Here is a 65049-nt window from a genome sequence, read left to right on the forward strand (position 1 = left end):
AAGATTCCACAGAGGTTGTGACTTCCCTCCAGGGGGTTGTACTTAGGTCTGTACTCACAGTGAGAAGGAAACAGAATAATCTGCATTGGTTACTATGTTGCTGGGACAAATACCTGCTGAAAACAGCTTTGGGAAGAAGGTTTGGTTCCCGGTCCCTGGGTACAGTACAGCCCATTATGTTGAGGAGTCACAAGAGCAGGGGCTTGAGGCAGCCAGTCACCTTGTGTCCACAGTCAGGAAGCCAAAAGTGATCACTGTAGGTATTTCCATTACTTTCTCTTTTTTTCAGTCTGGGACTTCAGCCCATGGGATGGTGTGGCCCACAGCCAGGGTGGTCTTTCCACTGCCATTAACTAGATCTACAAAGTCCTTCACAGACACCTCCAGAGTCTCCATGGTGAGTCAGAACTCATTACGTTGACCACCAAGACTAACTACCATCCAAGCCAAGTATCAGTGGTGGCTATGGACATTGATTTAGATGTCTGACAGGCAGGGGCTGGAAGAGGCCGGAGAGATGGCTCACTAGATAAGAATGATGGCTGTTCTTACAAAGGGACTGGGTTCAGTTGATATGGTGCTGTGGATTGAACTCAGAACTTCTTCTTCTTCTTTTCTTTTTTCTTTTTTTCGAGACAGAGTTTCTCTGTGTAGCCCTGGCTGTCCTGGAACTCACTCTGTAGACCAGGCTGGCCTCGAACTCAGAAATCCGCCTGCCTCTGCCTCCCAAGTGCTGGGATCAAAGGCGTGCGCCACCACCGCTGGGCCGACAATATACTTAAAAAAAAAAAAAATGCCAGGGACTAGAGATGGCTCACTGGTTAGGAGGATTGACTCCTCTTCCAGAGGACCAGGATTCAATTTCCAGAACTCATAGGGCAGCTCACAACCATATGATGCTCTCCTCTGGCCTCTCCACCATCCCTCTGCCCCCAGCACCAAGCATGTGATGCACAGACATTCCTGCAAACAAAACATTCATATGCATGAAATAAAATTTAAAAATAAAAAATTGCACTTGATGGCTGAAGAGATGTCTCAATGGTTAAGAGTATTTGCTGTTCTCCAGAGATCACATACAGAATACATTCACACACACATACACAAAGTAAATCTATAAAACAACAAACAATTGTTGTTTCTGGCAGTGAGGCAGAAGCAGGTGGATCTTTGTGAATTTGAAGCCAACCTGATCTACATAGTGAGTTCAGGTACAGCCAGGGCTATGTAGATGGACTCTGTCTCAAAAACAAAAACTAAAAAAAAAAAAAAAAAAACAAAAACAAACAAATACAAATTTTAAAAGCCAGTGTACCGTAGGAACACTTGACATTGTTAGCTGTCCAATAAACACTTGTGTGCACTTTGGGACTTCCTTTTGATTATGGCATTTGAAGTTCCGGTGTCTAGACAAGCTGAAGAGGGAAGGTCCTTATTTCTATCTCTAGTTACCTCAGTGTAAGGAGGTAACCTGAGGTCAATGAGTTCATAGCCTCAGGTTACCACTCTGACACAGGTTGTCAGCTTGGTGCCCAGAGCCCTTAGCTGCTTGGCCATCCCACCAGCCCTTGGATTACTTTACCCAAGCCATTCTCCTCACTGAAATTTTCCACTGGTGTGACTATCCCTCTTAGTTCTATACCATTTATTTCTCCTTCAGTATCGAGTTATGCAAATCCATGAAGTGGGCAATATGGATTCCAGACTTTTGGAAAAGTATACTAACATCAGCTCCTGTATCCACCAAATCTTCTATTTCAACATCATTAATTTGTACCATTAAGCCGGGCGGTGGTGGTGCACGCCTTTGATCCCAGCACTTGGGAGGCAGAGACAGGTGGATTTCTGAGTTCGAGGCCAGCCTGGTCTACAGAGTGAGTTCCAGGACAGCCAGGACTACACAGAGAAACCCTGTCTCAAAAACAAAACAAAACAAAACAAAAAACAAAAAAATTGTACCATTAATTTGGGTCTCTGATCATTGACTATTGTTTGGAGAACACATGTCTTCCAGTACTCCCAAAAGCCCCTTTTCTTTCTATTGAAGCAGCTTTACCCTTGAAGTAAGGAAACAGGTACAGCTGAGTAATTCTGTCTCCTGCATCAATTTGCATTTTCTTTTTCACATATGACATTTTATTTTTTCCTTGCTATCCCCTATACTTGAATGCACAATAAACCCTTGAGAAGTTAATCTACTCCTTTCCAAAATTATTCCTATTGTTCCTGAAGGCTAAGGACCATAAACACCAGTAGTTAAATTGTAACAGTCAACTTTTGGGGTTAGTATATGAAGGGTATCTATGGACAGATCCAAAGTTGCGCTTCCTTCTATAGCATGTATAAGATCAGAAATACTTAGTTTTGATTTTCTTGGCTACTTGGTACCTCCTGGCTGACCAAAGGAACACGGCTTGTATTGTTTGTTGTGAGGCAGGTCCCTTGGTTCATTTCCCAATTGCAAGAGATTATTACCACGCCAGACCTCCTTTCTGAGGCTCCACTCAATGGGAAGACGGATCTCTAGAACGAGCTGCAGAAGGCGCATAGTTTTCAAATCGCGCCTGCGCACTGCGATCCCCTAGGCTCCAGGACCGGTCGTTCTCCAGCGCTCGCTCTCGTGGGCCTGTGCGTGCGCGCACCCTCGGGCTGCGCCTGCGCAGAGAATCGAGAACCGAGTGTCCGGAGAAGCTTAGCGCCTGCGCGTTGCGGGCTTCGGGGGCCTCCCGGCCTGAGGGAGAGGAACTGGGAAGATGGCGGCTGTGGTGGAGAATGTAGTGAAGCTGTGAGTGATCTTTTTTTTTTCTTTTTCTTTTTTCTTTTTCTTTTTTAATCTCTCCTGTACCAGAAATCTTGTAAAGTGCCTGGGAGTAGAGAGGAAGGTGCGGGAAGAGAAAAGACAGAGAGAAGGACGTGCCCGGGAAGTCCTTGCTATGCAACTGCTGGTAGGGAGGGCAACAGGAGACTCCGGAGAAGGCGCTGGGCTGCTTTTGGAAACTTGTGGAGGCCGGGAGGGGAACACACCGGAGCCCCCTACGGGCGTCCTCCTCGCGGGCCGAGCCCTGAGCCGAGCTGCGGGCTGCGAACGAGAGGCTCACGGTCCTTGGCTCCTCTCTGGAGACGCGTCAGTCCCGCCGAGCTGAGGCCAGCGGCCCCAGGAGATCGGGATCCCCTCCCCGCCCACCGCCGTCCCTGAGGCTACAGGGTCCGCCGTACCTGCTAGGATCTTAAGATTTATGCAGCCCGGTGACAATAACCGGGAAATCCGGGGTACACGAAACTAAAATTGTTCTTGGGAAGAATTGGTCCAAGAGCAGATACAGAAGGGAAAGAACTTCGGGGAGTGGGAACTAGACCGGAACCAGACGGCCTTCTAGTCCGCAGGAGCCCCGAGGTGGGCGTTCTCTGTACCCTAGATGCCATTGTGCGGGTCAGATTTCGAGCAGAGCTGAAGTTAACGGTTGTTGGGGAACACAGGGGACGGGGAGTGGCCTGTTAGCCACTTCCCCTGAGTTAGAGATGTTTGGGGTTTTGATGAGTCTCCTCCTTCCTTCTTGAAGAAGAATTCGAGAGTTTTGGAACAGGGTGCCCGTTGGATTTAAGAATGATCTTCTCTTCCTTTAATGGCCATGTTTGGCATGATGTAAGGGTAGAAAAATTGAAGTGTTCAGCTGTCCAGTCAAAGCTTTTGGATTCTGGATGACAAAGTAAAGGTTTAGGAACTGTTCTGGAGGCCTTTTCGCAGCTGCATCTGTCTTTGTCGTGGACTCAGCTCCAATCTTCCCAAGAGGCTTTTTTTTTTTTTTTTTTTTTTGGTTAAGTTGCTTCTCCCCCGCAGCTTGGAGCCCTTTACTTGGAGAATGCTTTCCCACTTCCATTAAGCTAAGTGCCTTCTCTTGTGGCTTCTTTTTCTTTTTTTTAAACTCGCTTTTGGCTTCATCCTGCTGCCTCTTTCAAGCACCCCTCCTCCCAACACTATTAGCTTTGTGATCTGCCCACTCCAGTTTTCCAGCTCTCTTTAGGCTGACATTTCCCTCAATTTAGAAATGAGCTGTTAATTTAATGTTTTTATAGTTCTCCTTCTGGACTCAGATGTTAGGTCTTTGTTACCCTGCCTTTCTCTTTGTTGATCTCCTCTATTCCTGTGGAAGGGGAGTTGTCCTGTATCCCCCACCCCCACTCCCTAGGTTTCCTGTGAAAAGGAGTCACAGCTTTTACCCTGGAAATCTTACTTTCTAGAAGAATGTGTTTGCCAAGGTTTTCAGAATTAGCTGTTAATGGAGCTTTTCATATTGAAAGACGGTCTTGCAGAAAATGGAGTTGCCAACCCACTGGTGTAGTGTTTTATGTGTTGGTTGCCCATTTAAATAGAGCATTGCTGTTCATGCCTCTTTAACCAGTCACTGGTTCCTGAGTATCAGTGAGGTACTAACTTTCTTCTCCCCAGTTGTAGGTGCAGAAGACTGAACACCACTAACGTGTTCCTCACTGAAGTTTCTTTTTACAGAGAAGGCTTTGATTCTCACACCATTTTCACTCTGGAAAAATGCCTTTCTGATAATTTTTTTTAATTATTATATTATGCCTAAGTCTTCTGTCAGCTGACATTGAGGGAAAGACCACTAGCTCATCTTTTTCTTTCATTTTTGCCCTCTGAGAAGACTTTCTGTCTTAATATTTATTCATTTATTTATTTATTTTGTTTTTTTTTTTTCGAGACAGGGTTTCTCTGTATAGCCCGGGCTGTCCTGGAACTCACTCTGTAGACCAGGCTGGCCTCGAACTCAGAAATCCGCCTGCCTCTGCCTCCCAAGTGCTGGGATTAAAGGCATGCGCCACCACCGCCTGGCAAGACTTTCTGTCTTAATTTTCTGTTTTCCTCAAATACAATGGCATGGTTGAAATTGTATTATTAGAGTAAATACTAGTCTAAAAATAACCATGGCTGCCAACTAGCTTTTTAAACTTTATATGAGTTATATAAAGCTATCCATAGAATAACAGAAGCTTGAAATTCTTTGCTACAGAGTCTTGAATTTATGTGTACTCTCCTTTTACTCTCTTTAAAACGCATGCGCGCACACACACACACACATGCACGCATGCACGCATGCACACACATGTACATAGTTTCATGTGGCCATCTTTCCTACTAGAACACTTGCTTCACCTTCTAGAATCTCCCTTGACCTGCAGGAGCCCTGACTGGACATTTCAGTCATTCTTCCAGGCCTTCTTCAGCTGCCGTGCTCTGACTTCACAGTCTTAGCTCCGCTGGGCTGCTCCTTCCTTCCTTCCTTCCTTTCTTCCTTCCTTCCTTCCTTCCACTTGACTTCCAGTGTCAGTATCAGTCCCCATCAGCGGAAACAAAGGGGCTGCTGCTGCACTCAGCCTTGTTTATCCAACTTTCCTGTGTGGTGAGGACGTGGCTGCCTCCTAAAGGCGAGCGCGAGCAAATGTGAGCCTGCTCTCTGCTGTGCTGTGCTCGCCAACACATGCATACCTTAATTACAGTTATTCCTGCTTACTGAATCAATTCAAGCTGTACTTGTAGTGTTGCTGTGTGGTGTGTGTCTTTTTCATTTGCTGGGAACAAACTAAGCTATGTAGTGGTCTCTTGTGACTGCTCAGTGAAAGTCCCCATCAGATTCTGCATTAGGGCTTGTGGATGCAGCTTTAGTTGTAGGTTTTAGACACTGAGACCTTACTCCCTCTTGCTTTTCACGTCTCCTTCTCCCTACTATCTTTATCAGAATCCTGGTAGGTCAGAGCTTATCTAGTGGTAATGGGAATGCTATGGGAAAGAAGTCTCCTCTGCCCTCAGAGTTTGTTTTTTTAGGCTAGGAATGTGGCTCAGTTGATAGAGTACTTGCTTAGCATACAAGAGATCTTGGTTTGGTTAGCCAGAACCACATAGAACTGGATGTGGAAGTGCAGGCCTCTTGGGGAGATAGAGGCAAGAAGATCAGAAATTCAAGGTCATTGTTGACTACATATGGGGTTTGAGTCCACTATGAGCTACACGAGCCTCTATTTAAGAAAAAAGATTGAATATTTGGCTAGGATATAGCTCAGTGGTAGAATACATGTAGCATTTGGGAGGCTCTGCGTATGAGTCCCAGAACAACAAAAAGATTGATTGATTAAAGATATGAGTCCTTACAGACTTACAGCTTACTCTTCTGTACCAAAAAAGGTGGGGTCGTTGAACATGCTTAGAACCACAAAACCCCTAGCTCTCCAGTTTCTTGTCTTTGCTTAAAGTACTTAGAGAATCCCCCTCAGATTTCAGATTGCTTTCTCCAGGACCAGAAAATTCTGGGTGTCAGTTGTGTGACAGGAAGAGCCTGAGGTGGGCTTTAGTGTAACATTTTCCGTTAGTAGTAGTGTGCAGTGAGAGCGTTGAGGAACTTCTCTCCCAGAACACTGCAAGTTCTCAGTCACCTGTGGATCCATGTGGTCATATCCCATGACCCCTCTCAGTACCGCGCCTGCCGTTTTCCCTAATTACCTTTGGATTGTTTGTACATGAAGGGCTTTTAAGTTTTATCTTATGTGTATGAGTGTTCTGCCTGTATGTATGTGTGCCACATGTGTGCCTGGTGTCCACAGATGTCAGAAGAGGAAATCAGATCCCTGTAACTGCAGTAAATGGATAGTTGTGAACCACTCTATGGATTCTGGGAACCAAACCCTGAGAGGTCCTTCTCAAGAACAAGTAGTTTTTTTGTTATGTTTTTGGTTTGTTTGTTTGTTTGGTTTGGTTTTTTGAGACAGGGTCTCTCAAGTGTTGGCTGTCCTGGAACTCGATCTGTAGATGAGATTGGCCCCAAACCCAGAGATCCACCTGCCTCTGTTGGCATTAAAGGCATGTGCCACCAAGCCCAGCTCAATGATAGTTTGTTGTTATTTTTGTTTGTTTGGTTTTTGTTGTTATTTTGATTGTTTTTTTTGTTTGTTTGTTTGTTTTGTTTTTTTTTTTTTTTTTTTTTTTTTTTTTTTGCTCTCATGTAGTTCAGGCTGTCCTTACTTAACACCTATACCTCCCATGTGATAGGATCAACAGGTGTGTGCCACCATACCCGCCTAGTTTGGGTTTTGAGGCAGAGTTTTGCTATGTGGCTCAACTGGCCTTGAAGTCAGGGTAATATACCTTCCTTAGTCTTTCTGTTAGAGTTATGTACCACTATGCTTAGTAAGAGCTTTATTTTTTAGAACTGAATAGCATTTTGAGGGGTAGATCTACTAATAGTGTGCTAAAAATCTTGCAACAGTCCTCTAGATCTTGTTTGTTTTCCCCATTTGTCAGAGGAAGTTAATATCTACAGTAATGTCTGCAGCTCATATGCTTAGGTTAAGACAAGTAACATATTAACTAGCAAGAGTTGAACACATGAGAATCACAGAATGAGCAATTCATATCTTCCTTGCCCCTCCCTCCCCCGGTAGTGGCAAATTGAATCCAGAGCCCTGTGTAGACTGAGCAAGCTCTCTGCCACAGCTGTTCCCTTCTCCATGCTTCACTCTGTGTGAATTAAGATTTAAGTTTGACTTGGCAGGCTGAGACAGGAGGATTTTCATGAGTTCAGTACCTAGGCTGCAGAACGAAGGAGACCTTGTTGCAGGACAAACAAATATTTAAAAAGCTTCTGTCTGATTACACACATGATAAGATGGTGTGTCACACTGATTATTTATTATTAAAGGGCTCTGTCCAGCCCGTAGCAACTTGTCTTTCCTCGTGTGACAGCAGCTTAGTGAAGGTTCTTCATGTCCCTTGAGGTAGAATAGGAGGTAAATAACAAAAAAGAGAGTCTCTTAGACTCCTGAGCCTTTGAAAGAAGCAGTTGACAGGGAAGAAGGATGATGTGACCCCACACCTCTATGTTTTACCCTCCTGCAGCCTTGGGGAGCAGTACTACAAAGATGCCATGGAACAGTGCCACAATTATAACGCCCGCCTCTGTGCTGAGCGCAGCGTGCGCCTGCCTTTCCTGGACTCACAGACTGGAGTAGCCCAGAGCAATTGTTATATCTGGATGGAAAAGCGACACCGGGGACCAGGTAAGGTTGCAGGCTTCATGGTGACACAGGAGATGAGGAAGTATCTGCTCTCCCTTAGGAGATGGGGTAGTATGAAGCCCCCACTATGCTCACACCGGTAGGTGAGAATCGGGGAGGATGAAGCAGCCAGTCTTTGTTTTTGGCCTCTGAAGCAGCTATGATCTTGCAATGACTAAGAACAGTTGCATACTTCAGCTGACATTGTTTTCCTTTTCCATGAATTATCCCCACCTGGCCCAGGCTCATGTGTTCTGTATCACCTCCTTGCTCTAGAACTCAATAGAGTTCTCATCTACAAAATGTTTGCCATCATTTTTTTTAGGGCCGGATTAGGGCTTAATTGTTCTTCCTTTCTTTCGCAGGATTGGCCTCTGGACAGTTGTACTCCTACCCTGCCCGACGCTGGCGGAAAAAGCGTCGAGCCCACCCACCCGAAGATCCTAGGCTTTCTTTCCCATCTATTAAACCAGGTAGTGGCTGGGGGTGTGGCTCAGTTGCTAGAGTACTCACCCAGCATGCACAGGGCTCTCGGTTTAATATCCCATGATATTAGCCCCATAAACTGAACAGGTTGTATATTCCCATCTAATAATAGCATTGAGGAGGCTGGGGCAGGAGGATCAGAAATTTAAGGTCATTCTCTACTAATAGGGAATTTGAGACCAGCCTGGGCTACATGAGAGCCTCAAAAAACCATGAAATTATCTCAAAATAACACGGGCTGGAGAAATGTCTTAGTGCTTGTTGTGTGAACAACAAGGACCTAAATTCTAATCTAGCATTCGTACAAAAAGCTCAGTGTCCTGTAATCCCAAAACTATGTGTACAGAGCTGCTGCTTCTAGCCGCCAGTCTAATTCAGGGTTCAGTGAGAGACTCTAAGGCCCTGCAGGCAGAGTGTGTACCCTCTGCTCATCCAATGTCCTTCTCCAACGTGCGTACCCACATGTGTTCATACACCATACAGACATACACTACTTACATGTGCACCAAACTAAATAAAATAATTAAGAGTAAATAAGCCAAGTAAGGGACTCGCTTTCTAAGCAGGGCCATAGTCTGTATGACAAGAGACTTGCTGATCACCTGCTCTTCCCAGGCTCTGTGTTAGAACTTGCATATACTATACTTTCATCCTTCAAGGAGCTCGCTGTCTTAGTGAAAACAGGTAAATATAGCTGTATTCCAGTGCTGGCTGAACAAATCCATCTTGGTTCCTGGAGAACAGAAGTGGCTGGGTTTGACTTGACCCCACATGGTGTAGACTCAGCTTCAGCCTTTCTGAGTTAGCTTCATCTTGACTTGTTGCAGACACTGACCAGACTCTGAAGAAAGAGGGGCTTATCTCTCAGGATGGCAGCAGTTTAGAGGCTCTGTTGCGTACTGATCCCCTGGAGAAACGGGGTGCCCCAGATCCCCGAGTTGATGATGACAGCCTGGGCGAGTTTCCTGTTACCAACAGTCGAGCACGGAAGGTATGTTATTCTTATGGCTAAAGGACTTGAATAAGAATCAGCTCCTCTTTCTTCATGGGTCGGAGGGTTCACCCAGTTAGAACTAAAGCAGATCCATGGTAGAACACAAGCTTGTTGATGTGTAAGCCCTAGCACAAAAGACAAAATTAGCAGAAATGGGAGCTGAGGCTGCCCCTGCGGTCGTGTGCTCGGCTGGCCACCAGCTCTGCTCTGGCTAGCCTCCACACTCTTCCCAGCACAGGCTCACTCATTCACTCTTCCTCACACAAGGTTTGTTAGAGACTTTAGATGCCTGCTGTTACACAGGTGAAGAACACTTGGGTCACACCTGTCACCTGGGGATTACTGCTAAGTTTAAAGATGAGAAGAGCTAAGGCAGGTCCTGTGCTAAGTGTTTTTCCGTATGCTTCCTCTTGTACAGCCCTGTGAGGTAGGTCCTGTGGTTCCCATCTCATGGACAGGGAGGCAGAAGCAAAGCAGCTAAGACTTCCCTCAAGGTCAAGTAAGCAGCAAAACTCATTTAAAGTAGGACATGAAAGTTGGAAGCAGAGTAGGCAGGACAGGGTGTGGCTGCCTGGGGTACCAGGAGAGCTTTCTGGAAACCATGTTTGGCCTCTGAGAGATGGAGACACTCATTGTAGACTAAGGGAGCAACTTGAAGCGCCACAGAGGAAAGAAAGCACTCAAGGAAGCAGGAATGGGATTGCAGGGTGAAGAACGATTACGGGTGGGGTTAAGCTCCAGAGAAGCTTCTGGGTCGTTCTAAGTGGCTTATTCTAGATCACGAGGGCACTTGGGGATGTGTTTGACTTCTGCTCATTCAAATCTTGTGCTCCACGAAGCGAATCCTTGAGCCTGATGACTTCCTCGATGACCTTGATGACGAGGACTATGAAGAAGACACTCCAAAGCGTCGGGGGAAGGGGAAGTCCAAGGTGAGGAGCGAAGCACTATGGAGGCCCGTCCTTCCTTCTTGCTTTCTGCCTTGCTCTTCTGGCCAAGATACCTTAGTGAGGGCATCATCTTTTTGGTTTTCTTCGTAGAGTAAGGGTGTGAGCAGTGCCCGGAAGAAACTGGATGCTTCCATCCTGGAGGACCGGGATAAGCCCTATGCCTGTGACAGTGAGTGCCACCTGAGGGGTGGGTAGTTCTCGACTTGGACCTAGCTCCTGCTCTGGATGTGAGAGGAGGGGGGTCATGTTCTTGCACCAAATGGTAAAACAAGTCTGTGTTCTTGTCCTGCCTGCCGACCTGGCCTTTGCTTCATGGTGGGTGGGACCTGCATGCTCTGGGGAGAGATTTCTGTGGGTCCTGGGGTGGGAGGATGAGGGAACTAAAAGCAGGCAGGGTTGGCCTCATAGTGGGCAGCATCCAGATCTGCTGACCCATTGAGGCAGGGTACAGGGGCCAGCCCTGAGGGTTAGTGTCTGTCCTCTTTCCCTTTGCTTTGGCTTACCCTACTTCCGTGCCTCTAGCCTGAAGTGCCACTGCTGGGGTTCTCTCTCACTCGCTCTGTTTTCCTGCTGCTGCCGCCCTGTCTCAAATGGATCAAGGCCTTCTTCTCATGACTTTTCTTTCTGTCTTTCAGATAGTTTCAAACAAAAGCATACCTCGAAAGCGCCCCAGAGAGGTAGCTCTCTCAACTTTTCAGACTTGTGTTTTCCTGTCCCTTTTCCCTCTCCCCTTGTTCCTCCTGCCTTTCTCATTTCCTATGATACTAGCTTTGGAATCTCTGCAATGCTGTGAGGGTAGTACTGTGGTACCCCGGGTGTGCTCCATTCTCAGTCCTAGCAGCTGTCTTTACCATTGCTTGTCTCCCACAAACTTACTTCTATGGCCACTTGGCCTAGTAGTAACAGAACCCATTATGGATAGATGCATTTGATGTTCCTCAATCCAGACAGCAGATGGTCAGCTCATATCTCCCATCATACCACCACCTCCTCCCGTCCTCCCTTCCTTCCTGCTGGCCCCCTTGCTCCTCTTGGTGTCGTTGCTCAAGATAAAATGCCATGGAATCTTTCCTTGCTGGTTGGCGGGCTGGGCAGGGCACCAGTGTGGGAATGTATTTCAGTTTCTTTGGGGAGGTTATCCTGGCTGACAGTTAATAGGTGTTCACCAAGAGACCCAACCTCACCCCTTTGTCTGTTCAGTTGGGATTGGCGTACACAGGGTGGTATGAGCCTGCCACATTTACATAGCAGAAAAAGAGTCTGACATCTCCTTGTTACATCTTCCCTTTTTGCTGTAAGGCCAGACTGTAGAACTTTACCGACCTGGAGCTCCCAGACTTATTTCTGGGGCAAGTTGATGCAGCATGGGCTAAGTCCTTCTAAAAGCCAACATAGAAAAGTGTTGGTAGCTATTGTGTTTTAGAGAGGGAAGAGAATCCCAGAAACTAAAGAGGTCCAGGCCCTGATGCTCTCGGCTAAGGAGAAAGGACATCAGAGTAGGGATGCTGGGGGCAGAGGTGTTCCATGGGCCTCATGTGGAGCTTCATTGCTTGTCAGAGTGGGGAAGGCGCACTCTTGTGTCCTGATATTTCTCTGCAATCTTTTCCCAGTTTGTGGAAAACGTTACAAGAACCGACCTGGCCTCAGTTACCACTATGCCCATTCCCACCTGGCTGAAGAGGAAGGAGAGGACAAAGAAGACTCCCAACCACCCACTCCTGTGTCCCAGAGGTCTGAGGAGCAGAAATGTAAGCTGAGCTGTCAGGGCCATCAAGCGGGAGAGGAACCAGCCTGTTTATAAAAACCCCATCATATAGAGAATGTAGGGTAGCCCAGAGTTCCCTTGAACATCATCGAATTTTTTTTTCTCTTTCCCTATAGCCAAGAAAGGACCTGATGGATTGGCTCTGCCTAACAACTACTGTGACTTCTGCCTGGGAGACTCAAAAATCAACAAGAAGACAGGGCAGCCTGAGGAGCTAGTGTCCTGTTCTGACTGTGGCCGCTCAGGTACCTCCATCTTCAACGAGCAGGCTATACTCAGTGCCCAGGAACCTCTAAAGTGCCCTTACAGTCAGGCAGCCTCCCTTACCCACTCCCTGCTGGTTTCCAGCCACTTGTTTGACTCCCCTTCTCCACAGGGCATCCGTCCTGCCTGCAGTTCACCCCTGTGATGATGGCAGCCGTGAAGACCTACCGCTGGCAGTGCATCGAGTGCAAGTGCTGCAACCTCTGCGGTACTTCAGAGAATGATGTGCGTGCCCCAGCCTGCCTGGCGCTCCCCCAACTCCCTCCAAAGCGAGCTTTCTATCAGAGTGCACCCGTTCCTCCCTAACTGCCCCTGGGAACTTTATACTTGTTTAAAAAATTTGTTTCTTGGGCACCAACAGTCAGACATTGTTCTTAGCTATCAGGTCAGTAAATAAGACAGAGAAGTTTGTGCTTTGATGGAATTCGTGTACTTGGGGAACAAAGTATTGTGTGATACACCTTGAAGAAAATGAAACCAGTGATGTGCCAAAGAGGGAACAATGCCCGTAGAGGTTTGTAGTTGTATTTGCTTCTGGAGGAATCGAGGTTGATGTTGGAGTTTGGATAATACAAGGGGCACGTCCCAGAAAGTGTGGCTGGTGCAAAGGTCTAAGGTGGGCAAGCTGGCTGTATTGAGGCCATTGCTATCCACTAGATCTTTCTGAGTCAGGAAGGTGGACCAGAGAGGGGGGCATTGCTAGTTTGTAGGATCAGAAAGAGTCCTGGGTCTGGTGCACATTAAGCACCTAAGCTCTGCCCCATGCTTAGAGGGTGTTGTCTGAGGCTTTTTGTTAAGGGGGTGATACCTGTCTTTTCTTTTAAAAAGGTAACTGGCAGCTTTGTGGAGAAAAGAGTGTAGGAAAATAGTAGGCTTTGTGATGAGTTAGACGCCGGATGGATTGAGATGTACAGACTGACAACTGATCTTAGCAGCAGTATCATAACTTAGGGACATAAACCACTGACCTTTGTTCTTCCTCCTTGCCTTCTGCAGGACCAGCTGCTTTTCTGTGACGACTGTGACCGTGGCTACCACATGTACTGTCTGACCCCTTCCATGTCTGAGCCTCCTGAAGGTAAGTGGCCGGGGTTTCCTGAAAATACTTTATCCCAGAAGGATCCACAGAACCCAAGTAAAACATTGATACTGAAATTCGTGACTTGTATAGATCTGTAATTGTGTGGGTTTCAGCATTCTTATGTCTAGCAGCATAGATTTCATAATAAAATGATGTGTGGTAGATTAAAACAAAAATGTAATGGGGCTGGAGAAGTGGCTCAGCAGTTAAGAGCCCTGAATAATCCTTCAGAAAGCCTTGGTTCAATTTCTAGCATGCATTGGTCATTCACGATGGTCTGTAATTCCATTTCCAGAGAATCTCCTTCTCTGGCCTTTGCAGACACCAGACATATCTCTAGTAAAAGCTTATTTTCTTTGTTTTGCTTTTTGTAGTACTAGAGATAGAACCCAGAACCCTGTCCATGCTGGCCAGATGCCCCACCACTGAGCTATATCCCTGTATCCCTAACTCTTCAGGTTTTTTTTATTCAGAGTGCTGTGCAGTTGATCCATAGCACTTGTGTAGAGGTCAGGGGACAAAGTTTAGAGGTCAAGTCTACTTTCACTGTGGGTTCCGGGGGTTATCAAGTCATCAGGCTTGGGTCCCACATTTTTTGTTTTGAGATAAGGTCTCACTAAGTTGCATAAGGTAGCCTGAGCTAGCTCCGTAGCCCAGGTAGCCAGCCCTTGAACTTGAAGTTATCCTGTCTCAGCCTCTAGAGCAGCTAGGTTAGGCTTGATGCAGTCATGTCTTTGGAGAGGTAAGATATTTCTCCAGGAGTATTATCCAAACCTCATACTTAAAATTACAGTTATAAATTCTTTATCAAGAATTAGCCAGCCGGGCGGTGGTGGCGCACGCCTTTAATCCCAGCACTTGGGAGGCAGAGGCAGGCAGATTTCTGAGTTCGAGGCCAGCCTGGTCTACAGAGTTCCAGGACAGCCAGAACTACACAGAGAAACCCTGTCTCGAAAAAAAACAAAAACAACAAGAATTAGCCAAGTGGCTGGGCAGTGGTGGCAGATGCCTTTAATCCCAGCACTCAGGAGGCAGGTGGATCTCTATGTTCAAGGCCAGCCTGGTTTACAGAGAGAGTTCTAAGGCAGTCAGGGCTATACAGAGAAGCTCTGTCTTGGGGGAAAATATTGTAGTTTCTCTGGAGTCTTTTTTCATGACCTTTTTTCTACCTTTGAGGCAATGACTTTTTTGTCTAAAATTGGGAGCATTTTAAAAACCTATGATTGGGCTGGCAAGATGGCTCAGCAACCAAGCCTGGGCAACCGGAGTTTAAGAGTTTAACCCCTCAAATCACATGATAAAAAGACAGACTAGACTTACAAGTTGTCTTTCACATGCATGCTATGGCACATGTCCCCAAATAAATAAATAAATTTAATAAACTAAAAAAAGCAAAACACTTGTGTCTGCTCAGACTGTCCTGTGAGCCCCTGGGCTACTGATGTGACAAGACTAACAGTCTGGCATTTGTTTGGGGACTGTCCTTGCATTCAGTGTGTCCATCTCCATGGAGAATAGTTTTCATGTGTATTTTTAGTGTATATTAAGAGTATTTTGTCTACATGTATGTCAGTGAGTGCCTGCTACACTACATGAGTGCCTGCTGCCCTTGGAGGTCAAGAGAGGAAGCATCAGATCCCCTGTAAATGGAGTTAGGGATGCTGTGAACCACCATGTAGGTGCTGGGAACTGAACCAGATTCTCTTTAACTGCTGAACCATCTCTCCAGTTCCAGTTTTCACGGTTTTGAAAACCAAGCAGTTCCCTCAGCTCAGGATAACCATGGAGTGGCTGCTGCAGAACTTCCCTGTCCTCCCTGGGGTGAGGTCTGTGGAGTAGAATGCCGTAGATGGGATCTTGTGGGATCCACCCTGACCCCTCTGCTTCTCCATAGGAAGTTGGAGTTGCCACCTGTGTCTGGATCTGCTGAAGGAGAAAGCGTCCATCTACCAGAACCAGAACTCCTCCTGATGTGCCACCCCGCTCCCCTGCATCTACCGCTGTTGCTCTCCTCTCTACCTTGGTTTTCATTCCCCCCCTCCTCTTTCATTCGGTAGTCCTGCCAACCTGCCTTTGGCAACAGCACAGGAAGGTGGCAGCTCTGACTGCCTCTGGCCCCAAGCCCTCAGGGAGTAAGGAGCAGCATGCTGTTCCAGGGCTGACCTGTGGGCCCAACTTCTCTCTGTTCTCCAAGAAGTGCATTCACTCTACCTGCCTTGGGCCCAGGACCCTGGTGATTACAGGGCTCAAATGGGGTCCTCTGAGAAGGAATATGAGAGCAGCTCACTTGTCTCAAGCCTTGCCTAGCCCCACTCCCCACCTCCTCTAGTTTCCAGGGTTTTGCCTCAGAGATGACCCAGGCTGGGCCTTTCCTGAAAGCAGCTGGAGTGAGCTGGCTGAAGTGGCACTTGCCCAGACCTTTTCCTATCCTCCTTCTGCTTCCCTTTGCCTCCTGCCAAAGCAGTCCTCTGTCCTCTGTCATGCTACATGGGGTTCTGTGCTTGAGCTGGAATGCTCTCGGGCGCCTCCTAGCTCTGCCTTGTCCCACAAAGGGACAAGCAGCTTCAACCTCTCCTTCCTGTGCTTGGCTGGCTTGCTCACTGGTGCTCTCTGGCTACCCAAACATTTCCCATTCTCAGAACTTCCTGTCTTCTGCCTCCTTCCTTATTCCCTTTGGTTTTGTAGGGAGAGGGACAGTATCGGGGCTGTGCCAGCAGCTTGGGGGGCGCAGGGAGAAGTTGGATAATGTGCCTGTTTTTAACTCTATAAAGAAGCCTACCTCCAAAATCCCCTTTTCGTTCTTCCTGGACCTGGGCATTCAGCCTCCTGCCCTTAACTGAATCAGGAGCCTCTGCCTCCTGCCTGTGTATCCTGTCTCCCAGGACATGGGTTGGTCCCCTTTCCTTGCACACTAGCTAGTAGCTGGTAAGGTCTTCACACCCTGATTTTTTTCTGTTTCCTGCTTAGTGGCACTGACATTAAGTAGGAGGGGACAGTCCATGCCAAGATACTCTGGAGTGGGCTTCCCCCTTGGCTGTGAGCAGGCCCTAACTGTTGTTTTCTGCAAAGTTGAGGCCCCCTCCTCACATATTTAGTTCCTGTATTCAAAACATTAGTAAAAATAAACATTTTTACAGAGCCTTCTGCTGGATGGTTTGTTTCCTGACTCCTTGTTGAAAGGTCATTTCATTTCAAACTTACTTTGGACAGTAGGGTTTTTTGTTTTGTTTTTGTTTTTTGTGTTTTGTTTGTTTGTTGTTTTGTTTTGTTTTTTTCAAGACAGGGTTTCTCTGTGTAGCCCTGGCTGTCCTGGAACTCACTCTGTAGACCAAGCTGGCCTTGAACTCAGAAATCTGTCTGCCTCTGCCTCCCAAGTGCCCGGCTTTGTTTTGTTTTAAATTGAGACAACTTTTTCTCCCCAAATCAAAGTTTTTGTTAAACTCCACCTTGTAAAGAAGATATAAAAATTATTTTGTTTTCTTACATAAATTCAAATTTATAACAATTTAGTGTTATAAAGAGTGAAACTGCCGGGCAGTGGTGGTGCACGCCTTTAATTTGCTCATGTAAATACTCATCTTCATCCATTTACAAACCTATCTAATGTCATCATGGAACAAGAGAAGCTTCCAGGCAGATGATGAGGGCAGCCAGAAGGAGAGTAACCTCAAGTCTTGTCATCTGATGTACCTTTTCATTGCCTGTAGTATTGCTAAGCCAAAGCAGAGTTCCAGAGCCAGAACTATCCACAGTGTAGCCTTCCAGCAGTCCCAGGGAGTTATGTGCAGATGGTGAGTTTATATCCAGCCAGACTAGTGCTTTGATGTTGGATGTATGTAGAATCTTGTATGTATTAACATTTTAACTTTTTTTCTTTTTAAGATTTATTTTATGTATGAGTGCACTGTCTGCATGTACACCTGCAGGCCAAAAGAGGGCATTAGATCGCATCATAGATGGTTGTGAGGTACCGTTTGGTTGCTGGGAATTGAACTTATTAGGACCTCTGGAAGAGTAGGCAGCACTCCAGCCCCTATATAAACATTTTAAAAACATGAGCTTGGGGCCGGACAGTGGTGGCGCATGCCTTTAATCCCAGGATTTGGGAGGCAGAGGCAGGCGGATTTCTGAGTTCGAGGCCAGCCTGGTCTACAGACTGAGTTCCAGGACAGCCAGGGCTACACAGAGAAACCCTGTCTGGAAAAACCAAAAAAAAAAACAAAACAAAACAAACAAACAAAAAAAACCCCATGAGCTTGGACATGGTGGCACAGGCCTTTAGTCCAGCACTCAGGAGTCAAGGCTAGGCTGGTGGACAGAGCAAGTTCCAGGACAGCCAGGCTAATATGAGTACACTGTTGCCGTCTTCAGACACAGCAGAAGAGGGCATTGGATCCCATTTCAGATGGTTGCAAATCACCATGTGGTTGCTGGGAATTAAACTGAGGACCTCTGGAAGAGCAGTCAGTGCTCTCAACTGCTGAGCTGTTGCTCTAGCCCCAGGAGACCCTGTTTTAAGAAAAAGTATTTGTGTGCTGGAGAGTTGGCTCAGAGGTTAAGAGCACAGACTGCTCTTCCAGAGGTCATGAGTTCAATTCCCAGCAACCACATGGTGGCTCACAACCATCTATAATGAAATCTGGTGCCCTCTTCTGGCCTGCAGATGTACAAGCAGGCAGAACACTATACATAATAAATAAATCTTTAAAAAAAAAGAAAGTATTTGTATGAGTATATGCATGTTAGTGCAGAGGCAAGGTGAGAAGGTATATCCATGGAGCTGAAATTACAAGCAGTTTTGAGCCACTGAACTCTGGTCTTTGTGGGTTTGGGGGTGTTTTGTTTTGTTTTGTTTTGTTTTGTTTTGAAGGAGTGTTTTGCCTGCATATATGTTTGTATACCAGGTATCTGAGATAGCTGGGAACTGGAGTTAAAGATGGTTTTGAGGTGCTGGGAATACAATCCAAGACCTTTAGAAGAGCAGACAGTGCTCTTCACCATCTCCAGTTCCTGAACACTTGTCTCCTGTTTGAACTGCTGAGCTATGTCACCAGGCCCCTTTGTTAAAGCACTTTCTTTTTTCCCCCATTTATTTATTTATTGGCTGGCATTGCATCCCTATTGCAGAAAAGCACTTTGAATGTGAGCCTGATCACCGGAATTTTGTCCCTGCATCCCAGATAAGGAGCTGGATGTTGTGTGTCTGTTCTTCCAGCACTCTTAGAGGGACATGGAGGTGGAGACAGAATCTGGAGGAAGCTTAACATCCAACTGGGAGTGTGCTACACAGCAAAACCTTTCCTCAACAAGGAAGGGAACCCCCTCAGACAAAGCTATCCCCTTATTTCCACACTAGTTATGTCATGTGTGCACCTACACACATACAAAAAGCATACAAACGCACACATGAATGTGCACACATATTTGATACTGTTTGTTTGTTTTCTGTGTAGCCTAGGATAGCCTCAAACTTGTAATCCTGCCTCACCCTTCTGCAGTACTGGAATTACAGGCTACCATGCCTGACCTTTTTTTTTTTTTTTTTTTTTTAGATTCAATTAAATACTTACGTATCATCTGAAGTGTCTTCAGATTTTTCTGGAATACCCTAAGGTCATTGTTGCCGATAGAAAGCTGAGCCTTGGCCTGCTACTACACGGAGTGGTCTGGACTATGCACTGCCTGTTCTGCTATGTAGGCCAGGAGTACAGGGAGTCACGCAGTTATCCTTGGCAACTGAGTAGTCTTGAGGGCCAAAAAAGAAATGTGCAAATGAGACCACTAAAATAGATTTAAGAGAAAATTTTAAGTTCGCAGGAGACGACACTTGGAGAGACTGACAGCATCCGCTGGTAAATGGATGGGCTCAAAACCTATGGAAAAGTGGGGTTCTGGCTGTTTAAGGAGCAGGGAGGGCTAAATTATCTGCACCTAGTTCAGAACTAAATGTTAAGGTGGGAAATGACTAACATGGGGTTGAAAGTGTTTGAGCCGCCGCCAAGGCTGCGGTCAGCAAGAGACTGGCATTAATGCCAGGTCTTCCCGCCAGACCCTTGCTCTGACTCCCGCCCCTCCGCTCAGGAAGCTCCTCCTCCAGAGGGCTGACGAACCGCCACTTCCACATCATCCAATCAGGTGCAGCTGGAGGCGGGACAAGTTGCCTCTGATGGCTAATCAGGTTTGTTAAGGCGGGGCTGCAGAGGGGCGGCGAAGAGGTTTTCCCAGCCTTGAACGACCCGGGCGCTGGCGGCGCGCGGGCCCTGCTTTGCGCGCGCCCGTTCCTGAGCAGCCCCTCGGCGCGCTCTGCCCTCGGGGTCGCGGCGCCCGTCCCTCTCTGGTTCTGTCGAGGCTCAGGAACCTGACTGGGACAGGGACTGGAGCCGCGGGACGGCGCCTGGAGGTGGGTGTGGAGCGGGAGGCGGGGTGGGTGGGCTGGCTGGGTCAACGCCTGTGTCGGTCCAGCCGACTGACTAGGGGTCAAGGCGGAGCGAACCGGAGTGCAGAACACAGCTCAGGAGCTGCCCGCGTCCTGGCCGGTGCTCCCTTCTCTCTGATACACCTCCAGGCTATCACCCGGCGGAGGACACTTCTTCCCTTTTGCTGCCCTCAGCCTCCTCACCCTGTCGCCCTTTGTCGTCTTGGCACCTTCACCCTCCTTCAGGTTGAACCATTGACTAGCTTTATCACCCCGCCCAGCCAGCACCAAATTGAACTAGCGCCTTCAGACCCCATCCATCTGGCTTTGTCATCCGTACCACCTCACCTGTTCACCTCAACTCTGTCCGTTCAGTCTACCAACCGCCTTCATTCAGCCATCAAAATTCAACCTAGGCCTCATCTCCTCTCAGGAGTCTCCTTCCTGGCACCCTGAGTGTCCCCCTACACCTGCCTTACTCAGCCTCAGCGCCAGGCCTCTCCGTTGTTGCTCCTTTGTTGTCTCTACAGCTGTCTCCTGTTTGTCTTTACAGCTGCCCTTTGGCCTCTATTCATCCTTCCACCCCAGCCCAGAATTTCCTCTGCCTGGGCCAGCTCTGTTCTAGCAGTCTAGCTCTCTCCTCCCTCAGCCTGGCCATCCCGTGTCTCTTTTAGCTGGTCTGGTTTGGATGCTCTGCATATGATAGCCTTGTGCTTTCCAGCTGATTGCTCTGACCTCAGGAGTCCTGTACTACTCTTCTATTCCTCTTGCCCTCAGCCTATTGCACGCTCTCCTACTTTTCTAACCCCAGCAGGTTCCCAGGGAATCATGGAGCTGAACACCAAGAAGAAGCTTCACGCTCTGTCCCTGGCTGAAAAAATCCAGGTGCTGGAACTCTTGGATGAGTCCAAGATGTCCCAGTCAGAGGTGGCCCGGCGCTTCCAGGTCTCACAGCCCCAGATCTCACGTATCTGCAAGAATAAGGAGAAGCTGTTGGCCGACTGGTGCAGTGGCACAGCCAACCATGAGCGGAAGCGGAAGCGTGAATCCAAATACAGTGGGATCGATGAGGCTCTACTCTGCTGGTATCACATTGCCCGGGCCAAGGCCTGGGATGTAACGGGGCCCATGTTGCTCCACAAGGCCAAGGAACTGGCCGATCTCATGGGCCAGGATTTTGTGCCCAGCATTGGCTGGCTGGTCCGCTGGAAACGCAGAAACAATGTGGGCTTTGGGGCTCGCCAGGTCCTTGTCCCTCTCTTCCCTCCTGAACCTCCTCCTGCAGTTCTCCTATCTCAGGCCCAGCCACCTCTTTCTCTTAAAGACTTCTCACCAGAAGATGTTTTTGGTTGTGCCGAAGTACCCTTGTTGTATCGAGCAGTGCCTGGCAGAGTGTTTGAATGTGATCGGTTGCAAGTATTGCTGTGTGCCAACAGCAGAGGCACAGAAAAGCGAAGAGTATTTGTGGGTGGGCTCCAGGCTGCCCCAAGATGCTTCTTTGGGGTCAACACTGAGGCACTGCCTGCCTCTTATCACCCTGACCTAGCCATTCCCTGGTCAGAGTGGCTGGCACAGTTTGACCAGGACATGGGACAGCAAGGCCGACAGGTAGCCTTGCTGCTGGCTTCTGGAGTGGTAGAAGAATGGTCCAGCCCTCCTGGACTCCACCACGTGCGACTCCTGCCTCTCTCCGCCTCCAGCACCACTCCTTCCCTTCCTGGCTCTGTGGTTTTGGCCTTTAAGGCCCATTACCGTCACCGTCTGCTGAGCAAACTGGCTGCCATGCAGAGTGGGAAAGAGGGCACCTCACTGGCTGAGGCGAGGGCCAGCATCACAGTTTTGGATGCTCTGCATATGGTAGCCGCAGCTTGGGCCAAGGTCCCTCGCCAGCTTATTTTGAGTAGCTTCATTCAAGAAGGGCTCGCTCCAGGCAAAACACCCCTGTCTCTGGACAAAGACACTGAGATGTCACCCGTCCCTAGTGGCCTGAGCCAAGAGGAATTTTCTCACTTTGTGGACCTGGAGGATGAGGACCCAGGGCCCAGAGTGTGCAAAGAGGAGACTGGTACTGAAGACAATGGGAGGGAAGAAGACAGCTTTGAGCCCTTGCCCACCAAAGCTGATGCCCTACAGGCACTGTGTACCTTGAGGAGGTGGCTGGAATGTAACAGCACCTCTGCAAAACTCTTGGAGAAGTTCTATGACTGTGAGATGGAAGTGGAGCAGCTCTGCTGTCTGTGAGGAGCCATGACTGCCTGCAGTCTCCCTCTCCCGTTTCCCATGGAAACGCCTCTCCAGAGGCAGACGGGCTCTCTCCTGTGGAAATAGTATGTGCACACGAGAAGGAAGTCGGAACACAAAGTCTAAGGTCAGAGGAAAAGTTGTTCAAGCCTACATCTCCAGATGGTTCCTCAGGAGTGGGAATCTGGGCCTGTAGCTTCTAGGTCCTGGTAAAACTTCTAGAGCTTTGTGGGGAGTTAGTCTAAATAGGGTAGAACCTAGAAAGGTGGACTTCCTAACAGTGGCCCCATTCCTTGAATTTTGTGTCAAAACCACTTCAGCTTCAGGAAATAAAGTTTTTACCACAAAGTCAGGGTATAGAGTTTCTTTTTACTTTCTTTTTGGGATGTGGTCTTGTGTACTGGGCTGGCCTTGAACTTGCTCTATAACTGAAGATGATTTTAAACGTCTTAATCTGCTTGCCTTCCCCTCCCAGGGCCAAGATTATAGGGGTTTGCTATCATTCTCTGATTTATGTGATGCTAGGGATTAAAGTTAACCCAGGGCTTTGAGCCTACTGAGCTCGCTCTGTACCAACTGAGTTGCCACCCCTCCCCAACACCTTCTCAAGGCATGGTTTACATGAGAGAAGGATGAAGTCTTTATCAGGAAGAATCCTTCACACATGGACCCTCCTCTTGGACCACACAAGAAGACAACTTGAAGACAAGTCTCAGGTGACCAGACCTTTGCAGTTCTTATCACTTCAGCATCAGACTGTGGTGCAGAGGCCAAAGGCAGAGCAGGGCGGTGAGCTCTGGAATAGCAGTTCATTCACTTCACTTTTTCATCCATTGATTCATTTCACTACAGTTCCTTTTGTCACAACCTCCTATGTGACAAGATTGGAAAGGAGACATCTCTGCCAAGCAGGACCAGAAAGCAATGACAGGCTTGTGCAGAGTGCTTTGGCCCCACAAAGCCTAGTGAAACCCAGTAGAAGTGAGCCGGTTTTGATGCTGGTTGGGGGTGGGGGGTGTTGTTTTTGGTTTTGAGACAGGGTCTCACTATATGTAGAGCAGGCTGACCTTAAATTCTCAGCGAGCCACCTGCTTCTACCTTCTGAGTGCAGAGATTAAAGGTGTATGCTACCATGCCCAACCTTGTTTTTCTTTTTAATTTTTATTTATTGTTTATGTGGGGTGGGGGAAGCTCTCGTACGCACGCACACACACACACACACACACACGCACACTTGGTTCTCTCCTTTCTCCTCTATGTGGGTTTTGGAAACCAAACTCAGGTCTCCAAGCCTTTGTGGCAAGTGCTTTTACCTGCTGAGCTGTCTAACCACCCAGTGGTGAGGTTTGATATTAGACAGCTGAATAGAGAGAAAAGTGGAAAGGCTAGCAAGCATGGGCCGACTGGAGTAGGGGAGCACACCTGAGTGTGGCATATGTGGAGGTGAGATGTTCTGAGAGCCCAGTAAATTGAACAGCTAGTAACCTGTATTAGTAGTGGTTGGCTATAGTGTTTGTAATATAGGTATATTACACACACTGTAATGAGACACTTAACTGAGAGCTATTTGAAGTCTAGTACTTTGACCTATGACCAGGTCATTCATTACACGGGAAACTTGTTTATATTGGCAGATACCATGTAGCTCTTATCTGTTCCATGTCGAGTTTATCAGTCACCGTGGCACTCAGAGCTGAACTGTGTTCTCCCCGGTCAGTGGAGAGGTCAGTCTCAGAGGATGGATGCTAGTGTGACACAAAGGAGAACAGGGTGCAGATCAGTTATTCATTCATTCGGTTGGGAATGAAACCAGGACCACTAAAGCCTTTTGCTTTTGTCTTTTTTTTTGTTTTGTTTTGTTTTGTTTTTTTTTGTTTTGTTTTGTTTTTCGAGACCGGGTTTCTCTGAGTAGCCCTGGCTGTCCTGGAACTCACTCTGTAGACCAGGCTAGCTTCAAACTCTCAAACTCAGAAATCCGCCTGCCTCTGCCTCCCAAGTGCTGGGATTAAAGGCGTGCACCACCATCGCCCGGCAAAATAAATAAATCTTTTTAAAAAATTATTAAAACCTTACAAATCTTAAAAAAAAAAAAAAAAAAGCCGGGCGGTGGTGGCGCACGCCTTTAATCCCAGCACTTGGGAGGCAGAGGCAGGCGGATTTCTGAGTTCGAGAGTTTGAAGCTAGCCTGGTCTACAGAGTGAGTTCCAGGACAGCCAGGGCTACTCAGAGAAACCCTGTCTCGAAAAAAACAAAAAAAATTTTTTTATTTATTTCATTTACATGAGTACACTATAGCTGTCTTCAGACACACCAGAAGTGGGCATCGGATCCCATTGCAGATAGTTGTGAGCCACCATGTGGTTGTTGGGAATTGAACTCAGGAGGACCTCTGGAAGAGCAGTCAGTGCTCTTAACTGCTGAGCCATCTCTCCAGCCCATAATATTTTTTTAGATTTATTTATTTTTACTTTGTGTATATGAAAGTTTTGTTATGCATGCATGTATGCATACCACATTTGTGCGTGTAGAAGCCCCTGGAACTGGGGCTATAAATAGTTGTGAGCCACCATTGGTGCTAGGAATTGAGCCCAGTTCCTCTGTAAGAGCAGCAAAGGCTCTTAACACTGAACTGCTTCTCTAGTGCAGCTTCCCGTCTCACTGTAGGAATGCTGGTTCACTGAGCTGCACCATTGCATCAGGCTTCTCTGTGGGTTCCAGGGATCGAGTTACACTTATGCAGTAAGTGTTCTTACCATCGGACCCTCTCCACCACGACTCATCTTTTGCCTTCATCACAGCCATGCTAATGGAGCTGAGAGGTGACATAATGCACCATTTTTCATTTTATTTCTCTTAATATTGTTGAAAGTCATTTAAAGTTCCTGCGTCTTTGTATTTAACCCATGTTAGCCTTCAACTTTTATCTGCCTACAGTATCCAGAAGGGTGGATTACAGATGTGCACTGCCTTGCCCAGCTCTTCTGTGGGTTGGTTTGTTGGTTGGTTTTAGTTCTTGTTGTTTTGAAACAGTCTCACCATGAACCTCTGGCTGACCTGGGACTCACTATGTAAATCAGGCTAGCCTTTAACTCACATAGGTCTCCTGCCGCACAACACTTGGTCCAGCCCCTTGTCCAACTCTTGCTGGCTATCTGTACCTTTTTCATGAAAGATGTCTACTCAGAGCTGGGTGTGACACCCTGTCTCAAAGAAAGGAGAGAGAGGGCTACATGTTTAGGTACTCTGCTCATCTCATCATGGGTATTTCATGTGTATTGGGGAATCCTCCACCGGTCCAATCTAAACCTGTGGCTCACCTCTAGAGAAATGTGTAATTGCTTCTTCTGAACAGAAGGGGGCGTAAAAAAGATGCAATGTTAGCTTCTCAGAAACAGGCTCTAGGGAGCAGGATTCTCTAAGGGAGCCAGACCTTATGGGAGAGAGGCAGTCTTCTTTTTTCTTTTCCTGGTGGCTGGAGATTTTCTAGTCCAACCTTGTACTGGTGTAGTCCCTTGAGGATCTTGGCTCAGTTTCTGAGTCTTGGACTTAGCTTCCCCAAAACCTAAGAACTCAAGGTTTAGTATGCTGTTTGCAAGGTTCTCTCCCCATGGCTCTATGTGTCCCAGGTCATGGAGTCAGCATTTACTCCAGAAGGCAGCCCTGGCCCCAGAGCCTTGCCTCATGTCCCCTATTTCTGGGACTTTGGGAAGTTTCCTCACATCTTGCTCAGTTACCAAGCTTAAAGTTATGTTTATAAAACTTTATTTTTCTGAGACAGAGTCTCTTGTAACCCAATCTGGCTTTGAACTTGATATCTAACAAACCTCGAACTTCTGATCTTTTGCCCCACTTACCTAGTGCTAGGATTATAGTAGATGTGTGTCACCATGCCCCATGTATATGAGACAGGGGATCAATCCAGAGCTTTTTACACGACAAGCACTCTACCAACTACCCTGCATCCCTAGACTCTCAGAACTATTTCTTGGACAGCCCGCTATGCAGCTCTAGTTTTTATGATAAGGAATTAGGAGTGAAGTCTGCTATGTGGAGTTCATGGTTTGGGGGTTTTGGCTTGTTTGTTTGGTTTTTGTTGTTGTTGTTGTTTGTGACAGGGTTTCTCTGCATAGCTTCAGCTGTCCTGGTACTTGCTCTGTAGGCCAGGCTAGCCTGGAACTCACATAGATCCTCCTGTTTCTGCCTCCCAAGTACTTAAAGGCACTTTAAAGGATTAAAAGCAGAGTTCATGGTTTAGAGAGACAGATATAATCAGAATCACCTAGAAAAGACACTCAGAGGTGAGCATGTAATTACAGACCAAGGAAGAGGGGTGACGTGAAAAACATGTCTAGTGGTTCTCAGTGTGTGGCCCACACCTGCAGCTGCAGCTGGGAACTTAGGGAAATATACATCCTCCTACCCTCCCAAAACATACTGAGTCAGCAACTCTGAGGTTTAAGTCAGCAAACTACTTGAACAAACCCTCCAGGTGCTTCGGAACCATTGACATAACTAGAGGAAACAGAAAGATGTCTTTAAGGAGCCAGGAACTGAAAGATGGAGAGGTACAAATTCAAGGAGAACAGCATGAGCAAATCCTTTTGGGAGAGACCCAGATGTGATTAGCAGAAGGAAGTTAAGACATTCATCAAGAGCAAATGTCTCCAGGCATCCCCTGCTCGGGGAAGGAGCTCAGAGTAATGAGAGGCTATGAAAGAGTAAAGTCTATCTGTCTGTCTGTCTATCTATCTATCTATCTATCTATCTAATCATCTATCTATCATCTATCTACCTACCTATCTATGGTTTTTCGAGACAGAGTTTCTCTGTGTAGCCCTGCTGTCCTGTCCTGGAACTCACTCTATACACCAGGCTGGCCTTAACTTAGATATTTGCCTGCTTATGCTTCCTGAGTGCTGGATTAAATGTATGTGCCACCATTGCCCAGCTCTCAGCCAGTTTTGTTGTTGTTAGTATTTTTATGCTGGGCTAATCCTTTTAATCCCAGTACTCAAGAGGCATAGCCTGGGGGATCAGCCTAGCAAGGCCAGCCTGAACTATAGAGTGAGTCCCAGGACAGCCAGGGCTACATGGATAAACCGAACACTCCCTCAAAATATTTTTTTTATTATTTTGTGTGTATGGGTATTTTGCCTCCAAGTGCATGCAGTTCCCAAAGGTACCATAAGAGGGCACCAGATCCACCAGAGTTACAGATGAATGAGCTGCCCTGTGGATGTTAGGATTTGAACCTGGTTCCTCTGGAAGAACACCCAATGATCTTAATCACTGAGCTATCTCTCCAGCCCCTCAGGCAGTTTTAAAATCTAATTTAGCAATTGAGATAGATAATCAGACAAATCTAAGGAAAGATGTGGGTGAGGAAGAGACAACTTGGAGAGGGGCCAGGGAACAGACATGGGGGTTAGAAGGCTCACAGCCACGTGTGTGGTGGGAACAGAGACAGAAAGGTATCATCAGTATTGCATCAAATGAAACTTTATTGCATGTATCTATTCAAGAGACAGAAGTACAACCTTGACCACAAGACTTGAGCAGACTAAAGACTCAGAGGAGCAAAACAATGAACTACAAAGCACTGCACAATGGTATGACTGAGGTAGGCAGGAGGGCTGGGGGCTGGGGTACCCCACAGTCAGCACAGGTAGGGCTGGAAGGACCCCTAGATAAAGAGCTCTGCCTGGATCTTGAGGAGAGTAGGCCACTGGAGGACAATTACACCACCCACGGCACTCCTGGGACATGAGAGCCCACACCAGGGAGTAACCAAGAGAAGGCCACTTAGTGGGGTAGGACAGCCAGGGGCCTGGGACCTGGGTTTCCCTGAAGGATTCTGGACATGAAGACAAGAGTCATTCTTCTGTCCAGGGAGACAGAAGAACTCCAGGGCTGGGTGATGCCAGGACAGTGACTGGTCTCTGAGCGTTCCTTCAGAGGGGCAGCTATGGCATGGTAGCCTAGATGATTTTTATGTACTTTGTGCCCCTGCTTCCTGGACAGAAGCGGCCTGGTGGGTGGGCTGGAGGAGGGTGTGCCTTGGAGTCTGTACAGGGCCAGGTTCATTGTCTCTTGCACGTTGGCTCCTTAGCTCTCTGGATGATACAAGGCACCTCTTGCTTTTACACTTGAAAGTTAGGTGCTTTAGCTTGGTTTCCAAGCTGCTATCAGCCATGATTCTGCTGTGGAGTTGCCAGTGTTGCCTGGCCAGGCTCATCTCCACAAACGCAGCAGGTACTCATAACTAAGGAAGGTGGCAGCGTTGACAGGAAAGGCACGGGCACTGTTGAGTGTCATGCCCTTGAAGAAGACCCCTATCCCCTCCTGCCGGAAGCTGCTTGCCATACAGTCCAGCATCCCTCCGTACTTTCTCCCCTTCAGCCCATCCATTTGCATCCGGGACTTGATCACATCAAAAGGAGTGGCCGTGATCCAGGAGGCTATGCCTGCAAAGCCCCCTGCCACCAGAACTGTGGCTGAACCTAGGACAGAGAGCCAGGGTTGAGTCAGACGAGAATAGAGCACCTTCCAGTCCCCGCCTTGTTCCCTCCCTAGCCTCTGCTGTACCCCCACCCCACCCCACCTCACCCCACTCACTGGGATTCTGGCCTTCTGGTGTGTACTGGCGACACAGTCCTTCATAGGTGACAAAGTACATTCCCAGCGTAGGAGTGTCTCTCAATACCAGGGCCCAGGATCCTCTGAACAGACCCTGGGGTCCTTCTTCTCTCAAGATGGAAGCTGCACAGTGCACAGGCCCCCGGTACCGGGGTGTAGAGCTTCCTGCCTGCATCCTTGGCTCTGTCTGGTTTTGCAGACGGACTTTGATGAGGTCGAAAGGAGCCAGGCAGTAAGCCTGTGGAGAAAGACATGGAGGGGACTTGGTGGGGCTTAGGCTTGGAAAATGTCTGCTTATAATCACAACAGGGCAGAGAGACTCCTGCCATCAACTCCCAGCCTCCCACATACATGACTGCGTTTGGCCAAATGTCTGGGTGCAGTTGAGAACATGCTGCCTCCCGTATTATCAGGCCTGATAGGCTGAGCACTGGCCCCTCCTCCTGAGATAGCAGGCACAGGCATTCAAGGACATGTGGGACTGCGCTCCCCGGTTCCCTGTAAAGGTTCAGCAGCAGGAAACAGTAAGGAGCTGAAGCTGCAGAAGAGACCCGACATCACAGAGTCGCTCTCCCTTCTGCATCACACCTCTCTGAAGCCCCGGAGTACCCCTCCCTGCCTCTAACCAAAAGGGCTTATAGGGGTGAGGTGGTGGTAACAGTGGGATTTGGTAGGCACTAGAGCCCTTAGACAGCCAGGACACAGATCTGGGGTGGCACTGGACTGAGCTGAGAAGATGTGGGGAAGAGGAGGTTACCACTCTAGTGAGGTTTGAGTCAGGGATGTAACTATGTCAAGCAGCTAGCTGGCCAGGGTGACATGTGCCTTTAATCTCAGCACTAGGAAGGCAGAGGCAGGCAGATCTCTGTGACTTCAAGGCCATCTTGGTCTACAGAGCAAATCCCAGACCAGCCAGTGCTGCAGAGTGAGACCCTGTCTCCAGACAAAGCAAGAGAAGCTACTGAAGCCCAAATGAGGTTCTAGCTGGCTGGGCTGGGCTCCTGCCTGTAACCGGTGCTCTGGCTGGCTGTGCTGGGCTCCTGCCTGTAACCTAAAGGCTTCCAAGAAAGAACGACAAAGAGTTCAAGGCCAGCCAAAGCTACATAGTGAGCTCCAGGCTAGTGTGAGCTCCAGCAAAATGAAACTGTCTCAATAACCCAGTTACCGGGGCTGAGAGATAGGGGCTCAACAGTTAAGCTACGCCTTCAGAGGACCTAGACTCAATTCCCAGCATCCACATGGTAGCTCTGTATAGCCATCTGTATCTCCAGTTGCAGGGGATCCAACACCCTCTTCTGGCTCTGGTAGGCACCAGGCATGCACATGGTGCACACATATGCATACAGGTAAAACATCCATATGCATAAAAGAATAATTAAGTTTAAGACATTTATTCCAAAAGAAAAACAACAACCAGGCCTGGAGAAATGACTCAGTGGATAAGAGTTTATACTCCTGTCTAAAGGACCTGAGTCTGGGTACCAGCACCCATCTGGGATAGCTCATAGCTGCCTGTAACTCCAGTTGCAGGGTATCATACACCCTCTTCTGGCTTTCATAGAATTTAGATTTAATTTTAGAATTAAGATAAATCTTTTTGTTGTTGTTGTTGAAGATAAATCTTTTTTTCAAAAGAATCAAAACTGCTGGCAGTGTCACACACGTACTGTTACCTTAGCACTTGGGAGACAGAGGCAGGGTCCTGGCTGAAGCTGACATGTCATTGGTGTGTGCTTGGTGTCTGGGTCTGGCTAGAAGCATGTGAAGCCTTGTTCAGCTCTAGGTCTGGTTGGTAGTGGAGGGGCTGGGAGCTGACTGGTGCTGGGTTTGAGCAGGTGCAGGCCACATTGGGTGCTTCTGCCGCAGCAGAGGGTTGAGCCCCTTCGTAAGATGGGGCTGATATTTCTCCCAGGGCCTGCCAGCAGGGCTGAGCTGAGACATTCTGGGTGGGCTCCTGACCACAGCTCCAGGGCTGAAGCAGGGGCATCTCATGGGTTGGGAACCACAAAGCCTAAAAGGTTACTTAACCCCTAACCAGGGCAGCTTCAACTAAGCCACAAGCAAAGTTTTTGCCAACAGAAGCCTTCAGCTCCTGTCCCTGCCTCTCATTTCCTCATTGAAACACAATTGGCTCCAAAACCCTGTTGACGGGTGTCCTAGTACAGCCTGGCTTTAGCAGGTTCCTGAACCCAGGCACCATTTGTGGCCCTAGCAGTTCCTGGCTCTGCTTTTCAGAGAAATGAGGAAAAGATCACTGAGAAGTAGAGCCTGGCTGGGCCTATGTCAGGTCACTTTACTGGGGTTCTTCCTGTTTTTGAGGGGTACAGGCCTCTGAGTTTAAGAAATGTGACTATAATAAGGAACATTAAGCTTGGGCGGGTAGCATATGACTGTAATCCCAGAATTTGGGGAAAGGCAAGAGGATTTTGTCATAAGTTTTAGATCACAGTACAGATGGCTGAGTCATAAGTTTTAGATTAGCCTGATCTACGTAGTGAATTACAGGCCAACCAGGACTACATGCAAGATCCTATTTTGAAAACATTAAACGAAGGAGGTTTGGAGAGACAGTGTTAAAGAACACGTGCTGCTCTCGCAGAGGACCACAGTGCAGTTCCCAGCACCCACACGGCAGCTCACAACCATCTGTAGTAACTTTTGTTCCAGGAGGCACCGCAGATATATATATATGTAGGCAAAGCACTCATACACATAAAATGAAAAAACAAGTAATTTTTTTAAAAAATAGAAGGAGGTGGGAGAGGAGGAAGAGGAGAAGGGAAGGAAAGGGAAGTCAGCGCTCTCTCCGAAGCCTCTGTAATCATTAACTGCTCCTGTGCACACCCTGACTTTGTCCTCTGAGCTTGCTCTCTGCCCTATGAAGTATCAGTGGCATCAGGGCAGGTACCCATTAGAGGGTCATCCAGGAGCCCATCTGGGGTGTAGGGCTGAGCTGGCACCTGTCCCTTGGTTCCATTCAGCTCAGACACTCCCTTTAGCTTGGGTCCCTTCTGGGTCCTAGAAGCTCGTCTAGTCTTCACCACACCCCACAGAAACCTGCTCACTCCAGGGCTGAGAACAAAGACTGAAATGAATGATGGGAGCGACTCAAGCAGTGATTGGCCGACCATGGCATCTGTGACCTGTGACCTCAGGCAAGGCTCAGAGATTACGCTTACCCAGTACTGCAGGCAAAGGCCTGGTTGAGCAGGCAGGATGATCTCTTGGACCACTTTAGGATCACTTCAAGACAAAACTCAACTCTACTGAGTATGACAGTTCCTCAGGGTCAAAGGTCACCATGCTACATAGTCTTCCCACAACTCTGGGACTGGTAGAGACCTCTGAAGGTAGACAAACCTGAGTGCAGACATTGGCTGCTTCAGCATGGCATCTTCTTCACACTGACCCCCAACTCTCTGCTTTTTTTCCCCACCTCCCAACCCCTAGTCTCCATGACCTTTCACCTCCAGCCTGGCCAGGCACACATGGCTAGGCTAATAGGAGCAGTGTCTACATGTACTGCTTAGAAGGCCTTCTTATGCAGAGCTGGGAGTCCCTGGGGTGGAGGACTCAGATCCATCACTGTCCCACCTGCATGTGTGCCCATGCACAACCTTCTCACCTGCAGGAGGCCCCCTGTACAACCTGCTATGAAGATGTTTGTGTAGCTGGGTGGCTGGGCACGTCGCTCCTGATGGGAGGTGGCTGTTAGTGCCAGCAGTGTGTTGCTGTACACTCCGAACAGGACGGAGTTGACCAGGGCTACACTGGCAATGGGGAAGCTCATTCCCTTGAAGAAGCCCAGGATCTGCGGAACAACATGGTAGCAATGTTAGTCATGGTGGGCTTCTGTGTCCCACTTCCAGCTCTGGCCAGGCCTCTGAGCTGTACAACACTTCTACCCAAGCCCTGTCCCAGGCAGACAGAGCAGGAGGAGGAGGCTGTGAGGACCTTAACTCCACTTCTGAGGTGCTAAATGACTCTCAGATAACCTCAAAGTTGAAGACTTAGAAGTTGGTAGCAAGCAGCAAGCAAAAGGAAACAGGCACCACCTGCCCCAGATGATTCTTACCCCAAAGAAGTGAGCTACCTACTGACTCATGGCGGTAAGTCTTGACTACGCAGTCCACAATGCCCTGGTATGTGTTTTGGGTCTGTAACCGCACCTGAATGGAAAGCACTGGGCATGTAAGGCAGATGGGCAAGCCAGGACTGCTCCCACAGTGACAGCCAGGTCACCCACGCAGCAGATCCTGACAGGCACCAATGAGCCAACCCAGTCAGCCAGGCCCAGTCTCTCTCCCAGGTTCCAGCCAGACCATCTATTCCTCTGGTGCCTTTGCTACACTCACCTTTACAGTGTCAAATGGGTGTCCCAGGACCAGGCCCACGGCTCCTGCGGTGGCAAGAAGGTGGTATGAGTGAGGCCTGTGTGCCAAGTCTAGCAAGCAAGTTTATGCTAGAGGAAAGAAGGATGCAGGCTGGAACAGGAGGCTGCATGTACTCAGACACCCACCACCCACATTCTTGGGACTGCACAGATATTCCAGCCGCCCTACCCAGCTTCTCTACCACACCTGGTACTGCATCACAAAAGTGCTGAGACAAAGGAGGGAGACCCATGGCCTCATGTGAGGCCACACACACAATAGGAAAGAACCAGGTGTAACACTACCCTCAGCTCTGACTGTGGAAGATGAGGCACTAGACCAGTAGTTCTCAACCTGTGGGTGGTGACCCCACTGAGGGCTGCAGATCAGATATTTATGTTACGATTCATAACTAACAAAATTAATTATAAAGTAACAACAAAATAATGTTATGGTTGGGGTTTACGATAACATGAGGAACTGTATTAAAGAGTCACAGCGGTAGGAAGGCTGAGAATCACTGCTCTAGAATGAGTGGCTACTATTCCTAACTGTGTCAGTGTACTTCAGCCTTCCTCGAAGAGTTCTGTGGCCTTGAATGAGAACAGGCCCTGCTGGCCACTTCCTCCTGCCTTCTACCTTGTCACAATTATCAGTACAGAGTGGGGAGCCCTTCTTAGCGTCCTGCTGAACCCAAGGGAGAAAGCCATCCACTGGCTTGTCTTATTCTCTGCAGAATATGCTGTTTCTGGGGCTTGGGGTGCATCACCAGGGGCAGGTTCACAGTGTCCTTTCTCAAGCCTCAGGAGTGCATACCAGGTAGGGCAGATTTCCAAAGGTAAAATAAGGACAGCCGGAGAGATCAAAGGTGAATGTATCTGGGCCCCTCACACTGGTCTGGGAGAAGGGCTTGGGTGAGGCTGTGCCTTGGCTGTCAGATCCCCATCACTCTCTGGAGTATGGTCTTGGGATACAGAAGCAGTTCCTCCTTGCTGCTTTCCCCTCTGCCTCCTTAGCCATTCCCAGAAGGCTCTGGGGACAGCTGGCTGCTGGGTGCTCCAGAGGGAACAACTCCTCTCTACACCCCATCCTCCCAGGGAAGCCACCCACCCCTAGGGGTGATATGACAGAAAGAAGAAAAATGTCTCACCAGAGATCCAGCCAGCCACAAACTCTTCCACAGGCATTTTATGGGCTCCGGTGGGAACTGGTACTCCAAGCAGGCCCGCAGGAGACTGTTGCAAGTGAGATTCCCCACCCCCTTTCCAAACCCGATAACCTCCCACTAATGTTTAACCCTGGCTGGAGGGTGAGTGGTGGCCCAGTGCCCAGACTTCAGGCAACCATTAGCGAGAGTGAGCCAACGTCTGTGACCCTGAGACTGGAAGAGCCCTGAAAAGTATGGAATCTCTAGGGGCAGGTTGACAACCACGGCTAGCCTGAGTTCTGTGCCTAGACAGTAACAGCCATGCTGGGTCACAGAGGATGGCAGCTGAGTCCTAGTTTGGTGAGCCTCTCCAAGGCTGCCTTAGTGAGCAAGGATCAAGGCCCTGCTTGACCAGCCAGTTCACAGCAAATTCTCATTCATTCCCACCTACCTTGACAAACTGTGAGGCTACATGAAGTCAGAACGTGGCCACAAGGTGGCAGTCCCAGGCTACAGTGGCCTGTAGCAGCCACCTAAGCCTAGTCAGAATAATGACCCAAAAAAGAGAGGCCCGGCCCGAGAAGTGACTCACCAGGCCCTGAAGCCTGTTTGTCTGCTCTCTCCAGAGTTGTTTACAGCCATGAATCAGAACCACGGCCTCCTCTTGCCCAGGAGAAGGAACAATGGGCTTTTGACTGCACAACGGCCCACTGTTACACTACACCAAAACCCAAATCCTGCTCTCCTGCCTCTCTGCCTCAGGATGATGGGCTAAGAAGGTCCTCAGCAGATGCCGGGGCTTAGATTTAGATTTCCCTGTCTATAAACTGCAACAAACAAATTTCCTTTCTTTAAAAATTAAAAAGGAAGAGGCTGAGTCTTTTCTACACTGTCTGAGCCCTCACAGTACCGCCCTTCTCCTCTGACCTCATGTCCTGCTTCCTGCTCCACTGAAGAGGGCTCTCAGCCTCGAGGCCCTAATGCCGCAGTGCTTCCTCTTCTTTGACATACTCTCTCAGGCCTCCTTCAAGCTGGGGCTGAAATCTCCCCTTCTTAGTGAGACCTCTCCACAAGGCATCTCAGAGATAGTTGTAATCACTACCCCCCCACACACACACACACAGCCACCTACATGCATAAGACCCTTGATATGTAATAGGATGTGGTAAAGATTCATGAAAACCGGGGCTGGAGAGATGGCTCAGCGGTCTGATTGTTCTTCCAGAGGTCCTGAGTTCAAATCCCAGCCACATGGTGGCTCACAACCATCCGTAATGAGATTGGATGCCCTCTTCTGGTGTGTCTGAGGACAGCTACAGTGTACTCATAAATAAAATAAATAAATCTTTAAAAAAAAAAAAAAAAAGATTCATGAAAACCAAGGACGAGGGCCCGAGCTGCTACCACTCCATGTGACTCCACGTGACTTGACTGGAAGCGTCTCTAAAATGGAGATGCTTCCCTGGGACCCAGGAGGCTCTGAGCAGTGGATGGTGTCGCAGTCCTCCAGGGCCTGTTCTGAAGGCCTGGGACCCATGAGGGTCTGAGCAGTGGATGGTGTTGCAGTCCTCCAGGGCCTTTTCTGAAGGCCTGGGACCCAGGAGGCTCTGAGCAGTGGATGGTGTCGCAGTCCTCCGGGGCCTGTTCTGAAGGCCTGTTCTACTGGCTCTTGGCCTTGGACAGAAGTCAGGCCCTGGCCAAGTCCCTTACCCTTACTCTTGTTGCTGACCTATTATAAGCAGCTAATTGGTTGTCTGAGCAGTCAAGGACCTATGGCTGCTGATTCACTGACATGTTTGAAGGGTTAGAGAATGTGGCCCAGGGTAGACATGGTACATGCTAATGAGCGACAAAAGGATGAATGAATAGAAAGGTCAGGAATAGCATCAGTGGCCAGAAGAATGAAAAAGTCCAACAGAGGACTGGACACATATACAATGTGGTTTTGAGGTGTAAAGGACAATAAAATGGTGTCAATTGCAAGCAAATGGGTAGAACTAGAAGATCATCATCCTAAAAAAAAGGAAGCTGACCTCAGAAAGATCATTATCACATTTTCTCATGGGTAGAGTCTAAAATTAAAAATATATATACTTCCAATTTTGTAAGATTTATGTGTATGAGTGTTTTCCCTACCTGTTTCTCTCAGGTGTAGCTCGGGAGTAGAGTGTTTGGTTCACATATATGAGGTCCTGGGTTTAACCTGGAGCAACACACATACAGAATTTTTAAAGCATCCAACACATAAATGGTAGCTACTAATCCTCTTGGTTCCATTCACAGAGCCCGTAAGATGACATGTGACACAGAAGAAAGGACTTGGCCCATGTCCAGCACATGGTAGATAAGAAGAAACTGAAGACTTTCTCCTCTCTGCCCGTAATGGTTTGTATCTTCTATAGCAATACTGTGGCCTTCGGTAATATCTGATGATTTTTTTGTAGTTTTTTTTTTCTCTTTTGAGGCAGAGCATCACATATTGTAGGCTGACTTTGGACTAGCTGTTTGGCCAAGTATGGCCTTGACTCGTGCTAATCCTCCTGCCTCCATCATCCGTGTACTAATATTACAAGCATTTGCCTCCACGGTTGGCCCGCCTACTATAGGTTTGCTTGTCTCTCCCCCGCCCCCTATACAAGGTCTCATTGTCTAGCTCTGGCTGCCCTGGAAAGCAGAGATCTGCCTGTCTCTGTCTCTCTCTGCTGGGATTAAAGGCTTGTTTGGTTTGTCAGAACAAGTTGGTGATAAGACTTTGGAAATCATAATGCCTGGAACCTCAAGATCTTGGAGGCTGTGTGTAAGACAGCCAGGTTTATGTGACTGCATCCTGGAAGCTCAGCAAGTCCTATGTTTCCAACGTACACACATCGTTTGAGAGTGAAAGAGATTGTTGAGAATCATTCAGTCCAATCTCGTGTTTCAGGTGAAAAACAGATCAGGAGAACAAGGGACTTGTCCAGCGCCCTGACTCCTATCCAAGGCCAAGAGCCAGTACCCTTCAGGCCTTTAGAACGGCGAGAGGACTGCGACACCATCCACCCACCAGGTGAGTCCCCGGGAAGCATCTCCATTTCAGAGAGGGGCCCAGTCAAGTCACACGGAGCGGTAGCAGCACAGTTCGCGCCCTCATCCTTGGTTTTCATGAATCTTCTCCACATCCTATTACAAACCAAGGGTCTTATGCATGGAGGAACACTGTTCTTGTAGGTGGCTGTGCGGGGGGTGGGGGCGACGGGGGACGGACTACACAGGACTGGGTATGTCAGGGGCGTGACCTAACCAAGCTAGGAACCGGGGTAGGTAGGAGGGACCAAAGGACGAAATGCGTGAGTACGCGTGCGCCGAGACTCTTGGCTCCTATTGGCTCCCTCAGTCGGAGAGGCGGGGCCTCGGATTTGTGCTTCCTCCCGCGGCAGCTTCCGCGGTGCAACGCCGGCGAATCGACCCTCGGTAGGACAGGACCCCGCTGGCGGGCGTAGCGTTGGGTCCAGAACTGGAGGCCTGAGTCGGGTGGCATTCTGGAGTGAGGCAGCGGGCTCTGCGACCCTGCGAGGTGAGAGCGTGGCCACACCCTGCCCGTGTCCCCGCCCTGGACAGGGGCGCGCCCTGGCCATTTCTTGCTAGAGAGACTTGAGACCCTTGTACCTGACGGTCACTGCCCTGACCCAGCCCACCCGATCTGCACTCGGCTGAGGGTCACTCTCTACTTTCAGCCTATATATTTGTTCTCTGTACACAGATTAAGAATTGTAGACAAAGCCCGGGACCCCTTTGCTTCTTGTTTGAGAGCTTCAGAAAACCATCTACTCAAGACTCCCATTAATTGTCTGGCATTCCTATAGCAGATGGAGGGGGCAGAAGGCAACGCGGGGCAGCCCGGCCCTGCGGAGCGGTCCCACCGAAGCAGTGTCTCTTCAGTGGGTGCCAGAGGTAGGTCTCTTCTTTCTTCTTTTCATCTCATCTGTACCCTTTTTGGTTCCAACCCTGGGGACATGACTGGTGTTTGTCTTTTTCAGTAAGTTAATCATGTAGTAAGTAGTAAGATGTGTTTAGGTGTGGCAGACTCATAGAAATCAAAGGACTTAGCTGGGCTTGAGTGACCCTAGCCGCACTCCTGAACCTTCTCTCCTTTGTCTTCGAATGATTCACATGATTGGAAAGTGACACCACTTTCTTTGTCCCATTTCTTTCTTGCAGACAGCTCTTTAAAAGCAGGGATTCTCCACCTCTTCATTTTATTGGGAGGAAATTAGGCCCTAGAGAGGTTGTTCGGGCTCAGACTGCTGGAGCAGACCACGGTCGATCATGAACTTGAGCCTTTGAGGCTGGTTTTTCTACCTGTAAAGTGGGTCTGAACCTCAGTCTCCTGGTCTCTCAAAGTAGCTGCTGAAGCACAAAAGACCAGAATCTAAAAAGCTTCTAAATTGTGCTAACTGTATGCTCTCACCAGCCTCATTGGATTGGTGATGACCTTTTGAAGATGCGTGATTAACTGTTTTTACAGATTTATGAAGGACACAGACTCACTGGAGTCAGGCAAGAAGCAGAAAAGGACTGCAGGTTGAGAATGGGCCTCTGAACTCAGTGCTCCTTGACTGGACTTGTAGTTCAGGGACTTTAAGTCTGGCCAACCTGCCAGGCATCTTCCTTTGGCTCTGGCTTCAAATGGGAATCCAGCTTGTTATAAGGGAACATTTGGCTGTTTGAGTTTTGTTATTTCCTGGACTGCTTAAAGCTATCTGCAGAAGCCACAGCATTGATCCTATAAGTTTTGAAGAGTTCTACTGAAGCTGAGACCTGGAACCTGCTGTAACCCAGGGTGACCTTAGAAATCCTCATTGTCCTCTTAGTCTGAACCAGACAGTCAAGAGGTCACTAGTTGGCCTTGCTCCCAGCCTGATAGGGAACTGTGACCTCAGGATGGGTTGGCCTGTTCTGTTTTACCACCTGAGAAATATTGGAAACAGCAGTATTCGGTACTACAGAGGAGGGGAGGTGGTTTTTTATCACCCTGTGAGCCTTAGGGTGGAATGTAGCTGGTACCTGGGCCAGTTTGTGGGTGGTTTGGGGTCTCAAGAAATCCTTTAGAAGCAGCACTTTTATTTGTTTATTTTTAAAATACTGGGTCTTGCTATGTAGCCCAGGCTGGCCTGGAACTTGAACTTCCCCAGCTTTAGCCTCCTGTGTCCTTGTAGTCTTGGGACTACAGGTGTACGCACCATGAGCCATAAGCATCGCTGTACCCTGGGTCATGATAAGGAGCAGAATGTGGTGGTGATACTGATTGGTGTGGCGGTGGACCTCAGCTGACCCTGCCCAACCTGTATTCCAGCAGCTGATGTACTGGTGTACCTGGCTGATGACACAGTAGTGCCCCTGGCCGTGGAGAACCTGTCCTCGATCAGTGCCCATGAGCTGCACCGTGCAGTCCGTGAAGTCCTGCAGCTCCCAGACATGGCCCTGGAGGCCTTTGCACTCTGGCTTGTGTCCCCTCTGCTGGGTAAGGTCTGGCAGTGAGGGAATGTACTAGGGAGGTGGGGACACTAACTGGACAGAGAGAGGGCTTAGGGACCAGAACCTGTGGCCACTTCCTATCAGGGAAGATGGACCTGGTGTGTCCCAGAGTCCTGAGGAGGTGTTGGGATCATTCGCCCCTGCCTTTTTCTTGTACTGGTGCGATGCTGCTGGCACCCCGACCTTCAGAAGAGCAGAGGGTCCCCTGCTTACAGTATGTGCAATCTGGGCCTCACCTGGAGAGTATAACTTCAGTATTTCCCCATGGCTCAGGTCCATCCTACTGTGTGAAGTCCTGAGATCTGGAGCAGTGGGCCGGTGGTGTCAGGACGGTGTGCTGTTGCTGGCAGTAAAGAAGGGGGAAGATTTAGCTTAGGAAGTGGTCCTGTACGGTAACTCTTTTGCTTAGGTGTGGAGCTGCAGGGAGAAGAGGAGCATGGGTTTTGTGTAGAGGCCTCCACCCTACCTGGGGGTCTAGCACTATGACCACACACTTCCTGCCCCTGTAGGCTGGGGTCCCACCGTGAAATGGGAATGAAGACAGGGTTTTATAGACTCTTGGGCCAGTGAATAAAGTCCTTCATTATGGTCCCTGAGTCTGTTGATATGGAAGTAAGGAGGCAGAAGGAGGCTTGGTGTCATCATTTGGGGAAATAAATCAGTTCTGGCACTGAGAGTGTTTTCTGAGCCTAAATTTTCCTTAGAGTGCTAGCAAAATGGCTCAGTGGGTAAAGGTGCTTGCCCATAAGCCTTGTGACCCTAGTTTGATTCCTGGAACCTATATGGTGGAAGGGAAAAAACAGTTCCTACAAATAATACTCTTGACTTAGACATTCGTGATCACACATGCATACATAATAATAATGATTAGTTTAAGTTGAACATATACTAAAGTAGACTTTTTTTAAATTTCCTTTGAGGATCAGGAGATAGCACATTAGGAGAGTAGTTGCCTAGCCTGTGCAAAGCCCAGGGGTCAGTCCCCAGTGTTGAAAATGACAGCTAGGCAGTGGTGGTGCACCTTTTTTTAAAGCTTCGGCTCAGCCGGGCGGTGGTGGCGCATGCCTTTAATCCCAGCACTTGGGAGGCAGAGGCAGGTGGATTTCTGAGTTCGAGGCCAGCCTGGTCTACAGAGTGAGTTCCCAGACAGCCAGGACTACACAGAGAAACCCTGTCTTGAAAAACAAAAAAAAAAACAAAAACAAAAAAAAGCTTCAGCTCATCAGTAGTTATTATTATTTTTAAATACTCATATATTTATTTTATGTATGTGAGTACACTGTAGCTGTCTTCAGATACATCAGAAGAGGGTATCAGATCTCATTACAGATGGATGTAAGCCACCATGTGGTTGCTGGGAATTGAACTCAGGACCTCTGGAAGAGCAGTCAGTGCTCTTAACTGCTGAGCCATCTCTCCAGCCCCAGTGGTGCACACTTAATCCCATCACTCGGGAGGCAGAGGGAGGTGGAGGGCAGGCAAATCTCTGGGTTCAAGGTTGGCTTGCTCTACAGAGTGAGTCACAGGATGACCAAGGGCTCCACAGAGAGACCCTGTCTTAAAAAAAAAAAAAAAAAAAAAAGGAAACAACAAAAATGTGACCATTCCCTTTGCCGTGGAGGAAGGGGGCACACTTGGTCTCAATAATTTGATCAAGACAGCCTGGGTCAGGCCCCGGGGGTGGGGGTGGAATGTCTGCTTGAGACCCCTAAGGTTTCTGCCTCTGTCCTATGGGAGGAGCTCCAGCCCCCATCATTGTTTCATCCCCTTCCCTCCTCCCTCCCCCTGCCCCCTTCACTTCCTGTGCAGTTGTTGTTCCCAGGCTCACGCCCACACTTTTCCTGCTGGCCCAGCCCCTCCTTTGCCCTCTGAGCCTCTGGTCAGGGCTGTGGGCCTCCTGACTGTGTAGAAAGCTGGGATAGTGGCCCTGATGGCCACTGCTCTGCCACAGGAGGCTCCCAGTGCTGCTGCTGGGCGGCCCGGCCCGCCCCTCCTCCACCTCATCCTCCCACTCCCTCACATTCCGCAGCCTGCCAGTGGCTACAACTGAATGCTTTGCCTGTGTGGCCGGCCCAGCCAGGAGAGTGCCTGAGGCTGCAGTACACCCAACACCCATGTTCTTCCCAGGCTAGGGTGGGAACTGAAAGGCTACTTCAGATCCTGGGACACACACTGACTAAGCAGAGCCCTGGCTTGGCCTCCCAGCTGTGAGTGCCTGTGAAGCAGGGGCTGTCATGCTTCAGTTTGATGGTTGGCCTTCACCCCGTCCTCTGCATGGAACGGGCTTCATGAGCTGTTGGCCTTACTTGGATGATGGTACCTAGGGAAGAAGTTGCCACCCAGAAGTCTGAGGCTGGTGCTGGGATAGCCCTGTTCTGATGGCAGGATCTCTGGGACTTGGGAATGAAGGCAGGAGGAACACACGCCTGTCTGCAGGCCTACTGTCCCACACTGTGAGTGCTAGGACAGGCTGGGAGTCAGACCATCGGATCCTCTGACAGGGTGACAGCATATGTACTGAAGAGAGGTTTGGGAACCTAAGCTCTGGACCTATGTAGCCACTAATTTATGTGTAGTCCTGAGAAGCTACCATCCCTTGTGGGCCTCAGGTGAAGTGAGTGATGATGTCACCCCATGGCCTCGTCTCGTGAGCCTGTGGATGGGGGCAATGGGGAGGTGACGGAAATGACGGTTGTGGACAGAAGTAAGACAAAGGGCTGATGTGGAGATTGGATGGAGGTGATGAGGCAAGAAGGCCGCCTGCAGACGGAGGCTGCTGTCTGCTCAAGATCAGGGTCCAGAAGGAAGGTCCGAGAGTCATCGGCCTCTGGATGGCAGGACAGAGTGCCCTGCCACTAGCTGGGAAGGGGACAGCTAGAGGGAGGATATTTGTGTCAGAAGACTGGCAAGCACGTAGTAGTATCCTCACCACACGTCTCCCTGCATCCCTCTGTGAGCTCAACAGCACCTCAGCTCTCAGGTGGCCCTTCACCTACTGCATAGGGCCCAGGGGTACAAGTGAATCACATACCATGACTCAGGATTGATGACCTAACCACCTTAGCCTGGTTCTCTCCAGAATAGAATGGAGGTCAGGCTTATTCCAGGGTGAAGACACTTGAACCCTTTGGAGTGGCCCTGGGCCTGCTCAGTGATGGCTGGTCATGGCCGTCCTCTTTGTTGGTGGACAGTATAATAGGTGGCTAGGTACCCCTGGCCTGGTCAGCAGCTTCATGGTCATCCTCTCTCGCCCCGCAGAGGTACAGTTGAAACCTAAGCACCAGCCCTACAAACTGGGCCGCCAGTGGCCAGAGCTACTGCTGCGCTTCACCGATGCTTCGGATGATGATGTAGCCATGGGTCAGTGTTGATGGGGCAGGGGCATCCGAAGGGAGCCGTGGGGAGGCTGGGCTGGGAGGGGCTGGGATCAGACATACACTGTGTGCTTACTGTCTGGTCAGCAACCCCCATTCAGGAGGGCTCTCTCCATGGAGAAGAGTGAGGTTGGGAGCTGGGGTGTGGGCTTTGCAGGGTAGAGCAGGGTAGGGCTGGCTTAAGCTAGGGGACCAGAAAATGACTCTAGCCCCTCTCTCTAGATGAGCCTTCCCTTCAGTTCCGAAGGAATGTGTTTTTCCCAAAGCGCCGAGAGCTGCAGGTAAGGCAGAGCCTAGGTAGTGCACTGGGCTCCTGCATGCCAGTGCCCAGTCCCCCTGACTTCCAGACACCTAGACAGCCTCTGAGCTGTCGCCTTCACGCCTTATGGTCTGCAGATCCACGATGAGGAGGTCTTGAGGCTGCTCTATGAGGAAGCCAAGGGCAATGTGCTGACCGCTCGGTACCCTTGTGACTTGGAGGACTGTGAGGTGCTGGGTGCCCTCGTGTGCCGTGTGCAGCTTGGGCCCTACCAGCCTGGCCAGCCTGCTGCCTGCACTCTGAGGTAAGGACAGTGAGACTTGAGGTAGGCACCCAGTAGGAAAGTTGCTGTGCAGGACTCTACCTACAAGTGAGTCTAGGGCCTGCCAGGTGGACAGTCCTCAAATCAGGCCTCTGATGCACGCATGCTCACTGGGTGGCCTTAGTGAGTTCTCCACTTCTCTGAGTTTCCTTTTCCTTCATCACAGTGGATACACACATGAAGTGATGTCTAAGAGGGGTCCTCAGCACAAGGGTCCACAGACACACATGGGTGGAACCACAACTCTAGCCAAAGTCTGGGAACAGCCAGGAACTGACCATGTGCCAACCCCCCAGTAACCACAGACAGCTCAGCTCAACTCCAAACCCCAAGAATGCCTGTTCCCCAGGCACTTACCAAGCCCTGCTGGCTGCTGCTGGCCCATCTAGAAAGATGAGAGTTGGAGAGCAGAGGTGGCACACACTCTTAATCCCAGCACTTGTGGTTAGGTTAGGAGATGGAGGCAGGTGGATCTCTGTGAGTTCAAGGCCAGCCTGGTCTACAGAGTAAGTCCTAGAACAGCCAGGGCTACACAGAGAAACCCTGCCTTGAAGAAAGAAAAGATGAATGTTAAGTCTGCTGTAATAGCAAACCAGGTTGGGCTCTGCCTCCGTAGGTGTGACCCTGGGGTTTAGTAAGAATTCCAGGGGCCAGATGTGATTCACACGTGTAATCCCAGCACTTGGGAGACAGACAATTGCCATGAGTTCCAAACCAGCCTGGGCTAATTGTGAGCCAGGTGTGGTGGCTTATACTCACAATGGGGAGTTCAAGGTCATGTTTAACTACTAGAGTGAGTTTGAGGCCAGCCTGGACTACGTGAAACCCTGTCATAAACAAAACTTAGGATAGATTCAGGTGTAAACCTGCACTGCAACCTGTTTCTAACCTGAGCTCCTTGTTTCCCCAACCCTGCAGGTAGTGGGAAAGTCAGCAAAGTGGTTTATGGGGTCAGAGACCTGGTGCTGATGACGGTGTTTGGAACCTGGCAGGGACTGCCCTGGGTTAAAGTCCCCTGAAGGCTTCTAGCTGGTGGCCATGGCCATGGTATCCTGGACCTCAGGATGGCATGTCTGTTTTTCTTGGGCCTGACAAGCTCATTTGCACGGGAAGTTCCTTTGCTCACTCATGTGACATGCAAGGCAAGATGGTCAGGGTGCCCTGGACTGAGCTCAGCTGTGTCCCAGACCCTGTTCTCCTTCTTGTCATTCAGCCCTTGTCTTGTTGGCCAGCACAAGGTCAGACATGTTAGCCCTTGTGGCCGGGTGGCTGCAGCAGCTGTCTGTTGCAGAGGAGAGGCCCCTCTTACCTTACACAGCTAGAGGCCCCAGGCTTACCCACGTGGCACATACCTTAGTCCCAGAGAATGGAAGTCCAGTGGGTCGGCCACTGATGGTCTGTGGCTTGGTCTTGAGGGACACCACTGTGAGTCTGCACACACCCAGAGCTGCGACAGGCTTTTCTGTGACAAGTGGAAACTGCTGTCAAACACAGGACCTGAGTAGAGTGGGACACAGATGGGGAACGGGCACAGCTGCCCTGAGAACGGAGGGCGGCCAGGCCTCTGGAGATCCCTCCTGCACCCAGTGACTCAGGCTAACAATTTCCTTCCTTTTGCCTTCACTTCCCTTTCTGCCCCTCCCAGCAGCCTGGGTGTTTAGGCTCCAAATGCCCTAGCAGGATTCCTCTCTGGAAAAGATGACTCCATGAAGGTTTACCAAGTTAACCTGAAGCCAAGGGCCATGTTGGGGTCTCTTTGTCTATGCCCCTGGGACTTGTGGTCCTGTTGTAGACAGGGTCTGGTTATAGACTTTGAGGCCTCAGACTCAGACTCCAGATCTAGTCTGTTGGAGTGGTTGGTTCTCTGCCAACAGAAGCCCAGTGGCCTGAGGTAGAAAGTGGTCATGTTTTAGCTGAGAGCTGCCCTGTTCTCTGAGTGAATGGGCCTTTTCCCACTCAAAAATGGTGTGATACTCTGTGTTAGCTACTTTTTTTTAAGTTTTTTTTTTAATATTTTATATATATTGTTGTCCTGCCTGCCTGTATGTCTGTATGGGGGTGTCAGATCCCCTGGAACTAGAATTACAGACAGTTATGAGCAGGCATGTGAGTGCTGAGTATTGAACCTGGGTCCTCTGGAAGAACAGCCAGTGTATTTAACCGCTGAGCCATCTCTCCAGCCCCACCAGTCCTGGCTACTTTTCTGTCTACTTGACACAAGCTATCATCATCTGAGAGGAGGGAACCTCAATAGAGGAAATGCTTCCATATGGTCAGGCTGCAGGCAAGTCTATAGAGTGGACCTGGGACCAAGCTGTGAGCCTCTGAGCCTCCAACTCTAGCTGTGTAAGGAGGATGCCCTGAATTCCATGATCTACTTGGTATTCAGTCATCATTCCCTTGCTGAGTAGAACACGGAGAGCATGTCTTAGTTGGGGTACTGTTGCTATGATGAGACAACATGACCAGGCAGCCCAGGGAGGAGTGTTCATTATTGTGGCTTACACGTCCTCAGTTATCTCCACCGAGGGAAGCCAAGGACTCAAACCAGGTGGGAACCTGGAGGCAGGAGCTGATGCAGAGGCCATGGAGGGGTGCTGCTTGCTGACTTGCTCCCCATGGCTTGCTCAGCCTGCTTTCTTATAGAACCCAGGACAACCAGCCCAGGCCTGGCTCCACCCACAGTGGGCTGGGCCCTCCCACGTCAGTCACTAAGAGAATGCACTACAAGTTTAACTGTAGTTGCATCTTCTGGAGATATTGTCTCAGTTGAGGGTCCCTCCTCTTGGGTGATTCCAGCTTGTGACATGTTGACATAAAACTAGCCCGAATATAGTATCATACCTATTCATGTTATTTTGGATGAAGAAAGTTGCATTCATTTAGAAAGCTCAATTGTCCAGCCTCAGAACATGGATGTTGCTCTGATACCTGCTCCAGCTAGGCTGTTCCCTGGCCTTTTTCTGGCTTCTCATCCTGACCTGAGCACATCCCAAGTCCCTCTGCCCACCGCTGGTCCTGAGTGTCAGTCAGATCTCGTTTGATGGGAAAGGGATTCTCCGTAGTGCCTGGCATGTACCATAAGACTGTGTCTTCTTCCCTCTTGGGTGAAGATTGGTCCTGATGACATTCTGTCTGCCCTCTGACAGCTTGGAGCATTCTCTCTCTCTCTCTCTCTCTCTCTCTCTCTCTCTCTCTCTCTCACACACACACACACACACACACACACACACACACACACAGAGCACAGCAGTGCACCTTGGTGCAGTCAAGCCTTGAAGGTCCCTAAGGCCTGCCAGCTGCCAATCCTTGCCTACCCTATGAGCATCGTACTCACACCCCGAAGACTGCAATACCCCGGGGTGGGGGGCACCACTACCCATTTTCCTTCCCCTTCAGAGAGAAGTTGGACTCCTTTCTCCCTGCCCACCTCTGCAAGCGAGGCCACGGCCTCTTTGCTGCCTTCCGGAGCCGTGGGGCCAAGACTGGGCCAGGTGAGCAAGGCCTGCTGAATGCCTACCGCCAGGTAAAGGAAATGACAGGTGGTGACAGTGAGCGAGAGACCACCTTGGGCTCCCATTATCGCGCGTACCTCCTCAAGTGCCATGAGCTGCCCTTCTACGGGTAAGTGATGCATCTTGGAAGCTCCTGCCCCCTCCCTCAACACCCTGCAGACTGCTCCCGACCCCCGCATGTGGCACCCTGAATCCCTGTGCTCCAGCGGCACTGTCCTTCTCTTAAAGAGCTGGCTTGGCCTTAGTCCCCAGAGGAATACCTGTTCCCATCTCTGACTAGGATGCCTTCGTCCATCCTCTCTTCCTACTGGCTACAGCCACTCACTGGCCTGGCTCTTGCTCACACACATGGTGTGTAACACATAGTTCTCTCTTGATGGCTATGCCCCACACACTGAAGGAGCTTCTCTTTGAATGGGAAATCAGAGGTAGAGAACCACTGTAAACAGCAGCCAGGAGAGCAGAGGTGGTGGGAACAGCAGCCTAGACATGGAATTCCCAAACTCAGAGCCTGTTGTGTTGACCAGTCTTCATTTGCTGGGACAGGCTGCAATGGAGTGGGTTTGTTACAGTGGGAACTTGGCTTGCATGTGGCAGCTGAAAGACGCCCATTGATGAATGCCAGTTCCACACACTGGGCTCCTGGTCTGGGGCTAAAAAAATGATTGGTGACTTGTTTGAAATCTAGAGCCCTGCGAAATGGCCAGGGAGATGAGGAAGGGGGGTGAGTAGAGAAGAACGGGAGGTGGGGGGGTGGGCACCTTCCAGGCAGGAGCGTCTCTCCAGGCCAGCGCCATGTGCTCCAGTCCTTCATCTTGAAGGTCATGTTCATTGTGCTCTATTGAGCCCAGGTTTGTGCTGTGGGTTGGCCTCAGCCTGCTGGAGGTGAGAGAGGAGGTTAGTATGAGAGAGAAGAAGGTTAGAAACAGCGAGTGTGCCTGGCCTTTATGCAGTTTTACTGGACAATGGAGGAGGAGTTGTGAGCCTAGCAGGAACAAAGGACTTGCTGTTTTTTATAATGGATGCAATGACATCGTGTGTGTGTGTGTGTGTGTGTGTGTGTGTGTGTGTGTGTGTGTGTGTACATGTGTACGTGTGTACGTGTATACACATGTGCACACTCCATGTTACTGGGCACTCGAGGAGTGAGTAAAAAGTTGATAGAAGTGGCGGGTCTTATGACAGACAGTTTCAGTTTCCTCATCACCTGAACCTCAGAGCTGAGGAGAGGTGTAGAATTTTCCAGGAGGCGTATACTCGCCTCTAGTCCTCTCCTGTACAGAGAGAGCTGGCTTTGACTTGGGCTGTGACTTAGGCATGGGTAAGCCTCAGAGTAAGTGAAGTCATGGCCTGCCGTAAGGGAGACAGTAGCTGAGTGTCTTGCCACCCTTAAATCACCTCACTTTCCCCTTTTAGTGTTAGCCCAGAAGCCACTATCCTAGAGGCAGCTGTCACTTTCTGAATGCCCCAGCAGGTCCCTGCTGCTAAAGGACTTCTGCTGTGGACAGTGCTGAAGGCTCGACCTTACCTCTTCCTGAGGCCTCAGGTTCCCTCATGCAGCTTGCTCTGCTCTCGTCCTTGGGTTTGTGATTTCCTCTGCCCATAATGCCCATCCTGTACTGTTACCTGGGTCCTTCCACCCGCTCAGTCTAGTGCTACATGGCCAATCAGGTGTTACCACCCCCAGCTCCCCATATTACTTCCTGTTTCTGCCTCTGCCCCCCAATCCTCAGGGCAGGTTTTTTTCTATTTACCCGTCAGTCACCCAAACAGCTTAAGCTTCTTGGGTATCCAGAGCAGACTTCCCTTGTGTGCTAGGTGCTGGAGGGAGCAGCTGACACTAGTCCCCTTTCCAGGTGTGCCTTCTTCCATGGTGAAGTTGACAAGCCAGCCCAGGGCTTCTTGCATCGGGGTGGGCGCAAACCAGTGACTGTGGCCATCAGTCTGGAGGGTGTGCATGTCATTGACAACAGGGAGAAGGTACCACTTGATTGAGTTCTACAGGGTGGGACTGAATTGTCTGTGGTGGGGTAGAAGGAAGTGGCGTCTTGTCCATGCCTTCCTGGTTCCCCTGGGACTGTGGGCATCCTAGGAACAGCATTGAGTAGACATTGGAGACTCTGGCCTTTCTCATGTCCCTGAAGTCTGCTCAAGTACTCTGGAACCTTCTTTTTTTTTTTTTTTTTTTTTTTTTGGTTTTTCGAGACAGGGTTTCTCTGTGTAGCCCTGGCTGTCCTGGAACTCACTCTGTAGACCAGGCTGGCCTCGAACTCAGAAATCCGCCTGCCTCTGCCTCCCAAGTACTAGGATTAAAGGTGTGTGCCACCACTGCCTGGCACTCTGGAACCTTCTTTGAGCCTGTTCTGGATCTGTTTTCCTGAGCCATGCACTCGGCTGAGGCAGAGGGGGTGGCAGCTGGGATTCTGACTGAGTGGGTAGTGTCTGCCAGCACCTTACTGCTCTTCTCGGCCAGTGATAAGAGACTGGCTGACCGTTTTTCCATAGAGACCCCTGCTGGGAGCTCCCTGTGCTGGCCAAGACCTGCTTATCACTGTATTTGGTGGCCGTCTTACTATGTCTGGCTGGTGTCTGGCTCACCATGTAGGCTGTGGTGTCAACAGCCCTCCCTGTGCAGCAGGTGCCTGCACCCAGTGGCCGATTCCCTGACCCTCAGGGGCCTTACTGTTGAAGAGTCCAGTTCCTGGCCTCATGTACGAAGCAATGCAGACTTAACATTGAGGTCTGGTAGAATTCATGCCTGCCTTGTGCACATAAGGCTCTCTGTTCAGTTCTCAATGCTACAAAACAAACGAGAACAATATCTTCTATTCCCAGCAGAGGGAGGCAGAGGCAGACAGATCTCTGTGAGCCTGAGGCTAGCCAAGACTGCATAGTGAGACCCTCTCTCAGAAAGGAAAACAGTCAGTATGGAGAGGAAAGCACCCTGGGTACGCGCCTCCTTCAGGTGGAACCTGATGGGGCCCAGTGGGAAGGAGAGGCCTCAGCTCTGTTCTTTGTCTCCCTCTGGCCAGTATGTGCTGCTGGGTCTGCGCTTTCAGGAGCTGTCCTGGGATCACACTTCTCCTGAGGAGGAAGAGCCTGTCCTGTGGCTGGAGTTTGATGGTGACAGTGAGGGCACGCCTGTCAACAAGCTCCTGAGGATCTACTCCAAGCAGGTAGTGGTGTGGTCACACACACACACGTGGTCACACACACGTGGGATGAGAGGCCAGTTCCAGGTCTCCAGTGCCCGCAAAGGAGGTTGCAGTGCCGCCCAGGGCCTGGGGATAGGGTGTCTGCCTGCAGCTGGCCTTTGTCACCCTGGTGAGCTCTGCGGGACTCCGGGGTCATACACCAGGGTGGTGTCCCTTGAGAGCCTGTCCATGCTGTCTGCAGCTGTGCCAGCCCTATTGCAAAGCGCCTGAGAGGACCGCTGAGGAGCCGGGCCAGAAGGAAGGAGGCAGGGAGGGCCTGTGTTGCTTAGATCTGTTCTTTTTGCCCACCATCCATCCATCCTCTCCTCTTCCTCCTCCATGTCAGAGCCACACTCTGCTCTGAGGCTCTCTGGGGACTGTTCTTGCCCCCCCTCCCCTTCTTTGGGCACATAGACAAATTCCAGGGACTCCTTTGAAAACATATGTCTTCACCCTCTGGTCTTCAAAAACATTGAATACTTGGCTCCCCGCTAACCCGCAGATGGAAGCACAGTTGTACTTAGCCCCTGTGTGGCAGCTGCTTTTCAGATTAGTCTATGTGCATTCTGTCTTACTGTTAATTATTGTTTTATTATTATTTGTTTATTTCTGCTGCTGGGGATCAAACCCAAGGCAAATGTTCTGTCAGCTGGTCGAGAGCAGAGCTCAAATACCCACTGAAGAGCATATGGGAGGTGTTCCTTGCTGGGCGGTGGTGGCGCACGCCTTTAATCCCAGCACTTGGGAGGCAAAGACAGGCGAATTTCTGAGTTCGAGGCCAGCCTAGTCTACAGAGTGAGTTCCAGGACAGCTAGGGCTGCACAGAGAAACTCTATCTCAAAAAAACAGAAAAAGAACAAAAAAGAAAAAAAAAGAATAGAGAGCTGTTCCCACTTTGTCTTTTGCCAGTAAGCTGTAATGAGCATTTGTGCACAGGGTTTTATGTCAGTATAGACCCTCAGTGTTTTACCTGTATATGTGTCTGAAAGGGAGTCGGATCCCATAGAACTGGAGTTACAGACAGTTGTGAGCTGCCATGTTACTTCTGGGAAGTGAACCCGGATCTTCTGGAAGAGCAGACAGTGCTCCTGGCGGTAGAGCCAATGTCTCCAGCCCCTGACCCTCTTTTTTTAAGTCATACTAAAAAACTCAGGGGCTTTAATTAGATTTAGATTGCTGGAATGTGCAGTGAACATAGGATCCGATTTATTAGAAACAGCCAGCCTGTTTTCTAAAGCGCCACATGGCTTCCAGTTCCTGTTTCTGTAGTTGCTCCCCACTGTGGTGAGCACTGGGCATTGTCAACTATTACTTGTTTGCTGTTGTAATAGCTTAGTGACGAGATGGGGCAATGCAGGTTTAATATGCACTTCTCTAGAGACTAGTGATGTTTTCTTTCCACACTGGTTAACTCTGTCCACAGATCTTCAACTGTGTAGTGTCAGGTCAGCTCAGATCTGCCCCCCACTGCCCCCACCCGTGTGACCCGTGTGTGTGTATGTCTGTGTCTGTGTCTCTGCTGTGTCTCTGTGTGTGTCTGTGTCTGTCTGTGTTTTGTTTTATTTTGAGACAGATCTTACTATGTAACCCTGAGTGGCCTGGAACCAGTACACACCTTGATGGCCTAGAGCTCACAGAGACACAGGGACCCACTTGCCTCTACTGGCAGTGCACCATGGCCAGCTTTGCGCCCTTTGTAGTTGTTGGTAGTGGTGGGTTGATTTTATCACAGATGGCAAGAATTGATTCTACCTTCCATACTCAAGGTCCCGCAGTAGATATTATAAGCGGATATTTCCGCTCGGTGTATACCCTGGCCTTTCGTTTTCTTTCTTTTCTTGTTTTGTTTTAATTTATTTACTTTTGAGACAGCATTTCTCTGGTTATCCTGAAACTTACTCCGAAGACCAGGCTGGCCTCAAACTCAGAGATGGGCGTCCCTTTGCCTCCCAAAAGTTAGGATTGCAGGCATGAGCCACCACGCCCTTTGCGTGGTGCTGAGGAGTGAGTCCTGGACTTTGTGCATATTAGGCAAGCATTTTGAATTGAGCCACATTTCCATCCCTGTTTTTGTTTTGTTTTTTGTTTTGTTGTTGTTTTCAAGACAAGGTTTCTTTGTGTAGCCCTGGCTGTCCTGGAATTCTCTCTGTTAGACCAGGTTGGCCTCAAACTCAGAGATCTGCCTGCCTCCCAGGGGCTGGGTTTAAAGGTGTATTCTATCACTGCCAGGCTTCTGGTTTGTTTTTAAGACAAATTCTCAATATGTAGCCCTGGAACTTAGTATGTAGGCCAAGTTGGCCTTAGAGTCAGCCTCCCAAATGCTAGGATTACTGGTGTGTGCTGTGCCGCCCAAGTTCATTCGTTAGACACAAAGTGTGATTGATACACAAGGTCAAGATTCATTTAACGTTTATGGATAGCCAGTTGTTCCATTGCCTGCTGTTGGAAACTGTCCTTCCTCAGTGGGATTGTTCTTGTAAAGTCACTGTGTATATGTGAGGTTTAATTTTTGTTCATTTTTAAGATCTGTGTGTATGTAGTACGTATGCAAGGGCTCTTGGAGGCCAGCTAGAGTTACAGGAAGTTGTGGGTGCTGGAAACAGAACTTGAGTCCTCTGGAAATGCAGCAAAAGCTCTTAACCACTGAACCATCTCTCCCTGTGTGGGTTTTTGTTGTTTTCTGGATTCACTCACTGGTCTGAGCCATTGGTCTGTGTGTACCATTCACTGTTAGTCACAGTGGATTTGGTTCCTAAGCTCCATAGAAGTTCACTATCCTTTACTTGAATGAAATGCTTGTGGCTAGGCACAGTGGTTTGCACTATAGACCCAGGCAGGAGGCTCCTGTCAGTCTAGAAATTCAAGCAGCCTTGGCAACACAGCCAGACTACATCCCAAGAGAGGAAGACAGGGAGAGAAGAAAAGAAACGGCTAGGGAGACGATGGCTCATGGGTAAAACTGCTTCCTGCACAAGACTGACCTGATTCTGGATCCCTGGATCCCACATAAAAAGCCAGATGTAACATACATCTCTAATTCCCCACTCCCGAGGTGAGACACGGGAGGTGCAGACAAGAGAATCACCCAGAAACTCGTGGATCAGCTGGCAAGGGGTACTTGGCAAAGCTAAGGAAACGAGATACTTGATCTCAAGAGAGGTGGAAGGGAAGAGAGGGAGGCGTCTGCCCTCCATGGTCACTAGACACACACACACACACACACACACACACACACACGCATCTATATACACGCATCTACATACACGCATCTACATACATACACACTACATACATAGGTACACCCAGACATTGACTACAGGCACACATACACATGCACACACACATGCAAATTTGTTTTTTAAAAATGTAAAAGTTAAAGTGGCTGGAGAAACAACTGGCAGTTAAGACTTAGAGAGGACTTGGGTTTGTTTGTAAACACCACCACCCCACCCCACCCTGCGTGCCCCATCATGGCTCAATACTGCTTTCAGCTCCAGTTCTCGGGAACTGAACACTCTTCTGACCTTCATGTTCATCAGATACATGCACGCACGCGCACACACATACTACATATATACTCGTAGGAAAAATACTCATATATATAAAATGAAAACAACTCAAAAAAGAAGAAGAATGTGTCAGATTTTGGAGGTTCTTGGTCTTTGAGTGTCTACATATGCTTTTATCAGTTGGGCGTTCCTTATGTGAAGTTTTGAACTACTTAACAAGCCGTTTGAAGCCAGGTGCCAGACACCTGAAGTCCAGCACTGTGGAAACTAAGGAAGGAAGGAAGAGAGGGAGGGAGGGAAGGAAGAAGTCAATGGATGTGGTCCTCAGGCATGCCACAGCCTGCAGTTCTGCAGGTTCCTGGGTTCTTCAGAGTTTTCTGTGAGCTGGTTATGTTGTCTGTGGATGGTGACAGCCTGGTTCCTCATCCCGATCTGTGTGGTCACCATGCTATTGCCCCTTGTGCTTGCAGACAAGTGTCTCTGGCCTTCCCCTGACCTGAGGGAAAACATAGTCCCCCTCAGCAGTGTGGGTTTAGTTACTTGAGTGCTTCCTGGATGCCTTGGGCAGGTCAGGGAGATCCTTTCCATCCCACTGGCAGGTTCGAGACAGTGGCTGTTGGTGGGAGTCAGGAGGGGGTGTGTTGAATGGTAATGTCTGCACTTTTGTTCAGGTTAGGATGAGATATGGAGGCCTAAAGTGTAGGGGGTTGCCTACTCTCCTTTTCCTCCCCAGGCTAGGCTAGGCTGCTGTCAAGGCTGCAGGCAACACTGGACAGGCAGTGGAGGCTAGACCATTGTCTATGATGTCATCCCCAGGCTTCTGATCTGTAAACACACAGGGGTCTAATATGTCCAGCCCCCTTTGCAGGGCCACACAAACAGTAGGGCCACACACACAGTAGGTGCTCAGTAACTGTGTTCTCCACAAGGATGCCTGGTCTGTAACTTGAGCAGAGCCAGGCTGCTGTCATGGGTCCTAGCTGTCCCACCATGTGTTTGGCCACTTGTGCTTCCAGGTGTTTTGTCACTTCGCCTTTTGTGTTTCCAGATCCATGGGGTGTCACTCACGTTAGAAGAACTGCTCAGAGGGAGCCACCCTGGCCAGTGACCTCACTCTTTTCCTTAGGCCATAGCTTCTGGCAGCCAGCACAGCCAGTCACCTTGTCTGTGGCAGCCCAGTCCACAGCCTTCTAAGCTGCCTCTGACTAGAACTCCCTCCTTTCTAGACCTCACCTCTTCAGGTGGACACCTTCCCTGCCCTCTGGGCCCAGAGAGCTCCCTCCTCTCTGCTCTGCCTCCTACTCTCCCCCCATCCCCACCCCACCCCCAGGAAGCAAAGGCTTTAGAACTGTGTGTCTCATTGTTGCCCTCAACAGTCGCTCCTCCCTCCCTAGGCTGAGCTGATGAGCAGCCTCATTGAGTACTGCATTGAGCTGAGCCAGGCCGCTGAGCCGACACTCCCCCAGGAGAGCGCATCCGTCCTGCATGAAGCTCCCAGCCCCTCTCCACCTCCCACTCAGCGCCCTAAGCTGCGAAGGCAGGGTAGTGTGGTGTGTAGCCGGATTCAGCATCTCTCCACCATTGACTATGTGGAAGATGGTAAGCCGCTGGTGGTGTGTGATACCATACACACAGTGTGTACACAGCACACTAATTCACACATATGCCAAAGGGACTCCAAAGGGTGGGAAAAAGAAGAGCTGGGGACTTGACTCTCAGGGACATTTCCTATCTGTCACTTCTTTTTCTGCAGTGACAAACTTGTCCACTGTAGCATCTTTTAGAATGTGGAAATACGATGGAGACTTCTTTTGGAGGGGGGTGTTCAGAGATAGGATCTTATTTGTGTAGCCCTGGCTATCTTAGACCATACTGGCCTCAAATTCATAGAGATCCATCTGCATCTGCCTCCTGAGTGCTGGAATTAAAGGTGTGCACCACTACCACCCAGCGAGGTCATCTTTTTGGATTTATTTATTTTATGTATATGAGTACACTGTAGCTCTCTTTAGACACACACCAGAAGAAGAAGGCATCAGATCCCATTACAGATGGTTGTGAGCCACCATGCGGTTGCTGGGATTTGAACTCAGGACCTGGAAGAGCAGTGAATGCTCTTAACTGCTGAGCCATCCCTGGAGCCCAAGAGGCCCTGTCTTAGAAAGTAAAACAAAACAAAAACCTTAAATGTAATGGGAATTGAACCTAGAGCTTCAGCAGTCGTAAGCGAGTACTGTGCCACTGCTACATCCCTAGTAGCCCTTGTTTCTGAGCAGTGAACACAGCTGTATTAGGGAAAACTGAGAGAGCTTCCAAACGTGGGACGGAGAGGAGCACCTCGTCCAGTGTGTTTGATTACAGCGGTGAGTTTATACACCTAGACTTAGTCCAAGATGTAAAGAGGTTTGGGGGTAGGGGGTGACTGGTGAGATGGCTCAGCAGTAAGGGGACTTGCCATCAAGGCCCAAGACCTGAGCTCCATCGCCCAGGGCCAGTGGTGTAAGGAGAGTAAACTCCACATGGCTGTCCTCTGACCTCCACACCTGCCAGTGGTGTGCAAACCCCTTTTCCCCAACACACACACACACAAGATAATCAGTTTTTTGTTTATATTTTGAGACAAGGTTTCCTTGTTTCCCTGTGTAGCTCTAAGTTCTCTGTATAGACCAGGCTGGCCTTGAACTTGAAGAGATCCACCTGCCCCGAAAGTGGTGGGGTTTCAGGCATTTGCCACCTTCCCCTCGGGATGGTGTTTTTCTAGGTATTCCCTCTCCAACCTAGACTGACTTAATGCCTGATGTGTAGCTGGTGATGACTTTGAACTCTTGATCCTTCTGCCTCTACCTCAAGTGCTGAGATCACAGATCAGTGCCACCAGAGCCAGCTGAAGCCATTTTCATACTCAGGTGTGGTGGCATCTGCCCATAATCCCAGAGCTGTAGATATCTTGAACTGGGGATGTGGAGTTTGCCCTTGCTCCAGTGAGTATATGGGCAACACGAACTGGACTTAGTGAGTTTTTTTTTCTCCTTTCCCTTCTTTATTGGGGGGAGGGAAGGGGTGGGGGGACTTGGGAGGAATGGGAAGCAAGTGTGATCAGGATATATTATATGAAATTCCCAAATAATTAATAAGAATATTATATTGGGGAGAAAAAGAAATAAAAATGACCTAAATTTTGTACATAATTTAAAAATTCTATTATATATATGCATATTTGCCTTTATATACACACACACTTACCACCTCTGTGCCTAGTGCCTACAGAGGCCAGAAGAGGGAGTCAGATCTCCCCAAAACAGGAATTATAGATGGTTTTGAGCTTTCATGTGGGTTCTGGGAGCTGAACTTGTGTCCCCTGCAGGAACAGGTGACGTGGACTGAGCTCTCCAGCTCCTGAGATGTAAAGCCAGCTGTGATAGACACAACTGTTAGCCTTGTACTGGGAGGTAAAGGCAAGAACAGCTCCTGAGATGTAAAACCACCTGTGATAGACACAGCCGTTAGCCTTCTACTGGGAGGTAAAGGCAAGAACAGCTCCTGAGATGTAAAGCCAGCTATGGTAGACACAGCCGTTAGCCTTGTACTGGGAGGTAAAGGCAAGAAGATCAGAAGTCCAAAGCCACCTTGGGCTAAAAATAGTAAGTTAGTTCTATGCTAACCAGCCTGTGTAGGCTGTTTATTGAAAAGAAAAAATATATGTATATATTTTTGAGACAGGGTTTCTCTGTGTAACCCTTAATGTCCTAAAACTTACTCTGTAAATTAGAGAAATAAATAAATGATAAATAAAATTCAAAGCTGGGCATCATGTCACGTGCCTTTAGCCCTGACACACAGGAGGCAGAGGCCAACCTGGAATACATACTGAATACCAGGCCAGATAAGGTGTTATACAGGACCCTGTCTTTAAATATCTGCGCACGCCTACACACACACACACACACACACAACACACACACCTGGTTCTCTGAGTGTGTATATAGGTTCTAGTTCAGCTTCTGAGACAGGAAATCACATCTGTATTTTGTTCTTTTGAGACACACACACACACACACCCCCCTGATTCTCTGAGTGTGTATATAGGTTCTATTTCAGCTTCTGAGACAGGACTCATCAACAAAATACATCTGTATTTTGTTCTTTTGAGACAGGACTGCTCTGGAACTTGCTGTGTAGACCAGGCTGGCCTAGAACTTTTAGAGAACTGCCTGCCTCTGCTGCTCTGCTGGGATGAACGCATGCACCACCATGCCTGGCTCAGAGGACATTAAATCTTCCCTTCTCCGCCTCCAAGGCATTATTATGAGTCATTCTTTCTTTTCTTCTCTTTTTTTGGTGGTTTAATATTTAAATTTAGTTATTTTAAGTCTGTACATGTTTGTCTGCATACCACTTGTGTTTCTAGTGACTACTGGGGTTAGATGGTTGTGAGCCTCCATGTCAGTTCTGGGAACTGAACTCAGGACCTCTGGAAGAGCAGCCAGAGCTTTAACCGCTGAACCATCTCTCCAGCCCCAACGTTCACGTCTTTTTTTATTCTAGTACATTACCCAGTCTGCACTGTAGCTCAGGCCGACCTGGAACTTGACATTATCCTCTTGCCTTAGAAACACCTGGCCTACACGGTGTGTTGCTTTCGATCCATTGGTTGGTCTGAGTATTTAAAGGGCACTGGACAGTGTTCTATAAGAGGCCTGTTGGTAGAATTGGATGTTTTTCCTCGTGAGTTGATGAGTCTAGGGACGTGCGAACCAGCAGAGCAAGGTACTCCCTCACTGTCATAATTTCCCCCGACTGTAGCCACGCTCTCCATCTTTTGTTTGGCTTCCCATCATCACCTATACCTGTCTTAGTGATAGTCACCCAGCAGAGCCAGTCTGGAGTCCTCTGCGGCCTCTGATAAGATAGGCGAGGATGACCATGGGGTCCCTGTCCTGCCACTGATGATAGAGTCAGGGATGGACAGACTCAGTGATGACAGCTCTGATAGGAAAGCACAGTTGATGCAGACTCCTGCAGAAGCTGTTCCAGTGGGAGCAGAGCCCAGCATCCTGGGGTGTAGGCCACCCACCGAGTGTCTCTTCTCAGCATCTCTGTCACCCTCACAGGCAAGGGGATCAAGCGGGTAAAACCAAAGCGAACCACCTCCTTCTTCAGCCGACAGCTCTCCTCCAGCCAGGGAAGCTACACAGTGGTGCAGCCCACTGACGACAGCCTGGAGCAGAGCTGAGGGAAGCCACAGCTGGCAGCAGGAGGACATCGGGTGCCCTAGACATGACCAGTCACAGTCCTAGGCAGGACCAGGCCATTCTAGTCTCAGAGGCTGTGGGCCTGGGCAGGGTGCTGTGCGGAATCTGCTGCAGTTTCATCGTGGAAAAGTGACATCCAAGCCTTCCCTGAGCCCTTTCTGTGGCCTGCCTCTTCCCTCAAGTCCAGGCCCAACAGCTGACTGAGACCCAGCTACCCCTCCTGCTCTTCCCCAAGTGGACTGTGTCTTCTCTCTGGAGGAACTGCTGGCTGTTCCGATGGCAGGTGATTGAAATCAGAGCCCAGGACCTGCAAGTTCAGTGTTTGCCTTTGGTCATGGGCCCTTGGTGACCTTATCTTGCATTCCTTCTGCTGACATTCCACCATGCTGGCCAACCAGGCTGCCACGTTTTCCCCTAAGTTATGTTGGAACTGGAGGGTGCCTCTGCAGGCTAACCCTAAGTTGACGACTTGATGGCTGTCTTCTCGTTGGCCTTTACTGATGTCTCTGTGCTGAATGGTGGCTCTTCTAGGAACCAGATCCAGACTGCACACAAGAAAAGCCCGTACATGTCCCTGGGCTGGAGTGGCTGTCCTATACTGGCCAGTTGCCTTGTTTTCCTGTGATCTGGGTCTCAGGGTTAGGTTTTGCCTTGTTTCCTCTGAGCTGATAAAGCCTGGGACCTGACAACTCAGAGTTGCACTGCACTGTGGGATTCCCTGAGGCTAGTAGCCACAGTGGCTCAAGCCACCTCTCTTAAGGATATTGTCAAGGAGCCAGTCCCCAGCTCTGCACCCCTGAAAGGAGCTAGTCCAGGGAGGAGTGCTGTCCAGGCCCTTAAGCCTTCAGTACTCCCTGGGAACCCCCACAGGGCCCCAGAGACATAGCTTAGCTTTGTTGTCTTCTCGGTGGAAAGCCACAGAAATGCAAACCCTCACATTTTGGTAAGGGAAGCAGTTTGCTCAGTGAGCTCCAGAAGTCTCAGCAGCAGAGAAAACGAAAAGACTGACATCAGCTATTGCACTGTCTGTAAAATGATGTCACCTGCCGCTTGTAGTTAACCTTTCTGGAGTCATGTGTTCCCTGAGCTACCAGCCCACTCATGGAGACCTTCTGATCATCTTGACTGACTGCTGTTGATGGCTTCAGATCATTACCTGAGGGGCCCAGACGTGTGTGCATGGGTACACAAACTCTGCATTTCCACTTGAGCCTTTGAGTTTTTTAATTACCACGTGTGCCTTAACTTTAGGACAGAGCACTGTTTTACTAGATGTCTTTCCTATCATTGGACTTAATAAAATCATCACCTGGCACGATTTGGAATGGGTCTAGTATGGAATAGCCAGGGTATGGAAACCAAGTGTCCTGTGTGCCCATGGTATAGCCTCAGGACTTCACCCCCGTAAAATCTCATCTGGTAGCTCCAAGGGACCCTTCTCAAGGTCTCCATAGGAACCTGCGGTCTGGGGAGACTTGGGCTCGCTTGTGTCTAGGAGGAGCTCTGCGACCCTCTGCCACCCCGTGGCTACCTAGGTCCTCCTGGCTAAGATGCTCTTTCCCACAGGTCCTGTGGAAGCACCTAGTTTGGAGGACAGGGACAGCACCAGACCTATGCTCCCCCACAGCAAACTGTGGAGGCAGTGATGTTAGGAGCTTTGGCCTTTGGGATAAAGACCAGAGGTTACAGGTTCAGTCTCACTGAATGTTTTCAGATTTAAGAGGAAGGAAGCCACATGTCCCTCAGGCACTGTGATCTTGCAACTGGGGCCTGCCACCTGTCATGCCTATCAGCTAGAGTGATGCCCAGTCCTCTGTGTGGCTCTGCCTGACTGCTGTGACTAGTGGTACCATAACACACAGATTTAGGGCTCTGGTTCTTGCTTTTTCAGGCAATTTTCTGACCTACCTCAAGGATCATGAGTGCCCTAGACCTCTGCATCTGGGGAAATGAGGGAAACGGTGGTCAGGACCACAGCAGTGCCTTAGGCCAGTATGTCAGTGTGCCTGGCACCCCTTTCTCCTACCCAGGCTCACTGTACCTCGCCACCAGAGTCAATTTCCTGTAGCTCTGTGATAATACAATTAGCCCATTGGCTCAGTGCAGCCTTTAAGTATCTCATAAGTGCAGGTTGAAGGCACAGTCTCAAGGAACTAAAGGAAGGCGTGGGCAGGGAGCACTTCTTCCTGAAACTCCAGTGGACCAGGGGTTGACTTCCGGCTTCTGAGGACACTATATTGATTACTTGAACAATCTTGTTGCTGGGACAAAAATACCCGAGAAAGCAGGTTAAGGAAGGAAAGTAGGGCTTGTTTGGTCACAGTTTTAGGACCCACCCAACCCCGCTCAGCAGTGGGGCTTGAGCGTGTGGGCATGGCATCCAGTCAGGAAGGAAGTGCACTCTGGTGCTCCCCTGTCTCCTTTGTATTCTCCCTGGGACCCCAGGCCTTAGGATGGTGCCGCCCACATTTAGAGTAGAGTAGGTCTTCCCACCTCAGGAAAGCAAATGTAGAAACTCTCATTGCCACTCACACACACAGAGGTTCCTCTCTTCCATGATTATAGATTCTGTCAAGTTGTCAGTGTTAACCATTCTAGCCATGTAACCTGGAAGAACTGCAGGCCCCAGGGTTGAGTCTCCTTGGAGGGCATCGCTGTGCCCACCCTTTCTCTCACCCACTGAACAGCCTGGATGTTCTCCAATGCCCACTCCCTCTTTTGTGAGACGGTCTTACTGTGTCGTCCTGGCTGGCCTGGACGTGACTGCAGATCAGACTACCCTCAAACTCTCCTCAGCCAGTATTGACCTCCCCCTACTGAGGTCAGAGTTGTGTGCCACCAGGAGCAGCAGCAGTGTACTCCTGCCTGGTCTCTGACCAGGCTTTGTCATACTCCCTGCACTGGCTGCCTTGCACAGGGGCCAGGAGCCATGCCGGAGGGATCTGGCCATGTAAAGTTTCTGGCCCATTGAAAGGATTTTCATGTGCAGCTCGGACAGATCACAGCAGACCAGACGGTTCCACGAGAGGAGGTTTATTCAGGAGATAGGAGGGAGAGCAGAGAGGTAGAGGAGTGGAGTGGAGGCCGGCCATGACCACATGGAGAGAGGGGGAAGGGAAGTGGGGAAGGGAGAGGGCAACCTGCAGGTGCTGGGTCGAGGGGAACAAGAGAGAGGAGGGGGCAAGCAGCCCCTTTTATAGTGGTCAGGCCTACCTGGCTGTTGCCAGGTAACTGTGGGGAGGAGCATACCTGACAATTGCCAGGTGACTGTGGAGGTGGAGTTTAACAGACTACTAACACCCATAGTTACCTCACACTCGTCATAGAACCATGGCAGAGTTTGGCTGTAGCCCAGTTCAGTTTCTGCCCAAAGACCCAATCAGAGTCTCTGATTGTTTGATGGCATAAGAGCAAAGTATGTCTCATGTACACACATGCCACAAGGACCTGAAGCTCTCTGTGTCCACCTAATGGCATGGTTGAGAGCATTCTTCCCTGTCCTGCCCTGCACTGGTTCTGCCTTGGCAGAGCAGCGGAGGTAGAGGCCCAAGAAGAGGCACAAAAGTGAGAGGCTGAGTGCTAGAGGTAGCTCACCCCAAAGCCTGAATCCCAGATCAATTCAGGCACCCTTGAGATAGCCAAAGGGGACTTGGGGAGGACCCTGCATGGGGAATGATTCCAGTGGCCACCAGTTCCCTCAGGGGTTTCCAGGCCCTGCCTGACTCTCAACACACTGCTGCTGTATCAGATGTTATCCAGTGAATATAAAGAAAAAGCAAGTTAGGCCTGGCTTATCTCTATGACTTTAGACAGTGTGACCAGCTCTGATGAAGCCAGCTGAGTCATTCAACAGGGGTCTCTAGGGAGGGTGGGAGGATTGAAAAGAAAAAGACAGGGCTGGAGAGATGACTCGGAGGTTAAGAGCACCTCTTGTGCTTGTTTTTCCATTGGTCTGAGTTCAATTCCCAGCACCTACATGGTGGCTCACAACCATCTGTAATGGGATCTGATGCCCTCTTCTGGTGTGTCTGAAGACAGCTACAGTGTAATCATATACATAAAATAAATCTTTAAAAAAAAATAAAAGAAGTCGGCCGGTGGTGGTGCATGCCTTTAATCCCAGCACTTGGGAGGCAGAGGCAGTCAGATTTCTGAGTTCGAGGCCAGCCTGATCTACAGAGTGAGTTCCAGGACAACCAGGGCTACACAGAGAAACCCTGTCTCGAAAAACCAAAAAAGAAAAAAAAGAAAAAAAAAAAAAAAGACAACACTGTAGCATGATCCCAGGCAGTGCCAAGGCTGAAGTGGGTTTATTTTCTTCTAGTCTACTTCCAGTTTACTTCCATTTCACTTCCATTCTAGGTACATACAAAGAATGTAGTCAGTCCTAAGGCATAAACAAACAAGGAACAAACAGGACGGTAATCAAAGTGATCAAACAAAGCAATAAAGTCCCAAGGTCACTGTGTCTAGGGGTTTATCAGGATGACCAAGATAACAGGAATACAATATATTCCTCCGCTGTATTTGCTTTGAGCCTATTTCATTGTCCTAGCCCAATGTCAAATTCCTGCCAAATTCCTAGAAAGTGGCCCCAAAAGCTCTCCACACAGCTCTCTCCTGCTTCTCCACCATAGTTTTACCACAGTAAACGGTACCCTCAAACCAAACCAAAAATAAGCTCTTTTTTGTGTGCATGTGTAGGTTTGTAAAAAAATATTTATGTATGTATTTTGTGCATATAAGTGCTCTATCTTCAAGCACACCAGAAGAGGGCATCGGATCTCCTTACAGATGGTTGTGAGCCACCATGCAGTGGCTGGGAAATCAACTTGGGACCTCTACAAGAGACTGCTGAGCCATCTCTATACACATACACACCCTTCCAAGTTTTGTGTTTTTCAAGACTAGGTTTCTCTGTGTCATTCTGACTGTCCTAAAACTTGCTCTGTAGACCAGGTTGGCTTTGGACTTGAGATCTGAGTGCTGGGATTAACAGCTAAGATAAATTTCCAAGTTGCTTCTGTCAGGCATATTGTCACAGTTAAGAGGGAAGGAACTAATAACCTAGGCTAGGGCTTTGCCACTGAGCTGCCTGCCACCCCTTTACACATGTGTGGCTGTTCTGCCTGCATGTATTTACATATGTGAGCCTGGTGCCCAAGAGGGCACTAGATCCCTGCAGCTGTAGTTACAAATGGTTGTGAGCTGCCTGCATTATAGGTGCTGGGAATTGAGCCAGAGGTCTCTGTAAGAGCACCCAGTGGTCTTAGCTGCTGGACCATCTCTTCAGCCCTGTCCCTTCTCATTTTTTTAAGATTTATTTATTTTATGTATATGAGTACACTGTAGCAGTCTTCAGACATGCCAGAAGGAATTGGATCCCATTTCAGATGATTGTACGCCACCATGTGGTTGCTGGGAATTGAACTCAGGACCTCTGGAAGAGCCACCAGTGTTCTTTCTGTCCCTTATTTTTGAGATGGGTTCTCACTAAGTTACCCAGACTCGCCTTAAACTCTTGATGGTTCTGTTAGCCTCCAGAGTTCTGGGATGACACCTTCAAGGTAAATGGAAGAGAGGTCATGAGGAAAGCCTGGCTTTGACCTGGGTGGAGTCTGGCAAGCAGGAGCAGCCTGGACCCAAGAAAAGAGTAGATCTCAGGACAGATTCTTTTTTTTTTTTTTTTTTTTTTTT

General features: G+C 49.2%; 4 protein-coding genes across 9 annotated transcripts; 3 read left to right on the forward strand and 1 right to left on the reverse strand.

Annotated features, from left to right (window-relative positions):
* Positions 1-2701: 2701 nt before the first annotated feature.
* On the forward strand, positions 2702-16745 carry Dpf2 (double PHD fingers 2). 2 transcript variants are annotated; one of them, XM_028771087.1, is made up of 12 exons: positions 2725-2785; positions 7904-8064; positions 8427-8534; positions 9375-9538; positions 10381-10473; positions 10582-10660; positions 11127-11168; positions 12102-12239; positions 12373-12501; positions 12633-12745; positions 13517-13598; positions 15496-16745. In XM_028771087.1, exons 1-12 carry the CDS (start codon positions 2754-2756, stop codon positions 15570-15572), a joined length of 1218 nt encoding a protein of 405 aa, XP_028626920.1. In that variant the 5' UTR covers positions 2725-2753; the 3' UTR covers positions 15573-16745. The 2 variants fall into 2 exon arrangements, with proteins under 2 accessions (XP_028626921.1, XP_028626920.1); XM_028771088.1 differs by lacking the exon at positions 11127-11168 and having other exon boundaries at positions 2702-2785.
* Positions 16746-19842: 3097 nt separating this feature from the next.
* On the forward strand, positions 19843-22351 carry Tigd3 (tigger transposable element derived 3). Its single transcript, XM_028771295.1, has 2 exons — positions 19843-20001; positions 20831-22351. Exon 2 carries the CDS (start codon positions 20845-20847, stop codon positions 22255-22257), a length of 1413 nt encoding a protein of 470 aa, XP_028627128.1. The 5' UTR covers positions 19843-20001; positions 20831-20844; the 3' UTR covers positions 22258-22351.
* A 5383-nt stretch (positions 22352-27734) lies between these two features.
* On the reverse strand, positions 27735-35421 carry Slc25a45 (solute carrier family 25 member 45). 3 transcript variants are annotated; one of them, XM_028770995.1, is made up of 6 exons: positions 34417-35421; positions 33249-33292; positions 32991-33062; positions 32519-32704; positions 28873-29131; positions 27735-28757 (listed from the first exon to the last, which is right to left on the reverse strand). In XM_028770995.1, exons 1-6 carry the CDS (start codon positions 34451-34453, stop codon positions 28489-28491), a joined length of 867 nt encoding a protein of 288 aa, XP_028626828.1. In that variant the 5' UTR covers positions 34454-35421; the 3' UTR covers positions 27735-28488. The 3 variants fall into 3 exon arrangements, with proteins under 3 accessions (XP_028626828.1, XP_028626829.1, XP_028626830.1); XM_028770996.1 differs by lacking the exons at positions 33249-33292; positions 34417-35421 and having other exon boundaries at positions 32987-33062; XM_028770997.1 differs by lacking the exons at positions 32519-32704; positions 32991-33062; positions 33249-33292; positions 34417-35421 and adding an exon at positions 29245-29326.
* Positions 35422-37835: 2414 nt separating this feature from the next.
* Frmd8 (FERM domain containing 8) lies at positions 37836-60670 on the forward strand. 3 transcript variants are annotated; one of them, XM_028770971.1, is made up of 11 exons: positions 37836-37966; positions 38153-38343; positions 39746-39913; positions 43186-43287; positions 43524-43582; positions 43698-43864; positions 47282-47506; positions 49254-49377; positions 50430-50573; positions 55495-55699; positions 59212-60670. In XM_028770971.1, the coding sequence occupies exons 2-11, from the start codon at positions 38259-38261 to the stop codon at positions 59331-59333; spliced, it is 1401 nt and encodes a 466-aa protein (XP_028626804.1). In that variant the 5' UTR covers positions 37836-37966; positions 38153-38258; the 3' UTR covers positions 59334-60670. The 3 variants fall into 3 exon arrangements, with proteins under 3 accessions (XP_028626804.1, XP_028626806.1, XP_028626805.1); XM_028770973.1 differs by having other exon boundaries at positions 39749-39913; XM_028770972.1 differs by having other exon boundaries at positions 38256-38343.
* Positions 60671-65049: the final 4379 nt, after the last annotated feature.

The sequence above is a fragment of the Grammomys surdaster genome, unplaced genomic scaffold (genome assembly GCF_004785775.1).
Source record: "Grammomys surdaster isolate TR1022 unplaced genomic scaffold, NIH_TR_1.0 205, whole genome shotgun sequence".
NCBI classification, from domain to species: domain Eukaryota; kingdom Metazoa; phylum Chordata; class Mammalia; order Rodentia; family Muridae; genus Grammomys; species Grammomys surdaster.

What these genes read in the sequence shown, in the direction of transcription:
- Dpf2 (XM_028771087.1), top strand. Translation starts at nt 2,754, where the DNA reads ATGGCGGCTGTGGTGGAGAATGTAGTGAAGCT. An exon ending in GGGGGAAGGGGAAGTCCAAG is followed by an intron (nt 10,474 to 10,581) that starts GTGAGGAGCGAA and finishes TTTTCTTCGTAG; the next exon opens with AGTAAGGGTGTGAGCAGTGC. An exon ending in CATGTCTGAGCCTCCTGAAG is followed by an intron (nt 13,599 to 15,495) that starts GTAAGTGGCCGG and finishes GCTTCTCCATAG; the next exon opens with GAAGTTGGAGTTGCCACCTG.
- Tigd3 (XM_028771295.1), top strand. Translation starts at nt 20,845, where the DNA reads ATGGAGCTGAACACCAAGAAGAAGCTTCACGCTCTGTCCCTGGCTGAA.
- Slc25a45 (XM_028770995.1), bottom strand. Translation starts at nt 34,453, where the DNA reads ATGCCTGTGGAAGAGTTTGTGGCTGGCTGGATCTCTG. An exon ending in ACCCATTTGACACTGTAAAG is followed by an intron (nt 33,063 to 33,248) that starts GTGAGTGTAGCA and finishes CTTTCCATTCAG; the next exon opens with GTGCGGTTACAGACCCAAAA. An exon ending in ACCAGAAGGCCAGAATCCCA is followed by an intron (nt 28,758 to 28,872) that starts GTGAGTGGGGTG and finishes TCTCTGTCCTAG; the next exon opens with GTTCAGCCACAGTTCTGGTG.
- Frmd8 (XM_028770971.1), top strand. Translation starts at nt 38,259, where the DNA reads ATGGAGGGGGCAGAAGGCAACGCGGGGCAGCCCGGCCCTGCGGAGCGG. An exon ending in CATGAGCTGCCCTTCTACGG is followed by an intron (nt 47,507 to 49,253) that starts GTAAGTGATGCA and finishes TCCCCTTTCCAG; the next exon opens with GTGTGCCTTCTTCCATGGTG. An exon ending in CATTGACTATGTGGAAGATG is followed by an intron (nt 55,700 to 59,211) that starts GTAAGCCGCTGG and finishes TCACCCTCACAG; the next exon opens with GCAAGGGGATCAAGCGGGTA.